The 72,089-nt window shown below is 34.3% G+C and overlaps 2 protein-coding genes and 2 long non-coding RNA genes across 4 annotated transcripts; 2 read left to right on the forward strand and 2 right to left on the reverse strand.

Annotated features, from left to right (window-relative positions):
- Window positions 1-11,587: 11,587 nt before the first annotated feature.
- On the forward strand, window positions 11,588-14,052 carry EXO70F1 (exocyst subunit exo70 family protein F1). Its single transcript, XM_028221822.2, has one exon. The coding sequence runs from the start codon at window positions 11,855-11,857 to the stop codon at window positions 13,835-13,837; it is 1,983 nt and encodes a 660-aa protein (XP_028077623.2). The 5' UTR covers window positions 11,588-11,854; the 3' UTR covers window positions 13,838-14,052.
- A 16,390-nt stretch (window positions 14,053-30,442) lies between these two features.
- On the reverse strand, window positions 30,443-32,561 carry LOC145823439 (uncharacterized). The gene is made up of 3 exons (XR_014365731.1): window positions 31,258-32,561; window positions 30,777-31,112; window positions 30,443-30,689 (listed from the first exon to the last, which is right to left on the reverse strand). It is a non-coding gene; the product is annotated as an uncharacterized LOC145823439 (long non-coding RNA).
- A 10,731-nt stretch (window positions 32,562-43,292) lies between these two features.
- On the forward strand, window positions 43,293-45,267 carry LOC145823174 (uncharacterized). Its single transcript, XR_014365410.1, has 2 exons — window positions 43,293-44,146; window positions 44,361-45,267. It is a non-coding gene; the product is annotated as an uncharacterized LOC145823174 (long non-coding RNA).
- On the reverse strand, window positions 43,394-50,065 carry KING1 (SNF1-related protein kinase regulatory subunit gamma 1). Its single transcript, XM_028221821.2, has 6 exons — window positions 49,574-50,065; window positions 47,847-48,019; window positions 46,854-47,060; window positions 46,464-46,739; window positions 45,136-45,299; window positions 43,394-44,120 (listed from the first exon to the last, which is right to left on the reverse strand). Exons 1-6 carry the CDS (start codon window positions 49,743-49,745, stop codon window positions 43,823-43,825), a joined length of 1,290 nt encoding a protein of 429 aa, XP_028077622.1. The 5' UTR covers window positions 49,746-50,065; the 3' UTR covers window positions 43,394-43,822.
- Between the last annotated feature and the right edge of the window lie 22,024 nt (window positions 50,066-72,089).

Consider the following 72,089-nt stretch of genomic DNA (forward strand, 5'->3'; position numbering starts at 1 on the left):
TGATGAATATATGGTCACACTTTTGGGGGCTTATCAGATGAATTATGCTGGTATGATTCAGATTCTCCAGTCAACTGATAGCTCAAAGAAAATAGGTGGTTCTGTTGTAGGTCATAAGTACATACGTTGCAATAGAAGGCAGGGTGATGAGAGATTGTTTGCAGATTATTTTGCGGCAAATCTAGTGTAGTTACCTATAATGTTTCGGAGACGTTTTCGAATGCATCGTCCTTTGTATCTACGAATTTTGAATGTAATCCAAGCACACAATTCATATTTTGTTAAAAAACAAGATGCAGCTCATATTGTTGGATTATCTCCCCTACAAAAAATGACTTCAGCTATGAGAATATTGTCATATGGAATGGCAGCAGATGCAGTTGATGATTATATACGTATCGAGGAAATAACTGCAATTCAAAATTTGCAACAATTTTGTAATTCAGTGATTGAAATCTTCAGACCAGAATATCTGAGATCTCCAACACCAACTGATATTGCTAGATTACTTGCTATTGGGGAGGTTCGGGGGTTTCCGGGTATGTTGGGAAGTTTAGATTGCAAGCATTGGGAGTGAAAAAATTGTCCAAAGGCATGGCAAGGTCAATAAGTAGGCCATCAAAAAAAACCAACAATTATTCTTGAAGTAGTAGCATCTTATGACTTATGGATTTGGCATGCATTTTTTAGAATGCCTGGCTCACACAATGACTTGAATGTGTTGGACCGATCGCCTTTGTTTTTTGATCTTGCTCAAGGTAAAACTCCCCCTGTCCATTACACTATTAATGGACATAGCTATAATATGGGTTATTACCTTGCTGATGGTATATACCCTCAATGGGCAACACTGGTTCAAACAATTTCTTCTCCCTAAGGAGCAAAGAAACAACATTTTGCAATGATGCAAGAGTCTGCAAGGAAAGATGTAGAGTGGGCATTCAGAGTGCTTCAATCTCGATTTGCAATTATAGGTGGTGCTGTATGTTTTTGGGATCCGAAAATGCTTGGGAACATAATGAAGAGTTGCATTATATTTCATAATATGATTGTCGAATATGAGAGGGAGGAACACCTTGATTTCGATTATGAACTTTCATCAACCAACACACCAGTACAACTTTCCTCTACTCCTACCAATGACTTCCAATCATTTTTGTCTCGTTATTTAGGTATTAGAGATAAAGATGCATATCATGCCCTCTGTAATGATTTAATATAACATATGTGGCATCTTCATGGTGAAAACTAAATTCACCACATCGACGCGAACATGCGATTTTGTTTATAGTTTTGGAATAGGAGTTTGTCTTGTTTGTACTCTTCATAATTTTATCAATATTAACCAAGTAGTTGAGAAGTTCTGTGATGATGTTTTGTTATGATGATCCAATCTATAATATTGAGAGTTATTTAGTGTTCAATTAATAATTTATAAATGTTGTCTGCTTAGATATATCTACATAAATTTAATTACCAAAGAATTACAATTTATAATAACCATGTCTTAATCAGTTACAAAATAATGAGAAAATGCTCACTGATGTTATTGGAAGTCTTATATTTAAATATTGAAAGATTCATGAATTTTGGAAATTCATTTATTCACAATTCATATTTATTGATGTGGCATATGAATTTATTCAGTATACGAATTTATTGATGTGGCATGCAAATTTATTCAGTACATATATGTATTGATGTGGAATTCATTTATCCATATATTTATTGATGTTGGTTGGCTTATTACTGATGATGTTGCCATTCATTTATTGATGTTGCTTGGCTTATTAGTGATGATGTTGCCATTCATTTATTTACAAAATAAATTCATTCAAACTATAGATGTGGCATACGAATTCAATGGCTTATCAAATAAGTCAATGCTTCATTTTACACACACCATCATCCATTCAATTCATTCAACCAATTTACCAACCACATTAATTCCCTCCACCACCTACCTCAATAATTCACCCTCTATATCAGCTCAAGCTTGTAGATGAAACAGATTCACTCTATACAAACTCGGCATCACCAAATTCACTCTATTCACAGATTCACTCTATCCACAGATTCCCTCTATACAAACACATTCACTCTATTCCCTCCACCACCACCTTCAAATTCGGCATCACCAAATTCTGTTCCCAAACACAACATATTCACTCTATAGAAACAGTATATTGGAAGTGTGAATCCAGAGAATCAGCAAGGCAAAGCATCTGAACCAACAAGGCCAACATCAGCAGGAACCACAAGCCAACAGCAAAGCAGAGTGAGTGTTGAACACATGGGTCAACTAGTGGGTCAACCGGTTGGTCAACCGGCCCTACATCATTTTTTTTTCCATTTCAGTGTGCACTTCCTTGCACTTCTGCACACCACATTTCAGTGAGCACAACATGTTTTATTTGTTCAAGTTTAACCTTCTGAAGAGCATAACACCATGTTTTAATCAAACTACATTAATGTTTAACCTTGGAAATTCACTTCTCTCATACGAAACTGACAACTGAACCTTTTTTTTTTTTTTTTCCATTTCAGTGTGCACTTCCTTGCACTTGTGCACACCACATTTCAGTGAGCATAACAACATGTTTTATTTGTTGAAGTTTAACCTTCTGAAGAGCATAACACCATGTTTTAATCAAACTACATTAATGTTTATCCTTGGAAGTTCACTTCTCTCATATGAAACAGACAATTGAATTGCATTAACAAACAAGTGAATATAAGATCAAAAATGAAAATTTTCAAGTAATTTTTAAACTCCTGGTTTGCTATTCTCGTTGATGTAAGATCATAATTATTTGGTAAAAGCTTATGGTGAAAGTTAATTTTTCATGGTGAAAGCTCATTTCTAGTTTATAGTAAAGTTTTACAGCTCTAATTCACCTTTCATATGTAACACATTTCCATTAAAATTCAATAGATATTGACATCAAGCCTAGAACTAAAAGAGCCTGACCAGAACTTGGTGAAAGCTCCAACCCTCCACAACGCCAATAGTAGCCTCAAAATCAGTCTTATCCTACTGCTGATTTTCTCAGTAAAGCACATGAACAAGCCTTTCAAAGCTTCTCCAGCTGGCCTATTGTAATAGAGAGGAGGGTAAATCTGCCACCTCAATATGATGCACTATTAGTTAGTAAATTTGAAGCAATGAGATGGCTAAATTTAATTAATTTACCCCAAAAGGTATATCCACGGTTGATGTCTCTATTTTATGTTCACCTAAGAGGTACTAACAAAGAAGATGGAAATTTTACTCTTTTGTCTTTTGTGAAAAAAAAGGGGATTCAGTTTGATATTCCTACTTTGGAAAGAATTATTGGAGTTGAGGTAGGTGATATGCAAATCCATTTTCAGAGTGAGGCTGAGTTAGTTAATATTGTTGGTAATAGCAGTGACGTATATACTACTATTTGTGAGAACAGATTTAGCGGGACTAATCTACAAGCAAAACATTTGAAACCCTATCTTCGGATTCTCCACCGGTGGATTGTAGAAAATGTCACTCCGAAAAGAGGACATTTTGATGTTGTCCCATATTTTAATGCCTATTTGTTATACTATTTTGAAGTTGGCCATAAAATAGATTTGTGTTACATAATAATGAAAGAAATAATGTATGCAAATCTTGCTCAATTCATGGGCCAGTCATTACTTTTTGGGGCACTCATGACAAAATTTTTTAAACATTTTAGGGTTTACTTTATAGATAAAATGGAGACCAAAATTTGTTCACCCATTAATCAGTACACACTGACCCGCGCTGATGGAGCCGACAATTTAATGGGAAGTCTTAATGCATATGACCCAGAAGATGAAGTCCCACCAAATGATGCTCCAGAAGATTCTCATGCCAATGTGATGCCATCAACTAAACACTCTCAATATTGGACTGAGTTTTTGGCCCTGAAAGAATAACGTTATAATCAGCACGTTCAATGGAAACATCAAATGGCTAATCAGATCAATTCGTTGGGTATTCAGTTTGATGCATTTGCCACTGCGCAGAACTCATTAATTCAACAATTTGGTGAGTTCCGTTTAGACATTGAAGGACTATGCGATTGTTTGCCACTTCATTACGTCTTTCAATGTCTAAACGGAACTCACCAAATTGTTGAATTAATGGGTTCTGCGCAGTGGCAAATGTATCAAACTGAGTACCCAATGAATTGACGTGATGAGTCATTTGATGTTCCCATTGAACACTCTGATTATAACGTTGTTCTTCTATAGCCCAAAACTCAGTCCAATATTGAGGTTGTTCAGTTGATGGTATCACATTGGCATGAAGACCTTCTGGAGCATCATCTGGTGGGACTTCATCTTCTGGGTCATATGCATTAAGACTTCCCATTAAATTGTTGGCTCCACCAGCACGGGTCAGTATGTACTGATTAATGGGTGAACAGATTTTGGTCTCCATTTCATCTACAAGGTGAACCCTAAAATGTTTGAAAATTTTTGTTAGGAGTGCCCCAAAAAGTAATGACCGGCCCATGAATTGAGCAAGATTTGCGTACATTATTTCTTTCATTATTATGTAACACAAATCTATTTTATGGCCAACTTCAAAACAGTATAACAAATAGGCATTAAAATATGAGACAACATCAAAATGTCCCATTTTCGGAGTGACATTTTCTACAATCCATCGGTGGAGAATCCGAAGATAGGGTTTCAAATGTCTTGCTTGTAGATTAGTCCCGCTAAATCTGTTCTCACAAATAGTAGTATATACGTCACTGCTATTACAAACAATATTAACTAACTCAGCCTCACTCTGAAAATGGATATACATATCACCTACCTCAACTCCAATAATTCTTGCCAAAGTAGGAATATCAAATTGAATCCCCTTTTCTTTCACATAAGACAAAAGAGTAAAATTTTCATCTTTTTCGTTAGTACCTCTTAGGTGAACATAAAATAGAGACATCAGCTTTGGATATACCTTTTGGGGTAAATTAATTAAATTTAGCCATCCCATTGCTTTAAGTTTACTAACTAATAGTGCATCATATTGAGGTGGCAGATTTACCCTCCTCCCTATTACAATAGGTCGGCTGGAGAAGCTTTGAAAGACTTGTTCATGTGCTTCACTGAGAAAATCAGTAGTAGGATAAGACTGATTTTGAGGCTGCTGTTGGCGTCGTGGAGGGTTGGAGCTTTCACCAAGTTCTGGTCTGGCTCTTTTAGTTCTAGGCATGATGTCAATATCTATTGAATTTTAATGGAAATGTGTTACATATAAAACGTGAATTAGAGCTGTAAAACTTTACTGTAAAATGGAAATAATCTTTCACCATGAAAAATTAGCTTTCACCCTGAGCTTTTACCAAATAATGATGATCTTACATCAACGAGAATAGCAAACTAGGAGTTTAAAAATTACTTGAAAATTTCCATTTTTGATCTTATATTCACTTGTCTGTTAATGCAATTCAATTGTCTGTTTCATATGAGAGAAGTAAACTTCCAAGGATAAACATTAATGTAGTTTGATTAAAACATGGTGTTATGCTCTTCAGAAGGTTAAACTTCAACAAATAAAACATGGTGTTATGCTCACTGAAATGTGGTGTGCACAAGTGCAAGGAAGTGCACACTGAAATGGAGGGGGGAAAAAAAAAATTCAGTTGTCTGTTTCGTATGAGAGAAGTGAATTTCCAAGGTTAAACATTAATGTAGTTTGATTAAAACATGGTGTTATGCTCTTCAGAAGGTTAAACTTGAACAAATAAAACATGCTGTTGTGCTCATTGAAATGTGGTGTGCAGAAGTGCAAGGAAGTGCACACTAAAATGGAAAAAAAAAAAAAAAAAAAATTGTACAGGGCCGGTTGACCAATCGGTTGACCCACCAGTTGACCCATGTGTTCAACACTCACTCTACTTTGCTGCCGGCTTGTTGTTCCTGCTAATGTTGGCCTTGTTGGTTCAGATGCTTTACCTTGCTGATTCTCTAGATTCACATTTCCAATAGAGTGAATATGTTGTGTTTGGGAACAGAATTTAGTGATGCCGAATTTGAAGGTGGTGGTGGAGGGAATAGAGTGAATGTGTTTGTATAGAGGGAATCTCTGGATAGAATGAATCTGTGAATATAGTGAATTTGGTGATGCGAGTTTGTATAGAGTGAATCTATTTCATCTACAAGCTTGAGCTGATATAGAGGGTGAATTATTGAGGTAGGTGGTGGAGGGAATTAATGTGGTTGGTAAATTGGTTGAATAAATTGAATGGATGGTGGTGTGTGTAAAATGAGGCATTGACTCATTTAATGAGCCATTGAATTCGTATGCCATATCTGTAATTTGAATGAATTTATTTTGTAAATAAATGAATGGCAACATCATCACTAATAAGCCAAGCAACATCAATAAATGACTAGCAACATCATCAATAATAAGCCAACCAACATCAATAAATATATGGATAAATGAATTCCACATCAATACATAAATGTACTGAATAAATATATGTACGGAATAAATTTGTATGCCACATCAATAAATTCGTATACTGAATAAATTCATATGCCACATCAATAAATATGAATTGTGAATAAATGAATTTCCAAAATTCATGAATCTTTCAATATTTAAATATAAGACTTCCAATAACATCAGTGAGCATTTTCTCATTATTTTGTAACTGATTAAGACATGGTTATTATAAATTGTAATTCTTTGGTAATTAAATTTATGTAGATATATCTAAGCAGACAACATTTATAAATTATTAATTGAACACTGAACAACTCTCAATATTATAGATTGGATCATCGCAACAGAACATCATAACAGAACTTCTCAACTACTTGGTTAATATTGATAAAACTATGAAGAGTACAAACAAGACAACCTCCCATTCCAAAACTATAAACAAAATTAAATGTTTGCGTCAATGTAGTGAATTTAGTTTTCACCATGAAGATGCCACATATGTTCTATTAAATCATTACGGAGGGCATGATATGCATTTTTATCTCTAATACCTAAATGACGAGACAAAAATGATTGGGAGTCATTGGTAGAAGTAGAGGAAAGTTGCACTGGTGCGTTGGTTGATGAAAGTTCATAATCGAAATCAAGGTACTCCTCCCTCTCATCTTCGACAATCATATTATATAATATAATGCAACTCTTCATTATGTTCCCAAGCATTTTCGGATCCCAAAAATGTACAACACCACCTATAATTGCAAATCAAGATTGAAGCACTCCGAATGCCTGCTCTACATCTTTCCTTGCAGACTCTTGCATCATTACAAAATGTTGTTTCTTTGCTCCTTGGGGAGAATAAATTGTTTGAATCAGTGTTATCCATTGAGGGTATATACCATAAGCAAAGTAATAACCTATATTATAACTATGTCCATTAATAGTGTAATGGACAGGGAGAGCTTTACCTTAAGCAAGATCAGAAAACATAGGCAATCGGTCCAACACAATCAAGTCATTATGTGAGCCACACATTCCAAAAAATGCATGCCAAATCCATAAGTCATAAGCTGCTATTGCTTCCAGAATAATGGTTGGCTTTTTTTGATAGCCTACGTATTGACCTTGGGCCTTTGGACAATTTTTCCACTCCCAATGCATCCAATCTAAACTTTCCAATATACCTAGAAACCCCCAAACCTCCCTAATAGCAAGTAATCTAGCAATATCAGTTGGTGTTGAAAATCTCAGATATTCTGGTCTGAAGATTTCAATCACTGAATTACAAAATTGTTGCAAACTTTGAATTGCAGTGCTTTCCTTGATACGTATATAATCATCAACTGCATCTGCTGCCACTCCATATGACAATATTCTCATAGCTGAAGTCATTTTTTTGTAGGGGAGATAAGCCCCGTTTGGTAGAGCTATGGGAAAGTGATTATAGCTTATAGTTTAACAGCTTATAACTTATAACTGTGAACATAAGCTGATTTTTTACTTATAAATTAAGCTTCTCCTCCCTCACTCAAAGAATAAGTTGATTTTTGACTTACAAAAAGCTATAAACGGTATTGTTAAGCTGAACCAAACACATCAAAATAGCTTAAATTAAGCTAAAAACTGAAATAAGCCCTACCAAACAGGGCCATAATCCAACAATATGAGCTACATCTTGTTTTTTGAACAAAATATGAATTGTGTGCTTAGATTGCATTTAAAATTCGCAAATACAAAGGACGACGCATTCGAAAATGTCTCCGAAATATTGTATGTGAATACATTGGATTTGCCGCAAAATAATTTGCAAACAATTTCTCATGACCCTGTCTTCTATCGCAACGTATGTACTTATGACCTACAACAGAACCACCTATTTTCTTTGAGCTATCAGTTGATTGGAGAATCTGAATCATACCAGCATTATTCATCTCATAAGCCCCAAAAAGTGTGACCATATATTCATCATCAGACTCATCATCAGAGGAGGAGGAAGAAGAAGAAGATGATGAAAATGAAGTGAACATCATGGATTTTAAGGTAGTCATTATGCTATGCTTTCTTTCAGTTATGATCGTATCACTTGTCTGGCATATGGATAATGTGTTTATATCAGATTTTAGAAGGAAATCATTGTTGAAGGCAACAAAAAAGGAAAAATATGTAATGGAGAGAAAAAGAAATAGTAAATAAATTAGGAACAGAAAGGGAGGAAAACAAAAAAAAAAAATCATAAACCCTACCGGTCGACCCACCGGACGACCCATTCCCTTTTGATGCACACCGTTGGAGCTAACAATATTAGATTGAGAAAATCAGTTATTTTTTACTCAGATTTGGTGAAAAAAGAAATGAACCGTTGGAGATACTCTTAGGGAGTTCAAATATTTTATTAAATGTTTATATGGGTATGAGATCTATATTATTTGAGTTTTATGTAGGTCTCATATCATGTGAGATATTTGGTAGAATATTTGGTAAAACATTTAGGGTTCCTAGCACTACTCTAATGGATTATTGATAGAAGCCAAACTAATGTTGTATTTGGTTAGGGGATTTGAGAAGGGATTTGGAAAAAGAAATAGAAAATGTAAATAAAATATGAATAAAATATACTTATATTTCACTTAATTTTATATATTTTTTCTTTTATTTTTTTTTAAATTCCTTTTCAAAATTTTCGACCAAACACAACATAAGAGAAAAGGTAATTAGTCACTGTACATTATTTTCCGTAGTTGAGATATATTCGAGTAATAAATGTAAAGTTTACTTTTTCATAGCACGGATTCAAAAAATAAAATAAAAGAGCTCGTCAATCTAGCCAATCTAAGGATAAACTATAGGATTTAATTGGAAAAATATGGGCAAGAAAGTCATAGGGGCATATATGTATATATATCTTCTAGAGGGGGCTTATTAAAATAAATTTTGAAATGATAATATAAATGATGTTTTTTGAGAAGTCGAGGAGTTGGGGCACATTCTAAATTTAACACCTCAATCTGTTCATAATGAATCAACAATCAATAATCCAATAAATTCAAATAATTTCACAAAGGGTTTCAATTTGGAGTGTATAAAAAAATTCATTTATGTCTTTAATCCATTCGAATCACACTAATCCACCATCCACAATTGATAATGGTCGTTTGGGAGGTGGGTTAGTTTTTTGACTTTTTAGTTTTTTTGAATATTTTAATCTGGGCTAAAAAGTTTGATTTGGAAAAGGTTTTTTGACTTTTTAACTTTTTTGACTTTCTTGTGAGAGCAGAGTGTAATGATTATGAGTTGGATGTGATATTTTGTTTGTTATGACTAAAATAGCCTATTTTATTTTTTGTGACTAAAATAACCAAAAAAATCTGAAAACTTTCTTTCCAAACTGTGCCTGTTGACAAATTACCTACTAAATTGATTCAAGTTAAGTTATATGTAATTTAAAATCAACTTCGTTAATTTTTATATATAAACCAAACATTTCAATCAGGAGCAAATCTTCTTATTTTCTTGACTTTCACCACATGTTTAGATGCTAGACCATTATCACTTCACAGTTTTCTAAACACATACATATCATCAAACAAATTTATATTTTATTTTTTGTAGCCTCAAAATTATATTGTAAGGCTTATGATTTTTAAAATTTATTTATGCAATGGGTTAGAATTTACAATCTATCAACCTGCTCAACTTGTTACTTCAAAATCGCCAAAATACTCAAACCAATCCATCGGTTTTGATATTGTACATATTTTAGTGGTGGGTTAACAAATTATCAACTTACTGAGAACAATTAGATTGAGTTATTTTTCTCAAACCGTGTACACACCCTTAGCTCCAACCAAGTCGAGTAATGCAGTGGTTGAGCCTGCATTCAGGTTTGATTTTGGCTCTAAAGAGTGTTTGGGAGCTTAGTTTTTGGGTTTTTTTTTTTTTTTTTCACTACAAGATAAATATTTTATAAAATTAAAAAAAACTAAATTCAAATAAAATATCACATCAAATTCCATAATCATTTCACTTTTTCTCTCACAAATATCACATCCAACCACAAAAAAATCCAACTATCTTTCTAAACACAAAATTTTTTTTTCTCTAATAATATCCTATAACTAAAAAAACCTACAAAAAAAACTCACTTCCCCAACATCCACATTGAATGAGCTTGAGATCCACTCATTAATACATTTCGGTTAAATTAAAAGAAGAGTTAATTATTTAAAAGTCTTATTTATAAATGTTATGATTGCTCATGTTTTATTTAAAATTTTTTGAATCAATAAGTTTTATTTAGTAAAAATGAGAATATTATCAATTTTTAAACTAAAAATATTATCAATTTTGCATAATAATATTCTAGATAATTGTTTCACTGATTGAGAAAAAAAAAACAGAGCATGAAATTAAATGTTTTTGCTTTTCTATTTATTGGTTTGATTCAACTATCTAATAAAACCAAGAAGATTATCACTTTTTTTTCCAGTTTTAAAACTGAGAACATTATTAATTTTTTTGTTTTTTTTTTTTTTCCAGTTTTGCACATTAATGTTCTACCATCATGCTTCTTTTATATACTCAAACTTTTTAGTTTTACACAAAAAAAAAAATTCAGTTTTTTCAATTTATTTATTTATTAATTTATTTTTTGTACATAATTTTTTTTAAAAAATATTTAATTTGAAAGTTGATATTTTAAAGTTTTAAAAATTAAAATAAATGTCAAATTATCATATTCCTTTATAGATAATTATAAATGATGAACAATCATTGTTTGAAAGGCGATTCCAATATTAAAACTTAATGAGATTTGAAGGTCAAAAAGATCTTTGTTAGGATTTAATAAAATATAAGTCCATAAATTAGAATTTGTGTGTAAATACCCTTTAAACAATAGTTCAAATATAAATTTAAGAGAATTTAAAAGACCATAAGGTCCTTCGACTCGTACAATTCATTTTGTAGGGGTCATTTAAAAAAAATTAAACCAATTTAATAATTATAACTTTTTTATTTCATCATATTTAATTTTAAAAAATTAAACAACAAATATATTTTTTTAAAATAAACCATCCACATTCCGACCCGACCCAAACCCAACACTACCCGTTACGTATTACCAAGCACAAGCAAGACAACCTTACGTTACTCTCTCTCCTCTTTCTCTCTCATGAGCTTAGGTAAACGCATTTAAAAGCTGGCCAAAACACACAAACACAGACCCACAGTGTTAGAAAATGGATTCATCAACAAGCCTTTAAACTTCCAACCACAAACCCTAGAAATCCACCGATCATCTTCATCTTCCCCCCAAAAAGGTTAGTCCTTTCCTCTCCCTTTCTTCAATCCTTTCCATATCTGTGTATTTCTATATCTATATCTGTATATACTCTCATGGCGGCGACGATCGAAGGCCAAGAGAGGGTTATGGCGGCAGCTAAGCAAATCGTGAAGAGTCTCAACACATCCAAAGATGCTACTGAGGACATGCTCTTGATCTTATCGAGCTTCGACAATCGCCTCTCCAATATCACTAGTTTGATGTCGAATGGAACCGAGAGCGGCGGCGGAGGTGATTGTGCTGGTGGAGATGGAGATTGCAAGATCGATCCTCGATTCGAAGCTGCTGAAGAGGTGATTCTTCGCTGGGATTCGAATTCCGATGCCTCGCGACACTCGCTGCGGTGGGAGGACTCGCCCGACGAGGCGGCGGAGTATTTGGCCGCCGTGGATGAGATTCTCCAACTGACTGAAGATCTCACGATCAGGTCCGGGATCGAGATCGTGGATCGGGCGGAGAGTGCGCTTCAATTGGCGATGTCGAGGCTGGAGGATGAGTTTCGTCATATTCTGATTCAAAACACTGTTCCGCTCGATACCGAGCGGCTTTACGGCTCGATCCGTAGGGGTTCGCTTTCGTTCGCTTCGAACGATGGCGAAATCGAGGATTTCGGGAGTTTTGGGGGGGATGAGCAGGTGAGTTACTGTCGCGTGAGAGGCGCGAGCTTGGGGGATGATGTGCGTGTGGACTTGATTCATCCTGATGCTGTGGTTGAACTCAAGGAGATCGCTGATCGGATGATTAGGTCTGGTTATGAGAAAGAGTGTTGTCAAGTGTACAGCAATGTTCGTCGCGATGTTCTCGATGAGTGTTTGTCTATTCTAGGCGTTGAGAAACTGAGTATTGAGGATGTTCAGAAGATTGAGTGGACTTCTTTGGATGAGAAGATGAGGAAATGGATTCAAGCTGTTAAGATTGTGGTTAGGGCTCTTTTGAATGGTGAGAAACAGCTTTGTGAACAAATATTTGAGGGCTCTGAACTGATTAAAGAGGTTTGCTTTGTTGAGACCGCAAAGGGTTGCGTGATGCAGTTCTTGAATTTTGGTGAGGCGGTTGCAATTGGGAGGAGATCGTCAGAGAAGCTGTTTCGTATACTCGATATGTATGATGTGCTGATGGTTGTTTTTTCAGATTTGCAAATGTTGTTTAGTGATGAATCGGGGGAACTAGTGTGCAGTGAGGCCCGGGGAGTACTTGCTGGATTGGGGGAGGCAGCTATTGGCACATTTGTGGAGTTTGAAAATGCCGTTCAGGGTGAGGCATCTAGGAAACCGACTCTGGGTGGTGAGATTCACCCACTGACCCGATATGTGTTGAATTATGTGAAATTGCTTGTGGATTACAGTGAGACCCTGAATACTCTACTAGAAAACATTGGGGATGAATATGATCGTTTGGAAGGGGATGATGGCAATAATACGTCTTTGGAAGGCACATCTCCAATTGCACGCCGATTGCTTTTATTGTTAAAATCACTGGAATCGAACCTTGAGGAGAAATCAAGAATGTATGAGGATGGTGCAATGCAATATATATTCTTGATGAATAACATACTTTATGTGGTTCAGAAGGTGAAAGATTCTGAGCTTGGAAAGCTTTTGGGAGATCAATGGGTTCGCAAGCGCCGTGGTCAGATTCGCCAATATGCCACAGCCTACCTCAGAAGTTCATGGACCAAAGTCCTGTCTTTTTTGAAGGATGAAGGGATTGGTGGGAGTTCAGGTAATGCCTCTAAGTTGGCTTTGAAGGAAAGGTTTAAGAATTTCAATGCCGCTTTTGAAGAAATTTATAGGACCCAGACAGCTTGGAAGGTCCCAGATGCTCAACTTCGTGAAGAGCTCCGAATATCTATTTCAGAGAAAGTACTTCCAGCCTATCGCTCATTTTTGGGAAGGTTTGGGAGTCAGCTAGAGAGTGGCAGGAATGCTGGGAAATACATAAAATACACACCAGATGACTTGGAGAACTATTTATTGGATCTATTTGAAGGAACGCCTGTAGTTCTGAACCACTTGAGAAGGAAAAGTAGTTCATAGAATGCAGGATTCATGCAGGAGGTAAGCTTTTTTTCAAGGACTAATTGGAATCAGCTCACCTCGTAAATCTAGCTGGATAATGTGCTGTTTATTTTGTTGTTGTTGATGTTTTAATCCAGGTTTTTGTGAAGGATAGCCATACCCTCTATATACTGTAATAATTTTGTACATGTGTCATAGATCCTTTGTGTGTGAAATTTATCATGTTTCATGTATCTACTGTCGCAAATCACATTTAGAGTTTAACTTAGATCGTGGCCATGATTTTATCACATTTAAGGGGCTATTTTACAACAATTGTTGTTTTGGCATGTTGTTATGCTTGCAGCTTTCTATATGTTTGTTGCATACTCTATTCTTGCGTGGTTGGGGGAAAAACCACCCGTGAAAGATACTACAGTAGCAAAGTTGGTACTAGGTAGGCTTGTTTGTCTAGAGATTGAGTCTCTTTTCATCATTTTCATTTGCTGATAAAAATAAAAATAAAAAAACCCATGGAAGAAGAAAACGAAGAACTAACCAAAAACCACAAAAAGAAAAAAGAGAAGCGAAATTCTGTTGTTAAATGTCTTTTGTTTGTCATGGTATGCATGTATGAGAAAGATGAGCAAAGTCCATTACTGTGTTTAAGACTACCCAAGTTTTATTCACTTCTTTAATATTTTGATATTTGGGCTAATTACACAGATCTCCCCTCATGTTTTTGAAATTATACTGACCTGACTATAAACACAAACCTCCCCTTCGTTAACTAACTGTCAATAAGCTTGACGGATAAATCTGACATTGGCAATTTTACTAATCAGAATACCAACTTTGCCCTCCTATACAATAATTTATTATTATTATCACTTAATAAGATTATGTATGAAAAATTTAGCCCTGACTACCCAATTAACACTTCATTCTATCCTCCTTACGAATCTGTTATCCATTTAACCAAACACCCACTTCTCTTTATCTTCAAAAGCAGTGAAGTAACAGAAGCAACAAAGCCAACAACTAATGGAGAGAATGCACTGCCACCGCCACTCATGGGGAGAAGCACTGCCACCGCCTACCAGTGTTGTAAAAAGCGCGCCTAGGAGCAAGGCGCAGTGAGGCGCACCCATTGCGCCTGAAGGGGACCCAGGCGAGGTGCGTTTGAAGAGTCGCGCGCCTTGAACGCGCCTTGGACTAGGCATAGCAAGGCACAAGCCTAAGGGGCTTTTTTTTTTTTTTCCCCCTTCTTGAATCTGATCTAATGGCTGTGATCTGTGTATGAGAGGCTCCAACTAGGATTGTAACTCATGTAATACAACACGGCAGCGAGAAGAGTACACGAAAGAGAAGAAGAGTAAAGAAGAACAAAGGAAAGAGAAGAGTAAAGGAGAACAAACCTGGTCAGCAACAACTTCGACGACCTCCCTTTGACTTCGCCGACTTCTTCTTCTCGATTTCGACGACCTCCCGTCGACATTGGCTTCTCAACTTCGACGACTCGACCTCCCTTCGACTTCGATCGCTCTCTCTATCTCTCTCGCCTTCACCTCTCGCGAGCTCGCGATCTCTCTCTCGACTTCTCTCTATCTTATCTAGTCTCTGTTTTACCTATATCTTATATTTAAGTATATATTATCTTATGTCTTATATAATATATATTTATACATATTAATAAAAAAATGCAAATATATGTATGTAAAATAAAAATAAATTATATTATACTGAAATTATAAATTATTTTATACTGTTGGTAAAATATAAATTATTTGTAATTATTTTACACTGAAATTACAAATTATATTAGATTGAAATTACAAATTATATTACACTGGTGGTCAGTTTTTTTTTTTTCTTTTCTCTAGTAGGAAAAAAAATTACAAATAATTAATTAATCACACATTACATTACACTGAATTGCAAATTATTTTCAATTTATTTTCTACACCCTGTGTCTTGATTACTTTTATTTTAAAAAAATTTGTCTTAGTAATGTGAATGATTAGTTTATGTTAATTTATCTATTTTTTACTAAGATTGTGCGCCTTGTTTCAATAAAGTCCGCGCCTAGGCCCCGAGAGACCTTCAGCGCCTTAGTGCGCCTTGAGCCTTTAAAAACATTGCCGCCTACCCTCATCACTACGACCGTCATTACCTTATTCTTCCTCCTCTTATTCTTTTTCTCTCTCTTCCACAGACACAACTGCCCCTCTTCTACCATGGCCCCTCCCTTTTTCTCTCCCCTCATTGCAAATCACCACACATTCTTTCCCTCACTGCAAGTTCTCCCAAATCCCAACTTTATGTCTAGCTTTAAATGGTTCTTTCTAATTATTGGCTTAGAGAGAGATTTTGTTGTTTGTGGTTTTGTAACGGGTTGTAATGGTAGGTTGATTGACAGAATTGGTGGTGACAAGGTTTATCAGGGATGGACAGCCAGTTCAGTAATGGGTTTGTAATGGTAGGTTGATTGGTGAACCTACCATTAATTGGTGGGTTTATTTTTTGGAAGTGGAATGAGTTTATTTGTATATATATATATATATGTTTTTGGGTTTTAGTTGGCTTTTATTTATTTTGGAATTAATTATTTTGTGAAGTGCTTCTTGAAGGGGGGAAGGGAGAGAGAAACTGGTGGTGGTTTGAAGAGGGAAAAGAGAAAAAGAAAGGAAAGGAGGGAAGAAGGAGATGTTTGGATATTTGGATAAATGATGTTTGGATGTTTGAGTTAGGGTTGTTTGGTTATAAGGATAAAAAAGTGGTTAACTAGGAATGGTGAATGTGTAAAATCAGTCACCGTCAATGACCTTTTCCTGGCAACTCTTACAGTGGAGGGCAGTGTAATTTTAAAAAGCACAGGGGAGGCCCCTGTGATTGTCTTAAACCTCAAGGGAGGTCTGTGTAAGATTTTATTGTTCTTGTGATTTTGCGTGCACACACAGATATTCGATGGATTTGTATCTTATATTTTTGTGTGCTACCACTAATTTTTAAGGGCCTTAGGGAAACTGATTCCTTTAGAATCAGGGTTTATTTCCTAAAAGGAGCATCTCTCTTGTTGGGATTTTTCTTTCATTTTTTCGAGCAATGTCCTCTTTCTTGTGAAATAAAGATAGCTTTACAGTGCAACGATAACCAAACCAAACCAAGTCTTAAATCTCATCAAGTGGGATTGGCTAACATAAATTTTTTTTTCCCACTCGACTCTATCAACGGTCTTTTAGTTAGTCAAATTCAGGAGATTCATATCCCTATTTATTACACTAGCCCCGTCAATCTAGGTCTATCCCTTCCTCTAACACTTCCATCTACTATCATTGTCTGTATCTGTTGGTCTCCGTTGTATATAACCAAACACCATCTCTTTATTATCTTTACGGTGCAAAGATAATGTCAATAATTTTCAAGCTTTTATCTGATGTTGATCTTCTTATTGTTGTGGTATGAGTGTAGGTAGCAGAAAGAGGGGTTTCACATTGGTAAATGATTGGCAAGTATGAGTGTTGGGAGAACTGTAAAGGGAATGAATGGGCAGCAATAGAGGTTCAATTTATGAAAGCATGTTTGGAAAAAGTTCTAGAAGACAGATAAAAGAAGTGAATACAAAAAATGTGTATAGTGTTTGGGATGTAGGAAGCATAGTAATTTCTTGAAAAGAATGCTTTTAATAATTACGTATCCAAAAATAAATAAATTACGCTTTTAGTACCACTTTAATGTGCTAATTGTTGCCTGATGAAGCAAATGTGGAGCTTCATGATATCTCAAGAGTTGAGAGACAACTTGAATACATACGATGTATGTTGAGCAAAGGAATTCAAATGCTCTACAACTCAACTCAACAATCCTTGGTCTTAATAACTTGGGTTCACATGGACCAATTTTCTCCAAGACTCTATTAAAATCCTTTCTTCTTCTGCTTTTTTTTTTTTTTTTTTTTTGTTAAATGTAGGACATTTATATCCTTTCTCGCTTCTTCAACCCTTGTCTTTTTGCACCCTCAAGCTGGATGGAATCACTCCTTATAGGTGCATAGTTCGGATTTTTGTACTTGGCCATACCAAATCAAATGGCTCTCCCTTATTTAGTATTCAGTTGGTGCTAAGAGAAATAACATGAAGCATGGGTAGTCCAAAAATGTTGCTATACGAGTACCGGGTACTTACCGGGTGTGGGTACACGTACGGCTGCACTCGTACTTGGTACGCCATATATATACCGAGTACGCCGTATAAGGTTGGGTACGCCATGGGTATGCAGTGGGTACGCCGTATAAGGTTGGGTACGCCATGGGTATGCAGTGGGTACACGCCGTACACGGTTGGGTACGTCATGGGTACGCGATGGGTGCTCAATGGGTGTCGGGTGGGTTCTCCTTGGATACTCCGCAACAGTTTTTTTTTTTTCCCCCTTCCAGATGTTAGAATTTGATGCAAGTTTATGGCGTTATTTTTCCTTAATCATCTTCAGAAAATTGATATAATTTGGAACCACCAACTCTTTACATTGTTATTGAGTAACTTTGCCCTCTTCCACTTATTGTTGTATAGTACTGTATTTGTATTGTTGAATATTGATATATTTTGGGTTTTATAATGTCTCTTTATAGCTATTGTTTTGAACTTTGATTTGTAGGTGGGATGTTTAGCTATAAATTTAAAAAATAAATAAATATTTGACGTATGCTAGCCGTACCCGTATTTTTATTTTTATTTGTTATTTTATTTTAGCGTATTGGCGTACCCGTATAGTACCTGTACTCGTATCCGTACCAGTACCCGTGCTTCATAGTATAACTTCTAAGAAAGACAATTCTAAAACACTAACGTTATATTTTAGGTTTAGAGTCTGCATGCTCAAATGGATGGCTCTTTGAAATTTGTTTATACTGATTATGTGATTTAAAAGCATATGTCATGTCCCGTGTTTCATGATCCTGCAAATGTATTGCAAATATTTTTAAGAGAACTATGTGTCTGAAAATAGATTTTAGTATTGAGAGGGAACTTAAATGATTTAAACCCTTCTAAGGTCTAAATCCCATGATTCTATTATTTGTATATCGGAAGCAACCCGCCTGCTGTGGCGGGGCGCCTTTTTTTTTTCACAATAAGACCTAGAGGATTATCCCTACCCTCGGTAGCTTACGCTCAAAGCCCACGAACTGAACTCCTCTGACAAGCAATCCCAGAAAAAGAGAGTTGGATGGCTCCTTTGAGTGAGTCTCCCGATCTGCCTGCCTAATTTATGTAGTCTTCAACACTAGGATTGACTCTTTGTCACAGGTGGTGCTAGGGATTGACTTTCCTTCTTTCTGGAATTATGCCATAAAAGAAGCAAAAAACCGTTGACTATCTCGAATTGATGCGATAGGAATTGAAGTCCCAACTCTACATACATGTTGTACAACCTTTACCTTTCTTGAGCCCACTTCTTTGTCATCAGCCAAGATAGTGACTAGCTAGTCGTCAATAACGAATTTTACCCTTTGTTGCAGCGGAGATGGGCCTTATCGGGAAGGACCCCGCTGAATGGAGCCAAAGTATTCCCAATATGAACGTGCATGATGCCTCAATATCTACCACATTCAAACTAATCTTGAATTGGTATGGCCCGATCACAACGTCAAGAAAAATTACTCCAAAAGTTTGGTGGACGGAATTTTCGAATGCTCAGTGACGAGGCTTTTGAACAGAACTTCGATAGGTGAGAGGTGTAATCACCGCGAGGTGTGAAGCGATCTCGTACTAAACGAAACTACTTTCAATTTCCATAATTGTTCGGGCACCATACCTATGGCTCCCTTCTCAAGGTCGGTTAACAAAAAGAGAAGTTCAACTCAAGGGAGAAGACGGGAAGAGGTATTCTCTCTCTCCCTAGGGTTTGTATATATATGGGCTGGGATCAACCTACACCTAATATAATTTTTGTTAGATACGGATTTAGTAAAGGCAACTGTTGGATTTCATATTCCTCCTATATCAACCGTGCATACCAAATTTTCCATGGGAGATCAAGGATTATCAAGTTTGATCCATTTATGTCCTACTATGTGCATTCTTCTTGGTCACTGGAATGTGTTATAAGCATACCTATTATTTTTTACAAGTGAGTTGGCACATCTTATTGTTTTTTAAGTGAAGAGCTTCTTGATAGTAATTGTAACTGTTTCTATTTCATATTCTGTCATTGATGTTGGGAATTAATTTTGAAGTTCATGTCAATTTAGGTCTCAAGTAAGGATTGTTCGAAAGAATAAATATTATTGTTACCTTTTTTTATGGAATCTCTAGTTGTACATTGACTGGGTGTATAGGTGTCAGATGTGGAGTGTTGGATTTGTCTAATTCTCATGTCTAAGGACACCAGGCCACGACTAGATTCATAGTTATTTATTACTTGATTTGATTTTTAGGGTAATTGGTGTTTACAAAACAGCATAGAGAGTATTTTATGCAGAAAGTGGAGTTTTGTGCATAGTTATAAACTTTACCACTTGGCCATACTTTAATGGGTACATGTCTAATTAGACATAACAGACATATCCCATATCTCTACTTGAGGGTTGTGAGCTCAACACGGATACTTTAAGAAACTTAGAAGAGTCCATTTAACATAGCTTGAGATATGTTAATGTGGCTTAGGGCAGGGTGCCTTTTGAAGCAATCAAATTGTAAGAGGAAGATACAACTCATTGAGCGGGATAGAATTTATGTGAATTTGAAGATTTGGATACCGGTACAAAGATTGAATCTTATAAATTTATAATTCGATTCGTACATAAATTTAGGTACGTTTGGACGGCTCATGGGGAACAAAGTCGCTTGAAGACTTTCAATCTAGGAGGGTGATTTTATCAAAGCTGCTAGAGAGAGTCATGTACAATTGTCAGTCTACCTATGCCTGTGTTTGGATTTGTTGAAACCTCGCGAGTAAAAGGAAAAAGAAGGGAAAGATAACAGAACTTAAGCCTCTTTTTCTCGTTCTGTCTGTAAATGTATTAACGTAAAAAAACTGGCACTAGACCCTCTTTACATTCAGCATGTTCCTCTTTCCCATCTTTTGAGGTCTTTCTTTCTCAACTCTGTGGAAATTGTGAAGTCTATATAAGCATTCCTCGTGTAATCGGACCCTTCATTCTTTTGCACTGGATTATATATATGTATATATATATTTTGTTTCTGGATCAAAAAAGGTGTAAATGAAATGGAGATGAACTTTATGAACTACCAAAGTTGAAATGTTGTGGAACAGCAGTGTTCTTCCTGAGATCCAAATTAGCTGCTCGAAAACGGGTTGTTAGTTTTGGTTTTCGTTTCTATTTTTTTATCTATTTCTGTTTTTAGGTTCATTTTTGTTTATTTATTGACGTACAGCTTATGGAATGCAATTCTTGTTCTTCATCATTCTGTTTCCCATCGATCATCAAACGAGTTATGGGAAGATTGGGAACATCTAAATAAGCTGTACTTTTTATTTTATTTTTTTCCAAAACTATGTTAAATTTTTTTTAAATTTTTTTGATCCGTCTTATGTAGACGAAGTTAAAAAAAATGAAAAAATTCAAAAAAAAACTGCTTTTGGCTCCTTTTTTTTTTGTTGTCTTTTTTGGATTTTTTTTTTCAGTTTTTTATCTTTTATTTTTTACTTTTGTTGGTGCATCTCGTCAACTAGAACTCAAAAGTTTAAAGTTGTCTTTGGATATGGAATTAGGTAGAGATTATTTGGAAAGAGAAAAGATAAAATGTTGATGAAATGTAGTTATATTTTTTTAAATTTAACCACATTTTTTTTTCTTTTCAAATTCTTATTTTAAATTCATAATTCAAACACAATCCAAAACTTTTTGAAATTTTTTTAAAATGTTCACGGTAGATGAAAAACAGTGGTCAAAAAAGTAAATCCCAAACACCCAAACTTTGAGATATCATATGCCTAGAAACATATGAAAAGTTGGATTAGGCAAACATTCAGCCGACCTGTCCAACCCGACTTCAAATGGATAGTTCTGATGCAACGGTTGGACGGATGCAAGGCTAACAATTTCAAAAAAGTAAAAGTTTTAGTTGGGTGACGGACAGACCCGACCGCACCACATAAAATTAGGAATTCTTTATAAATATTGATATATATACATATCATTTACATATTGTGTTATTTATTTGTTCAATACATAAAATATTGAAACTTGAAAATGACGTTTTCACTTTTGAAAGGCAAAACCCTCACTTCTCATTGTTTATTTAAAAAAAATTAAATATTTTTTGTAAAATATGTTTCTTTTTTTAATTTTATTTTATTGTGTGTGAAATTAAGATTTTTAGAGAAAAATTATTATGTAGTTGACTCCATTTGATGTGATTTAAGGCTTAACTTTGTTTGATTTGATTTGGTTCGCGCAAAATTAAGATTTGTTCAATTGCTAACTCAATTCACATTCGTTGTCAATCTGTTCAACCTGCTCAATCAATTTTGAAATCATGGGTGGTTAGATGTGAATAAAATTTTCTCTAGCTCAGACCTCATTCGATTAGGTGGTGAATGATATTTAACCATTCCAAATCCAACCCATGAACACCCTAATGAAAAGCTGTAGGAAAAACAATTTTAAAGAATGGTAACTGTGGTTTTGTATTTTCTGTTGATGCATGGCCACATTTTGTGTCTTGGGGTTTGACCCTCAACAAAGTCTAAAAAATACAAGAGATACTTTTGTCTTCAAAATCGCTTTTTATGTTCTCAATACATTTCTAATCGCATAATCATATCTTTAAGTAGTCGTATTCTAAAATTCTCATCACATCGCAAGACTATGAGTACATAAATATAGAGAGATTTGGGGGACCATGAATCACTGGCCTCAGTTAGGGATATTACATCTTTCCCATCTCCAGTAGAACAACAATTTTGAATGAAAACTTGTACACTTTCATATAGTAGTTAGCCTTTTAGCAATCACAATCCAATCCCACCCTTTTTTTATCGATTGGGTCAACAAATTGGAATGTCCGATGGCACGTAATATTATTATTGAACTTTCTTTGATCTTTAAATTTTTTATTGGCCGAAGGGCATAGCACTTCTGAGTACTTTCTATTATATTAGATAAGATGGTGGCTTTGATGCTCATCCAAATATGATTTGATTTGGTGGTATGATTTTCTCTTTAACCTATTCAACATTTTCCATTCATTTATATGGTTTTAATGTTAAATTTCTTTAATTTTAACTTGAACGATTGATGTATGTGTTAGGGAAAATATATGATTCCCCACAAGTAAATCAATCAATGGGAATAAAAACTAATCGGAAAAATTAAATCAAAGGCAACACAAGAATTTTTACGTGGTTCCCTCAATGTGAGGTACGTCCACGGGATCGAAATCCGATTCCACTATCAACCAAATAAGTTCCAAACGATTACAAACGAGACACTAATGCTATGTTTGGTTGGAGGATTTGGGGAGGGATTTGGAAAAGGAAATGGAAAAAGCAGGTGAAAGGTGAATATATCATGTCTATATTTCACATAGTTTCACACACCTTTTCCCTTTCCCTTTCCAAATCCCTCCCCAAATCCCCCACCCAAACACAACATAATGGTCTCACAAAACCACCCTTAGGTGAATTCCAAATAATCACAAATAAACAAAGAGGAAAGACCTCACCAAATAGATGAACCAAAATCTTCAGAACCAAAGTTGAAGAAGACCCAAAATAATTAACCCAAATCAACTTCACCAAAGCTGCCGAAACCACGCCACCACCGAATCAAAACCGCAGCTTCTCACCATGATCATCATGCTGGGTGCTCACCTTTTGAAACAAAAACCAAGAATGGCAGCCATACAACACCTTTTGGTGAAAATCAATATATCTATCTCAAATATTGAACAATATATATATATATAATTGGGTATTGGGTTTTGTAATCAAACCCTAATTATATTCAAATTGAATTGGGTTTCCACAAATATAATATATAATAATATATTATACCTAAACCAAGTCAAATTAAAATTCTTTAACAAACCAATTGGGTCCCACACTCTAATAAGGAGGGATACCCAACAATTCTCCGCCTACCGACTTAGGTGGAGATATCAACCATACCCGCCAAAGTTCGACACTTCAAATGTTTGTCCCTCGACAAAGTCTTAGTTAACATATCCGAAATATTATCATCCGTGTGAACCTTTTCGAGTTGCAACAATTTCGAATCTAACATATCACGAATCCAATGGTATCTCACATCAATGTGTTTCGATCTCGAATGAAAAGTAGAATTTTTGCTCAAGTGAATAGCACTTTGACTATCACAATAAAGCACATACCTTTCTTGTTTTAAACCTAACTCTTGCAAAAATTTCTTCAACCATAACTCTTCTTTGCAAGCTTCCGTAATGGCAATAAATTCAACTTCGGTAGTTGAGAGAGCAACACATTTTTGTAATTTAGATTGCCATGCCACAGCTCCCCCTGCAAAAGTCATCAAATACCCCGAAGTAGATTTCCTAGAATTAACATCGCCGGCCATGTCAGAATCCGTGAACCCATCAAGCATCGGCTTACCATCCCCAAAACACAAACACACCTTCGAAGTCCCTCGAAGATATCTTAGAATCCATTTTACCGCTGCCCAATGTTCTTTACCCGGATTAGAGAGAAACCGACTCACCACACCAACGGCGTGAGCAATATCCGGCCTTGTACAAACCATGGCGTACATCAAAGAACCAACTGCTGAAGCATAAGGAACTTTCAACATCTCTTCTTTGTCTTTCTCACTTGTAGGACATTGATTCGAACTAAGTTTGAAGTGACCCGCAAGTGGACAACCAATCGGCTTTGCTTTATTCATGTTGAACCTCTCAAAAACTTTCTCAATGTAGCTTTCTTGAGATAACCAAATCAGCCCCTTTTTGCGATCACAAACAATTTTCATACCAAGTATTTGCTTTGCCGGTCCCAAATCTTTCATAGCAAAAGACTTGCTCAACTCCAATTTCAACTTGTTTATCATGATAGAATCTTGACAAAAAATTAACATGTCATCAACATAAAGCAAAAGAATAATAAATTTGCCATCCGGGAAATTTTTCACAAACACACAATGGTCCGAAGTGGTTTTAGAAAAACCATTATTCATCATGAAAGAGTCAAATTTTTTGTACTATTGCCGCGGGGCTTGCTTGAGGCCATACAAACTTTTCTTCAATTTGCAAACAAATTTCTCTTTCCCTTTCTCCATAAAACCTTCTGGTTGCTCCATATAAATTTCTTCTTCAAGACCACCATGAAGAAATGCAGTCTTCACATCAAGTTGCTCAACTTCAAGGTTCATACTTGCAGCCATGCCAAGTACAACCTGAATAGAAGACATTTTCACAACCGGCGAGAAAATCTCATCAAAGTCAATACCTTTCTTTTGCCTAAAGCCTTTCACAACAAGACGTGACTTGTACCTCAGATTCTTGCCATCATTCTTCAATTTGAAAACCCACTTATTTTTCAGAATTTTCCTCCCTTTAGGCAACTTCACTAAATCATAAGTCTGGTTTTCAAGCAAGGAATTCATCTCCTCTTCCATGGCCTTCTTCCAATCACCTTTCTTTGCATGCTCAATTGCTTCTTGGTAGCTCTCAGGCTCCCCTTGATCGGAAATCAACACAAATTCATTGGGAGGATACTTTCTTGAAGGTTGTCGGTCCCTTGTAGATTTCCTCAACTCAAGTTGTGGTGGCAATTCTTGAGTTGGATGCTCTTCCTCAATTTCTGACTCAACTTCATTAAGATTAGCATCATCCTCTACATCTTCAATAGGTGGCTGCACATCTCCCCCATTTTCATCATCCACCGAAGATGAAGGAGATGGATCCATGTCGATGAGATCACTAGTTTTTGGCTCCGGTTGATCACCTTTGCCAAAGTCTTCAATTGTTTAGGCCTTGTTTGGTTTGTATCTCAGAAACAAATTTCTGAAATCTTCTCTGAAAACACATTTCTGGGAGTAATCAAACCAAACAGATTTTCTCAAAAAAATTCTCAGAAATGTGTTTGGTAGTCTTTTTCCAGGATCACTTTTCAAAACAAATTCTCAGAAATCCGTTTGGTTAGTTTTTTCAGAAACAAAAAATACAAACACCCCCAATTATGTAAACATGTTTTTTTTTTTTTTTTTTTTTGAGAATGAAGCAAAACAGCACAGCATATTGTATTCATCATGAAGTTTTACAGATCACGCAAGACAACACAGTTGGTCTTCATGTTGCAGTTGGTGTTCATCATGTTGCTGATCAAGCAAGACAGCACATATAATACATGAGTAGAATTTTCACAAAGAGCAGAATGAAAGAGTTAGTGATATTTTTGACTTGTGCAGTGCAGTCTAGTTATCAACTTTCAACTTATCACCAAATAAGCCCTATATATAGGTTGTGAGATTTTACTCTACATTACACGTGTATTAAAAATTATGCCCATCAGGTTTAGTAACAGGTTATTGCCTTGCATAGATTCATAAATTTCATTGCTTTTGTGCACAAAATTCATGTACTTTATACATTAAAACATTTGTTGCCTCTGATAATCTCTACTCAGATAAGTTCTCAAATTCAAAAGCTAAATTGGGCTAATAATACTAATTCTAAATGGTTTTTTCTCATGGAATTGGATATATAACCACCTTCCCAGTAGCTCGGTTTGTTTCAATGTCAGAGAAAGCTTCAACAACCTTGGTGAATGGGAACGGTCCCTTGGAATCAACCACCGGCTTCACCTTCCCGCTTTCAAGAGCCGGATTTAGTTTTTCCAAGACAGCTCCGCTGGCAGTGACTACAAATCTAAAACCGGGTGGCGTGACAGCACCAATTAGGACCACTACGTTGCCCCCTTCCTTCACCACCTTCACTGCCTTATCGCCCTGCCCTGTTATTACAGAAACAGAGAAAGTGCTTTGTTTTGTTATCAACTCTGTTTCAAAAATTAGATTGCGGAAAATTTTGTTTGACAACAGTAGCGTTACTTTTAGATATTACAAATGCAAACTAGTGTGCAAACATTATTGAGTACTGAATTTTCAGAATGTGCATGTACAACCATTATATAGTGCTGAATTTGAGTGCAAAAATCAGGTGTAAGAAAGAATTTGCATGTACAACCATTATAGAGTTAGTGAAAAATCAGGATGGGGATACTAACAGAAATCTTCCACTATTTATATGGATTAGAACATGCAGAATGATATCAAATTAGTAATATTAGAGCTCCAAGAGCTCCTTGAAACCTGGGAGTTTAAAACTGAACCACCTGGAAGAATAAAGATGTGGTTCATAATGAAACTGTAGAACCCATGTCGAATTCTTATTCGTTCTACTACTCCTATCAAATGCTCCTTTCAAATAAACCACCAAACTCTATAATGTGACGAAGGATAACCCAGTTACCAGACTAGAATGAACACAGTACCTATTACCACACTGACAACATACAAATATCTGAAACAGAAACATGTCATGACAGAATCTAACAGATTAACAAAATCTATTAAAGCACTCATTATTTGTCTCAAGGGATGAAGAGTAATAGAATTTATTAAAACATGTAAAAAAACATGTAAAATTGGATCTACTACTACTAATACTACTACTACTACAACAAACTAAAGAACTCCTGCTTTAACATGTTTCATCAAAAAAATTATACACTAAAACCAAGCGATCCACGATCAACACGCCAATCCAATCAGCAGCATAGTGATGCAAAATTCTTCTCAGAACAGATTCTTGCAGATTATGAACAGCAGAAAAGCATCTGTTTCATGACCAGCAATAGCATACTGATGCAGATTCTTGATGCAGATTATGAACAGCAGCAGCATAGTGATGCAGATTCTTGCATATTCAGAACACAGAGCAGCATCTGTTCCATGACCAGAAAAAAGAAAGCAGCATAATGCAAATTTAACATACACAGAGAAGCATCTGTTCCAGTTACAGATTCAGAACACACAGAGATGGGATTGTTCCAGTTACAGCATCTAAATATAAAATACAGATTCACCATCGCATCTAAATTTAAAATACAGATTCACCAGTTACAGCATCTAAATTTAAAATACAGATTTAGAACACACAGATTCAACATCTAAATTTCATCTAATCAACTATCCACTGTTTCTAAAAATTAATCTAATCACAACTATCCACTGTTTCATTAATTTGCCAACAACACAGCAACACAGACTTCAACACATGGATACAGAATATCACCCAGATAAAGAAGACACAGATTCAGAACAACACCACAGTGAATTTGATTGTAGCAACCGCACCACGCGTCCTTAGATAATACATCCCTGTCTTCAAACCCTTGCATGTCCAAAAATTGAATAATAAGTATTTAAGTAAGTACATAATGCAAATAAATATGTATGCATACACTACTCTTAAGTATTTAAGTAAGTACATAATACACTACTCATAATGCAAATAAATATTTAAGTAAGTACATAATACTACTTGTTATCATATACCTATTGTTGTATGCCTCCCACATAGATGCTGCAACCTCATCTCGCCATTGTCCCATCTGCACTAGTTGTTCACGTGACATGTTCACGTGGTTATGTTGTTGCATAGCTGGTACTCCATCCTGATTTCCGTGGACATTTTGAACTCCAACTTCACCCTGAACTTGACTTGCACCTTCACCTCCACCTTCACCTTCACCTTCATCTTCATCTTCATCTTCGTCTTCAACGTCATCTTCATCTTCATCACTTGATTCTTCCACATCGAAAAATTCATCATGCTCTTGCACCGTCCGGATCCAATTGTGGAGAACACAACATGCCATAACGATTGGCCCTTGTCGTACCATATCATACCGTGGCATGTGTCTCAATAATGGAAACCGTTGCTTTAACACTCCAAAGGTTCTTTCTATGACATTCCTTAAAGAAGAATGTCTATGGTTGAACAACTCCTGTGGACCATGGTAGCGACGCCGCCTATTGAACTCTTGCAAATGGTATTTTTGGCCACGATATGGGGCTACGTACTCGGGCATGTGTGTATACCCGGCGTCAACGAGATAATACTTGTTTATAGTAAAAATCTTTCAGTGAGAACATGTCATGGCATATTTGGGTGTGAAAAAAAGGAAAACTCTAAATTAAAAACAAATACACTTACTAGGTGGTGGGTGTGGAAAGTCAGCAGAATTTGTGGTAAGTGCTTCAAGGAAAATTCTCGAATCGTGTGCACTACCTTCCCAACTAGTGTACACAAACGTAAACTTCATGTCAAATGAACATGCAGCCATGACATTTTGAGTTGTATGCACTTTTCTACCTCGATATGGCATTTGGTCACCTTCTGGTGCCACAACAACAACATGTGTGCCATCTATGGCCCCTACACAGTCCTAGTTGACATAACTTTGAATTAATTTATCAAATTTTCAGTCTCAATAAGCCATATAAAATAATGCAAATGAACTGCCATTTTTGTTACCTTAAACCATGGCCAGTATCGTCTGTCATTCCGAATTTTATGATGGGTAACATCCATGTTCGGTGGTTGGATTACAAATGGCGCAAGATTTCCTAACGCCCGCATCATAAGTACGAAATGACGATGAATTGTCTCATTTGAGTGCTGAAATCGATCTCCAGCATTTCTTGTTCCTGAACTTTGACCACAGATAAATAAAAACATAGCCAACGACTCTTCAAGTGACAATCGCATGTTTGACCAGTCTACAACATTTCTACGAACAATCTGTTTAACTAATTCCACAAATGTCGGAACTTCCATTCGCAATTGTTCACGGATTGATTTAGGATTTCCATTTAGTAAGAATTTAATGTACTGCTCACCGGTGTATGGACAATTACGTTGCGGTTGTCTCGTAGGAATGTCACGTGCTAGTTGACAAACCATGTGTAAGTCCATCACATCATCGTCATCGTCACTGTACGGGTCGTACATATTGTTCGATTGCCTTCCATTGGGTCGTGACGACGACATCTAAAGCGGAAAGTGTAAAACAGTCAAGGTATTATGAGTAATGACATGAGTATAGCACTAAAAATTTAATGACGACATTGCAACGAAGGAAGCATGGCGAAAATATATTACGACAACATAGTGGTAAGTCTAAAGCAAATGAACGTAGACCACATACTATAGATAGTTAGGTCAACACCCAACATAGTCCAAACCGAAAAGGAAAAACAAACAAATTAAAACAAATATAATTTAGGTTTAACAAATGCGAAAAACAAAGAAAAATACACCCAAACAATTCTGCAAGCATCTTCATTTCCTTCACCTCAAACCGAACAGTGGGATGACCAAGCTTCTCACAAACTGAGGATCCAAAGGTACCTCATTTCCGGTTCCATGGTCATAAACATGGTTCGCCATTCTAGTGATGTGAACATGTTCATGGCCTTCAAAAACAAGCTCGGATCCAGGGCCATTGATTTTAGGATGGTCATACATGCTGCAACGGAGTACGTATCAGCTGCCCTAGCGTTGGCCTCTACTTGAAGGTAAAACCGTTCATGTGCTTCACATGAACGTTGCCATGATTGCAGTGCATCGTCCATTTTTTGGTTCTTGCTGGACTGACCCTGGCCACTAGACTTACGCTTACTTCCGGAAGTGCAAGATTCATCTCCTACGCCTTTTCCTGACGTATATGCATGAAAGCGTTCATCCATTTCTCGCTCATCATCAGATGTGGGTGCACCCTGACGAGAAGAACGCGCAAAAGCGCCAGTGGCAAATGACTTGGCAAATATTTCTGACATGAGCTCATAATGTTCAAGGCCTTTGGTTTGGAATTGTTTTGCATTTGGGTGTGCCTACAAGTTGTAAACATTAATTAATCATTTCGAAAATTATTTCTCTATGCACATGGTTCTGCTAAATGTATGCGCCAAAATGATTACCTGAACATAATTTTCCCAAACATCGTCTGGGGCTGTCACTGTTTGAGTGATTAGATCCTAGCCCAAACCCGTGTGGTTTTTCAGAGCAACAAACTCTTTGTAGTTCGCCTTCAAACGCGCGAGCTTACCCTTCAATTTTTTTTGCCCATAATTTTTTCCAACCTTTTTAGTCATCTCATCATCAATTGTTTGCCACTGCCTTGGGTAAAAACTCCTATCTTTCTTTGACATGGCAAGACCCTCTTTCTTAATTTCCTCTACCAATATTTCTAAAAATATCTTGACAATTTCGGTCCCCCACATCTTAAAGTCGTCATTGTCGTTAGCCATTCTACCCTAATAGAAGTGAAACAAATTACACTTTATAGTTATGTGAACAACTTAAGTTCCAGAAAAAGTTTGGTAGTACGTGATATGAAGCATATGCATAATAATAGCCATTACGAATATATAATATGAGATTCCGCGTGCAAAAGTTTACCGGATACAGACAATCGTTTTCAGCAGTGGAGGAATTGACTGATGGTTGAGGTGATCTCTTCCTCTTGGCCCTTGGTGTATTGAACAATGACCGAGGAGTACAAAGTTGGCCTGGTTTTCAAAATGAGCAGAATTTATATTGCAAGAATGAGCAGAATTATGAACAGCAAAATTTTCAGAATGAGCAGAATTTATGTACGCATACATGAGCAGAATTATCAAAGCACAATTTTCAGAATGAGCAGAATTTATGTATGCATACATGAGCAGAATTACGAAAGCAGAATTTTCAGAATGAGCAGAATTTATATGGCATACATGAGCAGAATTATCAAATGGGAATTTTCAATCTGTGTTGCCAATCTGTGTTGATCCTAATTAAGATGGCTTTTCTACCTGCCTGATGATAATCTGTGTTGATCCTAATTAAGATGGCTTTTCTACCTGCCTGTTGATAATCAGTTAGTAAAGTGACCACTTTGATAAGAAGAGTAGGAAAGGAAAGATAGGCAATGCCTCAATTCTTCCATTCCCAAGTTAGCTAATGAATGTTAGATCGGCTGCTTTTAAAATGGTTCCTTAAACACTTTATATAATTCATTAATGTCAAACATTAACAGGTAGTGAGTAATTCTCGTATTTTGTGGCCACATTGGACACATTTATATCTAATGACTAATCAATGGAGAGAGAAAACTAAAAAGGAGGAGAGCACTGTTGTACTTTTTAACATATCTAATTAACTGTTTTACTTCGGGCACCACAGTTTATGTGAATAAAACATTATTCTCTAATTAATTTATATACTTTATTCTTTACAATTTATACACTTTGGTGGGTATTACTCCAATTTAGCCTTGTCATTCTAGTACCCAGATATTCACTAAATTAACAAATGTTAACACACAGGAAAAAAAAAAAATCTCATTTTATCATATCTTATCAGTGTTCTGTCTTTTGCTAGTATTGTTTTTGTTTCTTTGTTTTTCTGTTGTACTTTGCCTTCATTAAAAAATAAAATACACAAAAAAACAAAACATATAGGAGAGATCAGACACCCAACTCCTTCAAGAAAATAAATTAGGAAGCTTTGATTCATAACTGCTCTCAGTTAATGGCATTCAACCCATCACCCACCTGTTTCACAACACTAGTCACTCTGAAAATTCTGATAGTATGAGAAATTAATCAATATAGTAATGACAAGCACCTAGACATGGAGAGATCACTGGTTTATTACTTTGTCACTTTGAATTTAGTAATGACATTCTTCTAAGATTTTGAAACCACTAATTGTTGTGTTTTCTCGTCTATGTTATCCATTAATGTTGTTTTCGATATCTCTTCACTATATCTCTTTGAACTTTAGAGGTTATCAAATGCATCACTCTAGCAAGCTGAGACATCAAGTAAATGAATATTTTGAAAAGTCATTTTGCTTCTCTTTTTCTTCTTCTTCTTCTATTAGATTTTCCAAAAACAAACAAAGAAACAACTAACCTTTTAATCTTTATAAACCATAACCTAAACCCAGAAAATGTCTGCATTGTGAAACAGATGCCTTCTTGGAACATCATCCCCGTTAAAAAACATCTATCTAGATAGACAGAATGATAATATTCTAATTTCTAATAAATATAACACATAATAAGGGAGCAAAAAACAAAGCTGTCGTCAACATGAACTCCATGAATAATACAAACATCAAGAAGGGAATCTCATAAATTCGTATATCCATATATATATCTCAACCTATTAACAATTGGTGCGTTTATCCTTAGAGATAAAATATGAAGAAATGTTGAGCTAAATAACTAAACAGGCATTTGACCTAGGGAATTATCAATGTGCCACCTCCTATTAAAGATCATTTATTCGACAAAAGGACTTAATTCAACTTAATCTCATGTTCTCTTCTCTTTTCTTTTCTTCTTTTTTTTTTTTTTTGACCTTTTCTAGATTAGTGTAACAAATTGCATCAAGCTTTTGCATGATATGCAAGGATATATTACAGTATATGACCACAGAATCCATGCATTTTCGGGTAAAAATTATATCCTTCTTATTTGAGAGCTTGAAAATGATATCAGCAGAATTGAGGGACCTTTAAATTATTCTTTCACCTTCATTGTTTACTGTTGTGGAACGAAATTCGTGGCTCAAATCAGTGTAAATTCATCTTTTCACAAAAAATGGGGAGAAACAACCATTTTCTTATCAGAATTGCTAATCCTAACAAGAGAACTATCTGTAATCTGCATATGTTCTATGAGACACCAAATACATTAGGCTAAGGTTATTGTGTGATATTATAGAACATTACAATTAAGGCACAACATTAAGAATGTGTTATCTATCAAAATCAGTAGTGACTCTGGTGTGTGACTGTATGGACTACGATTTCGAAAATTTACCGATTGCGAAGTTCACCAGAAATTGACAACCCAAAGGCAAAAGCCATGCGAACTTTGTAAACCAAAATCAGTCAATACATTGTTCAGAATTGACAAACCCAAATGAAATTTAAAAAAAAAAAAAGAAAAAAAGTAGTCATGCATTAGAAATACCTCTTGCTTGCCTGCTTATGGTGGCCCTCAAATCCCACCGTCCACAACGAAGTTTTGAGCACGGCCTCTCCATTTTTGCAGCCAAGGATGAAGTTATGCTTCGTCTTCGTGGGGTTCGAAGGTGGTTGGTTTGCATTTTATAGACCCTAGAAGAAAAAAACAAAGGACTTTGATGTTACAAGTCCCGATTGTGAGAAGATTTCATTCAGTTTGACTAAGACCAAAGCCAGGGCACGATTTGGGGAAATCTGTGAGACAGAGAAGTTGTGGCTGTTCAAAGAGGACCCGTACGAGCAGATGCCCCCTATTGCCTCAAGCCTGTGCGACACAGAGATGAAGGAGGTGATAGACAGTGTCGGTGCATCTAATGCGGAAGATTTCTCAAATCTTGAACAGCTTATTGATGGAGAGAAGGCAAGTGGGTCTTTGAAGGCACTTGGGCGAGTGCAGATCTTGGCGTACAGGTGCGGATCGTCTTCCTTGACACAGCCGATAGAGAGCCGTTGAACTGCCTTTAATGATTTTCTTTGTATCACAGAGATAGGTTAGAAAGGTTCTTTTGAGAGAGAGAAGACCGTTTTCAGAGAAGTTTTGAGAGAGAGAGTTCCAAAACGTGTTTTGAGATAGTCTTCAGAGAATATTTCAGAAACAGGTTTGCCAAACGTGTTTTGGTACTTTTTTCTCTCAAAAATTGTTTCTGAAATACAAACCAAACAAGCCCTTAGTCTTCAAGAAACACAACAACACGGCTTCGAATGACTTTCTTGTCAACCGGATCCCACAATCTATACCCAAATTCATCACGCCCATAGCCAAGAAAAATACATTGCCTTGACTTACTATCAAGCTTGGACCTCTCATCCTTTGGAATGTGAACAAAAGTTCGGTAACCAAACACTTTCAGGTGCTCATAAGACACATCTTTACCGGTCCAAACTCTTTCTGGAACATCACCATTCAATGGATAGGAATGAGACAAATTGATCACGTCAACCGCTGTCTTCAAAGCCTCACCCCAAAAGGATATTGGCAATTTAGCTTGTGAAAGCAAACACCTTGTTCTTTCCACAATGGTGCGGTTCATCCTCTCGGCAACTCCATTTTGTTGAGGAGTCTTCTTAACTGTCTTTTGATGCCGAATACCTTGGCTACGACAATACTCATCAAATGGCCCAATGTATTCACCACCATTGTCTGATCAGATGCACTTCAATTTCTGCCCTGTTTCTCTTTTAACCATGGCCTGAAAATGCTTAAATACTTCTAGAACTTGATCTTTAGTTTTTAGTAGAAAAGCCCAAACTTTCCTTGAATAATCATCAATGAAAGTAACAAAATAAAGTGCACCACCATGTGTTCTAACTTTTAAAGGACCACAAACATCTGAATGAATCAACTCCAAAACATTTTCTTTTCTAAAAGCAACATTTTTATGAAAAGAAACTTTATGTTGTTTACCCGCCAAACAATGAACACAAGTTTTGAGATGTGTACCTTTCAAACCGGGTAGAAACTCTTTCTTGAACAATACTTGCAGCCCCTTTTCACTCATGTGGCCAAGCCGCTCGTGCCACAATTCGGTAGAAGTATCATCTTGAAGTGCATTGACAACACCTTTACAAATTTTTCCTTGCATCGAATAAAGTGTATGAGTCTTCTTACACTTAGCCACCACCAAGGAACCCTTTGTGAGCTTCCATATTCGATCACCAAATTTGTTGTTGTAGCCTTCATCATCTAGTTTCCCGGTAGAGATCAAATTGAGGCGAATGTCGGGAACATGCCTCACATCTTTAAGCAACAACTTGCAGCCCAAATTTGTTTCCAAGCAAACATCACCCATGCCAATAATCTTGGACAAACCTTCATTACCCATTCGAACAAAACCATAATCTCCTTCGGTGTAGGTAGTGAAGAAATCAACTCGAGAAGTCACATGAAAAGAAGCACCGGAATCAATCACCCAATTGCTCTCTTGGCCCACAAAATTGATACAATCATCTTCACAAACGACCATGAGATCACCATTGGTAGTAACTGCCGTTGTGTCTTCTTGGTTCTTGTCTACACTTTTGTCACGCCTTTTCTCCTTATTCTTGAGCTTTCGGCATTCCCGCTTCATGTGCCCTTTCTCATGACAATAATGGCACTCAATGTTTTTCTTTGAAAAAGAACCATCTTTTGATTTTTCACGGCTTTGATCACGACCATGAGGAGTTTTACTCCTCCCTCTTGTTTTGCTTCGGCCTCTTACAACGAATGCTTCCGAATGAGAGGAGCCTGCTGATTTTCTTCTAGTTTCTTCATTCAACAGGCTACTAGTGACTTGGCCCATTGTGACAACTCCATCGGGCGCCGAATTACTAACGGTCACAACCGAAGTCTCCCAACTTTCGGGCAAAGAACTAAGTAGCATTAAAGCCTGCAACTCATCATCAAAAACAATTTTCATAGAAGCAAGTTGGTTAACAATACTCTTTATTTCATTCAGATGTTCCAGAATAGAGCTGCCCTCTTTATATTTTAAATTAACCAACTTACGAAACAAAAAGGCTTTATTTGTGACTGATTTTCTATCATAAAGGCTCTCTAATTTTTTCCATAAATCATGTGCTGAAGTTTCAGTAGCAACATGATGAAACACATTGTCATCAATCCATTGACGGATAACACCAACGGCTTTTCGATTAAGCCTATTCCATTCATCATCTTTCATACTCTCGGGTTTGCCACTATCACCCTCAATGGGTCCATACAAATCTTTACAAAATAATAAGTCCTCCATTTTAGTTTTCCAAGTTACCCAATTACTTTCATTGAAGCTAGACATACAACCCACATTCCCCTCCATTGATTTACACAAATAAATAAACTCAAATAGACCGTAAGCTCTGATACCAGTTGTTAGGGAAAATATGTGATTCCCCACAAGTAAATCAATCAATGAGAATAAAAACTAATGCGGAAAAATTAAATCAAAGGCAACACAAGAATTTTTACGTGGTTCCCTCAATGTGAGGTACGTCCACGGGATCGAAATCCGATTCCACTATCAACCAAATAAGTTCCAAACGATTACAAACGAGACACTAATGGTCTTACAAAACCACCCTTAGGTGAATTCCAAATAATCACAAATAAACAAAGAGGAAAGACCTCACCAAATAGATGAACCAAAATCTTCAGAACCAAAGTTGAAGAAGACCCAAAATAATTAACCCAAATCAACTTCATCAAAGCTGCCGAAACCATGCCACCACCGAATCAAAACCGCAGCTTCTCACCATGATCATCATGCTGGGTGCTCACTTTTTGAAACAAAAACCAAGAATGGCAGCCGTACAACACCTTTTGGTGAAAATCAATATATCTATCTCAAATATTGAACAATATATATATATATATATATAATTGGGTATTGGGTTTTGTAATCAAACTCTAATTATATTCAAATTGAATTGGATTTCCACAAATATAATATATAATAGTATATTATACCTAAACCAAGTCAAATTAAAATTCTTTAACAAATCAATTGGGTCCCACACTCCAATAAGGAGGTATACCCAGTATGTTGTTATGATAAGAAGTAAAATAAAATAAATCAAACTCTAGTTATTCACCATGGAGCTTGATTGTGCTTCAAAAAAGGGAACTTTTTTGATAAATCCATTTTCTAGGAGTTTTATTCCATCCAACCCATATTCTTTTTGACTATTCCATTAGGTCCAATTTGAGATAAGAAGACCAAAATACCCTTTTCATCTACTTATGTTCCATTTAGTTCACATTATTTTCTTATGTTTCAATAAGTCCTATGGGTGACATAATTACCAAAATACCCTTAATGTGAATGTTCACACCGTCAATATAAATATTTATATCGTCAATGTGTAGGGGCCCGGCTCATGTCGATCCTCGTGGGTGCCGGGAAAAATTCGAGTCGGGCCGGGCCGACCCACAAGCCAAAAAAAATAGGCCCGACCCGGCCCGTTGATAATATAAATATTCACATTGACAAGTTAACATTCACATTGATAGGAGTGTAAAATTGGCCTACGGCCCGTAGGCGGCCCGAAACCAGTCCGTCGCCCGGGGCGGGCCCGGGCCGGCCCGTTCACAATATGAATATTCACATTGACATATTAACGTTAACATTAACATTGACAAAAGTGTAAAATTGGCCCATGACCCGTGGGCAGCCCGAAGCCCGGGCCTGGGTCGGGGTGGACCCGGCCCGGCCCGGCCCGTTGACAATGTGAATATTCACATTGACATGTTAACATTCACATTGATAGGAGTGTAAAATTAGCCCGCGGCCTGCGGCCGGCCCGAAACCCGCCTGCGGCTCGTGGGCTGCCCTGGGCGGGCCCGGCCCGACCTGTTGATAATGTAAATATTCACATTGACATGTTAATATTCACATTGATAAGAGTATAAAATTAGCCCGCGCCCCATGGCTGCCCGAAACTAGCCCACGGCCCGTGGGCGGCTCGGGGCGGGCCCGACCCGGCCTGTTGACAATGTGAATATTCACATTGACATATTAACATTCACATTGATAAGAGTGTAAAATTGACTCGCGTCCCATGGGCGGCCTGGGACGAGCCCGGTCCGGCCCGTTGACAATGTGAATATTCACATTGACATATTAACATTCACATTGATAGGAGTATAAAATTGGCCCGTGGCCCGTGGGCGGCCCGAAACCCGCCCGCTGACCAGGGCGGGCCCGGCCCGACTCGTTGACAATGTGAATATTCACATTGACATATTAACATTAACATTGATAGGAGTGTAAAATTAGCCCGTGACTCGTGGGCAGCCCGAAGCCCGGCCCCGAGCCGACGCGGGCCCGACCCGTTGACAACGTGAATATTCACATTGACATGTTAACATTCACATTGATAAGAGTGTAACATTAGCCCGTGCCCCGTGGCTGCCAAAACACGCCCACGGCCCGTGGGCAGCCCGAGGCGGGCCCGGCCCGGCCTGTTGACAATGTGAATATTCACATTGACATGTTAATATTCACATTGATAAGAGTGTAAAATTGACTCGCGTCCCATGGGCGGCCCGAAGCCCGTGGGCGGCCTGGGCTGGCCCGGGTTTGGGTCCGGGCCTACCCCGGGCCGCGGGCAAGTTTCGGGCAACGGACAAGTTTTACACTCCTATCAATGTTAATGTTAACATGTCAATGTGAATATTCACATTGTCACGGGTCGGGCCAAGCCCGCCTCGGGCTGCGATCGGGTTTCGGGCCGCCCACGAGCTGCGGGCCAATTTTACACTCCTATCAATGTGAATGTTAATATGTCAATGTAAATATTCACATTACCAACGGGCCGGGTCCGCCCTAGCCCGAGGTCGGGCTACGGGCTACCTACGGGTCACGGGCCAATTGTACACTCTTATCAATGTGAATGCTAACATGTCAATGTGAATATTCACATTGTCAACAGGCCGGGCCGGGCTAGTCCCGGGCCACCCACGGGCCGTGGACGGGTTTCGGACAGCCACAAGGCGCGGGCTAATTTTACACTCCTATCAATGTGCATGTTAACATGTCAATGTGAATATTCACATTGTCACGGGTCGGGCCAAGCCCGCCTCGGGCTGCGGTCGGGTTTCGGGCCGCCCACAGGCTGCGGGCCAATTTTACACTCTTATCAATGTGAATATTAACATGTCAATGCGAATATTCACATTGTCAACAGGCCGGGCCGGGCCCGCCCCGAGCAACGGGCGGTCTTTTGGCCGTCCATGGGCCGCGGGCCAATTTTATACTCTTATCAATGTGAATGTTAACATGTCAATGTGAATATTCACATTATCAACGGGCCGGACCGGGCCCGCCCCGGGCCGCCCATGGGCAGCGGGCGGGTTTCGCGCCGCCACGGGACGGGGGCCAATTTTACACTCCTATTAATGTGAATGTTAACATGTCAATGTGAATATTCACATTGTCAACGGGCCGGGCTGGGCCGAGTCGGGCCCGCCCTGGGCTGCTGTCTAGTTTTATACTTTTATCAATGTGAATGTTAACATGTCAATGTGAACATTCACATTGTCAACAAGCCGGGCCGGGCCCGCCCACGGGCCGTGGACGGGTTTCGGGCAGTTACGAGGCACGGGCTAATTTTATACTCCTATCAATGTGAATGTTAACATGTCAATGTGAATATTCACATTGTCAACGGGCCGGGCCGGGCCTGCCCCGGGCTGCGGGCGAGCTTTTGGCCGCCCATGGGCCGCGGCCCAATTTTATACTCTTATCAATTTGAATGTTAACATGTCAATGTGAATATTCACATTGTTAACGGGCCGAACCGGGCCCGTCCCGGGCCGCCCATGGGCCGCGGGCGGGTTTCGCGTCGCCACGGGACGGGGGCCAATTTTACACTCCTATTAATGTGAATTTTAACATGTCAATGTGAATATTCACATTGTCAACGGGCCAGGCCCGCCTTGGCTCGCGGGCGGGTTTCGAGCCGCCCACGGGCCAATTTACATTCCTATAAATGTGAATTTTAAAATATAAATGTTCACATCATTAAATTGCTAATCGTTGAAAAAATATTTATAAGGGTATCAAAATTAAATATAAGGGCATAAGTGTCCAAGAAAATAGTGTAAATCAAGAAAATGGACTTTATGGAATAAAACTATACATACATGGGACTAAATGGGTTAAAAAATTCCTTCATGGACTTCTTAGGTTAAAACACTTCTAAATTAGACTTATCAATAAAAACCCCTTCAAAAAATTATATATCATTTATAAACAAAGGTTTTTTTAAGTTGGGTTCCATAATGTGAGACTTTTTTTATGGCAATGGTTCTATGCTGAATGTAGGTTGCAAAATGAATTAACCTAATCCAACTCAACACGTGTTTAACTGATTAAAGAATTATTTATTTGAGATTGACTTCTTGTGTATATAAATAAAATTTAAAAACATTTCAAAATTAATTTATTTTTTATTTTTTTAAATTCGACTCGATAAATGAATAATTAGTCTGGTGATTAAGAGTCTCTTACTAAAACGTGATGCCTAGATTCAAGTTTTATTGCCTCCAATATAACTTTTCTTCCCCTATTTCCCTTCCTCTCTCTTGGCAAAAAAAATATAAACACACTTCAAAATTGGATAATAAGCAATCAAGTTAATCATAATAAGTATAATAATTGAATCAGTTCAAAAATAAACAAATCAAATTGGAGTTCGTTAAATTTGAAGTGATAGATAATGCATTTGAAATATATAATAAGAGAATATTGAGATATTGTCATGCTTTGTTTGTTTGAGTAAAAAATAATTTTCATATTTTCTAACATTTGGTATAAGGGGAAATTTTTTTAAGATTCTTGATATTAAAATTTTATAAGATAAAAGATATACAATATTTTTATAGTAGTTTGGGTTTTTCAACATTTTCACAAAGAAAATTTGATACATAGAAATTTTGGCCCGACACAGAAATTTCAATTTTCACAGAAAAATTTCATTGAGAGACCTTAACTAATAATAATAAAAAAACATATTGGACTTCTCTTACTACTCATAGTTAAAGAGGAATGTTTCACTAATTTTATCTTGGTATAATGGAAAACACAAGTCAATGGAAATATTTTTCATTGTCAATCGAAAGTAAGTCTATTTGAGCCAAAAAAATACAATAATGCTTGGGACCCCCTTTTGGGGGTCACCCCCTCACCCCCCTTTGCCACGTGGCAGGGGGTGATTGGTGGAGCAGGAAAAAAAAGAAAAAGAAAAAGAAAAGGTGACCAATGAGAGAGAGAGGGGGTCAAAGGGGGTGGGGAAAAAAAGGGGGATGGATCATTACTCAAAAAAATATTACACTTTTGAAATGTAAAAAAACAATTTTCAAATTAACTATCATCGCCACCATTACCTCCACCATTGCCGCGTCTACCACCACCACCGCCATCCAAAGGTGGAACCTGAAAGTTGACTCAAGAGGAGCCAAATTACAAATCTTATATATTTTTCACAGATTTTCGATATATATTATTTTCCTATGGAACAATTTCAAAAATTTAGTTGACGTATATAATTTTTATAATTTACTTGTTACTATTTGATATCTTTTGTTTTGGTATTTTTTTTTTAGTCTAAAACATAGTATTCATGTGTAGTTAAGAAATAGCAAAATTTTATTATTTTCTTATTATAAAAAAGTCCTAATTAAATTTAGAAAAATTTATCTATAAATCTCATATTGATGAATGGCGATCTGTTTAATCCCGAGAATTTTCTTATAGACAAATTAGTCTTGTTGATTTTGGAAAGGTAGATTTAATATATTATTTAGAAATTAAATTTATGATTATACATTTATTTCTATTATGTTTCTTTTTTCTTTTTTTCTTTTGTGCTAAAAATATAAGATATATAATTTATGATAATTAAATTTGGGATGAATTTTTATATGAGAATCTTTTTTATTTGGAAAACATTCCAATGTATGAGAATCAAAAGAAGTACAAAAATGACTTGAAATATGAGATTCTCCAAGCATTTTCAAAGGATGTGAAAATCTTCAAACATTTCAAAAGGAGTACAAAAACTCTTTAGTAAATTTTGGACAAATGTATAATTTCAAACGGTAACATTCCAATGTAACACTCAAATGTAACACTTCAAAAAAACTCCTTAGTGCAATTTTCCTAAACGAAACAGTCCAATATAGTACTCCAAAAAATATATGTGGGATTCTTCAAACTATTTCAAAAGAATACAAAAATTCCTTAGTAAACTTTAAACAAATATATAATTTCAAACTGTGAGTGTTACGTTTGAGAAAAGTATACTAACAAGTTTTTTAATATTTTTATGTGTTACATTGGAGTGTTAAGTTTAAGATTACATTGAATGGAGTATTACGTTTGATAAAAGTACACTAAGAATTTTTGTTATGTATTACATTAGAGTGTTACATTTGAAAAAAGTACATTAAAGAATTTTTTAGTGCGTTATATTAGAGTACTACGTTATTAGAGTGTTACATTTTTGTTCATAATGTGAGATTTGTTCTAGAAAAAAAGAAAATTTAAAACCTCTATAGTGCAAATTGCCCAAATGTGTAATTTCACATTTAAAAAAATCTATTTTTGTCCTTAAAAAATTAAATCTAAATGTGTAAGTGATTATACTTTTTGTATAATTTCAACCTCTGGATTCATTTTTTTAAAAAAAACCTAAACTAAACAATTCACAAAATCATATTTTGAGATTTATTAATACTTCACTCTTAAATTAGCCCATTTCTTTATACTAAATATATTAGAGATACTAAATTTTTTGTAAAAGTCGCCAGTCCTTTGGTAGGTCCGTCCCTACCTCCACCCCACAGCCACCACCACAAGTAATACATCAATTTCAAAACCCAACAAAAAAAAAATATATATATATTCTCTAACAAATATTTGCCAGGAAAAAAAATTCAAATAAAATATTTTCCTCTAAAACAAACGCACCAACAAGAAAAGATATCAATGTTCAGATCTCTAGCTCTTCCACTGGAAACTAAAAATTGAGAACCACAGGCACAAAAACAACATAAACTTCCATTATTTTAGCTACAAAAGGGGCACACCGGTGGAGTTTGTGGGTACAACATAACGCAAAAGAAAAACAAACTCTATCAATAACTACAAAAAAGCTTTGCCTATGTTACACGCCATGATTTTAAATAACAGTATCAGGATATGTATCGGTATCAACGATGTAGTTATATTGGCCAATATTGGATAGTATTGGCCAATATATCAATGAATAACGAGAAATCTAAAATTTTGATATGTTACGGGTGATATACGATACATCATGGCTGATATTTAAAACCCTGTCACACACACACCACCTCCTACCAGTCTCCAGTTGATAGAGTCACAGACATCACACACAAATACAGGTCAATGACTAAGAATCCATCAGCAGCATATGAACTGCAAAACCAACAGTTTGATGCTTTTTAGACCCTGCAATTCTCTGGCAATGGCAAAACACCGTCGAAGAAATCCCCAAAGTAACCACGTGGCTCGTGTACAAGCTTTGAGATGATGTCTCTGAGAGTGACTACCCCCTCTAGATTCCCTTCATCGTCCACAACATAAATCCGATGAATCTTCTGGGCGTTGAGCATCATGATTACTTCTTTTATTGTGTTGTTTCTTTGACATGTAACCGTGCCGTTCAACAATGGTGAGGCCTCTTTGTGTTCACCAAGGTAGTTTCTAACTGCTGTCAGGAAAGTCTTGGCCGTGATGGATCTGTAAAAACGTCATATAACTATAAGGTCATGTTTGTTTGGATGGACATGAGCTTGGGATTGGACTAATAGTCCAATAAAATTATTAATCCGATGTTTGGTTAAACAATTGAAGTAGAGACTAATTATTTTAAACTTGACTATTAGTTAAGATAGGATACATAATCCAACGGATTCGTAGTCCTAGGACTATTAGTCACGGAAATGCTAATCCAGTCCGCCCAAACAAACATAGCCTAAGTGCCTACAAATGGGACCTTAGAATGGTAATCTATCTGACAGGGAAAGCAAACTGCTACAATCTGTTCTGACGCTCTACACCATTTGGTAGCACTTAAAAAAAATTATTTTAGCTTTAAGAGACATAAAAATGCACTTGAAAAAAGTTAGTTTTTTTAGTTTATTTGAGCTTTAAAAAGTGAAACCAAACATTCACATTTTTAAGTACAACTACTTAAGCATTCAATTTCAAATTTTAAGCTAAAGAAGCTACAAATAAGTAGAACTAAACAAGCCATACAGTTAACTTCAGTAGTTGAAATAATCATGTAGTTGGCCTACTTACACAATTAACCACTATTTCTTTCCCCACTATTGAGTATTTATCGTTTTTATGAACAACTTATGTGAAGTTGCTTCAATTATCAGCTTTGAGGTTTTGTTTTGAATTGTGGGAAGTCAGACATATGACCCTATGAAGATCTTTCTAGATCAATTGATGTTTTGTTTATGTAGGAAGTATTATATACTATGCATGTAGCCTGGAAAGAAGCCACTCATTTTTGAAAAACCAAGCCACTCAATTCTCACACATCTCAAAAGTTAACAAGTGACTCATCCACTTAACAATGTTGCATAATGTATCTAATTTGTGCACAAGTCTAGTCGCATCCACACTATATATCAACTCAAGCTAATCTTATTGGGCATCAACATCTTACATACAATCTCAATAATCAAGCAGATCAATTACAGGAATTAACGGTAGTAGATGGAAAAGAAGTTCATCAGCTAACCTGTAGTTTTTGTATATCTCGGGTGCAATTAAAAGAAACTGAACATCTCTAATACTTATATTACCGATTGCCTTTCTTCCACCACTTTCAACCACTGGTACCCCACCAACTCCCTTTTGTCTCATCAGTTTAAATGCCTGCAAAACTGTTTCGTCCTCGTAGACCTGCAAAACAAGATGAAACCATTGAAGGAAATTGCTAAATCACAAAACATAGTGCCAAAACTGTATTAAAAGAAAATATTAATTATGTTGCCCCGAAAAGAAGGGTTCTTGTATACCCGTGTTGAACCATTAGTTCTTTCTTTACTTTACAGAACCAGTATTAAAGATTTGGATTTCCATAACATAGCTGGCATGTGCAAGTAAGAAGTTTTATCTATCTCATCCCAGCGGAGAACATTAATAGACCTTATAGAAGGAGATGTGAGAAACATTCGGAAAAATGAGGGCATTATGTCAATGGCTAAATGAAGCTGGAAATTCTCGTGGACCATGATAACTTATTCACAGTAGTTACAAGGCAAGTGAACGATTCGACTCAACAACAAGATCCAAGTATTTGTGTCAGCTACACAAATCTTTTCTAACCATCTAGCATATGCAAACATGTCTTCTCATTGCCTTAAGCAATGTTCTTTTTGCCCTCCCCTTATCTTTCTGACACCTTCAGCCTAAATTGAGCCCATCCTCGGTGGTGCAGGAATTGCCCTTCATTGCAGCTTCAACTTAAAACAAATGGAGTTTAACAAGGCAAGTGAGGAGAAATCACCAACTTGTTCACCAGATGGCAATCACTAAAATAATTTTAATGAGGGAACCAAAATTCAATTCAACTCGGTGAAAACAAATGGAGAAAGCTTCAGAAGAAGTTTGCATATGGAAGTAAAAAGCAAATTCAATGGGCTGAAACAAATCATCCAGCCAAAAAGCAACTACAGGTTCGGTCAGATATGCAAGCTGAGAGGAGAATCTCAACAGAAATCATCCATAAATTTTCCAAAGAAAACCTCAAACTCTTGTACATGAAGCCTTTTATGATTTTTTTTTAAAAAAATTTCCAGAGTTTTTATCAAATTTAGTCAGTCAGTCAACCCAACCCCTCCTCCCCACGGCCCTCTTTCAGAGGCCAGAAGACCAAAGAGATGGAAAAAGAAAGAAAAGGAAAATAGCAATAGAAAGCATTTTGTTTCTTCACCTTAAAATTATTTTACCGTTCAATCGTCATAGGACAATTTGTAAGACAATGAAGAATGACCAATGGTGGGTACGAGCATTTGAAATCTTGCATCCATATAAAGATAATATTAACTGAAAAATATCACATACCTTAATAATGCGACTGGTCTTTACCAAAGGAAGACCAAGTTCAGATAGTGTCTTGGTGCCCCAACTTTCAAACCAATGAAGACCGGCGCATTCCTCCAACATATGAATAACAGCAGACTGCGTGATGATGTTATCAATCTTCCTTTCTCCTGGATCGACCACAGGAACACTCTTCATTCTGTACTTTGATAGTAGCAAAAGCATGGTCAAAAAGGAATTAGATTTCTGCAAAGCGAGAAATGGAGCCCATCGAAATGACCCTGAGATGTCCCGAACCTGTATATTTGAAAGTTATGAGAGATTGGAGAAGCATACGTGGAATGGAAACTGAGGTTGCTATAAAAGCAAAAGCTTTATAAGAATTAAGAGTATAGAAGTTGAAAGTACAACCTTTGTGTTCTTATAAAAGTCGGATGAAGTTAGGGTCTCAAAAAACTTTCCAGATATAATTGCAGCAGATCTAGGACTTAAATTTCCAAATTTTCTAGGAGAAGACATTCCATTAGCTGCAGCTGCAGCTGCAACAGCAGGTCCAGTGATTGAGTCAGGTTCAGCTTCGAATAACTCTGATCCATCAGATCCATCTAGCTTTTCTGACTGCAAAATATATAAACCCGTCTTGCTTTCAGAATCCCCTGGAAAGAAAAGATAACAGAATACTACATGTCTACACTGGTAATCAATCCTGATTGCATTGACGGAGTGATTAAGAATTTTTTTTTCTAATTTTTTTTATTTATTTTAGATCTCAATATTATCCTTTGCAGAAGACCTGATGTAGCCACTCACCGAGAAATCAATCAAGAAAAAACATACACTTCCTCCAGGCATTTCCTAACATTTCCCTTTCTTAACCACTCACTGATTAACATTGTCTTATTAAACAAAAGGAATACATTACCAGAAATTAGAGTTGGGTATTCAGGACTCAACTGTTTTATGGTGAACACATAGGGAAGATAATTTCTAAATTTGTTGACAAAGTACATAAATTATTATAAATATTGTAACAACGAAAGAAAAATATTTCTCGTCCCCTGCAGCACTACCTTCACTTGGTTATTATAGGAGTTTTGCTTGTCCTATGTACTCAATCAGAAAAATGAATAAATAACCTTACCAATAATTTTATAATAAAAATGTACTTAAACTTTAGCCACAGGAATTATTTAAAAAAATGTTGTACAACCAAAAATGTATCAGAAATCCATACAAAATAAATGGTTAAAATTTTCCATTCAATTTCAAACAATATGACCACAGTTAGATCATTGATTTCAAGTTGGCCTTTGGACGTGACCTGTGAATTAGAAAAGCATCTTCGCATTTTTAACAAAAGAAATTATATATTCTGTTTCCAACAGTAGATAATGGCATGCTAACCTGATGCAGTATCCATACAACAATACCCGCAAACTCAACAATGCCCATGTATCTATCAATCCAACTAGCATCCTCAGGTGCGTCAACATCCACAACAGGTGCACTAAGAACTTTGTGTTGGGACATCAACAAGACTGCTTCAGCCAGACTAGCATCCGAGTTTATCTCAATATCTGGATAAAAGGTTTGCAAAGGCTTAGGGCAGGCAAGAAATCACCTAATTAGTGTTGATAAAAATAGGAGAAACTGTAGCCACTAAGCTCATATATAAAGGCAATCACCCAAATATGTTGATAATAATAGGAGAAACTATAGTTCCTACTCTCTTCTGCCTCATATATAATGGTAGGGTCATGCTTGGAGAAAATATCAAAATAATTACAATCTCAATTCACATATTCTCAGACACTTGATTCATTTTTTACACAATTTTTAAAACTTCTTACACATTAAGTACTCATTAGCATTTTCCATAAAGGTAATCCACGCCCTAACATGTTTTAGACATACAAATCCAGATACAAACACAATCCAGCCAAGGGAAAAGCACCCTAGATAATTATACAAAAAAATTTTCCACTCATTCGAAATAGTGGTGTCTACTTAAATCCCATTTAGATATAAAACTTTCTGTTTGGTTGTCAGGAAAAAGTAGGAAATGCAAATTTATTTGATCATTTAGCTCGAAGATTTTTTTTTTTCAATCAACAAGGACCAGCCCTTTATAACTATTTGGTTCGGTTGTATTCCATTCTGTATAAGCTAAGAGCATATTGTTTGGGCAAACATGGCCTTGGGTAGGACTAATAATCTGACAAAATGCATAATCCAGTGTTTGGCTAAGAAAATTGGAGTCTAGACTAATAGTATATCATAGTATCCCTCATATAGAGGACTACTGAATCCCATGGGGGGTGTGAGATATAAAATGGAGGACTAAATACAGGTTCAGACTAACTAGTTAAATTGCAAAATTCATAGGATGTTGTCAATCCTTTCTCATAATCCAAAAGTCAATCCAAAGGAATTGATAATCCTAAGCCTGTTAGTCCAAGTAATGCTAATCCAATATAATCTAATCCGTCTAAACAAACATAGAATAAGACTCAAACGATGTGACAAGTAAGGTCCAAATTTTATTTTCTTCAAAATTTTCATCAATCAAACGAAGTGACTATCAGCGAAATTACATTCAATGGTGCTCAATTATGAGGTCCCTCCATCCTCTCTTCCCTTCTCTGGAGATCTCAAGCTATATCCGCAACACATTCAATCACAAATCTTTATAATTCCTAAAAAATTGCTAGCGATCTTCATCTTATACGGCACAATTTCCCCTTATCTCTGTTTCCTTTAGAGCATCCCTAATTCTCTCTCTTTTTTCATGAAATCATTGTGAAAAATTCTACACTAATCCTAAAAACCTGTTTATCCTTTTTTACGAATGAAAATCATCTCCAATTCCTAATTTTTAAATTTTCATCAAATTTGATTAAAAATATAAAACTGCAAAAATTTGGTGAATGATCTGGATCATTAATTAGGTAAAAATTTTCCTATTTGATAGAAACTTAATGAAATAATTAGAGCTCAATTTGAATTTGACCACAAAATTGGCGTAAATTTGAAGATACTCTTAGATCAAAATCAACATCAAAAAAATCTACATACATATGCATATAAATATATATATATATATATATATAAAAGGTAATTAGATTGATTACCTTTAGAAGAAGGAGCGGAAGGGAAAGAAGAGACAGGAATGCTCTCGAAGCAAGCGTTGAGCTTCTCAGTAGGACTGAGCTGCGGCTCTTGTACGTCCCACAGGTCCTCCACTTGCATCCCTACCTTCGCCTCCGGACTCGACATTCCACTCCTCGGACTCTCATACTCCATCTCTCTCTCTCTCTCTCTCTCTCCACACTTTCTCTCTCTAAAACTCTCTCTCTTTCTCTTTCTCTCTCTTTCTCTCTTCTGTAAACTAGCGTATGTGTGTGTGAAAAATGACAAGAATCTTATACGTAACAGATCAAAGCTGAGCAATGTAATAGTGACGAAAGGGAAATATTGGACGTGACGCCCTTAAAGATGTGTTTGACACGTGGGATATTGTGGGCCGCATGATTGAGAATGATTTGGGTTGGACGGTTGTGATGGAGTGGAGTGGTCGGGTCAAAAGGAGGGGACTGCTTAGATGTTTATCCACTTGTTTCTCTAGTTTTCAGCGAAAGCGTAATTACTAATAGCATGCTTATCCGGATTCAAATGATGGCCATAGCTCTAACGTACGCCGGACCGTGGTTTGCGCATCGTCTGACATGCTGTTCCGACACGTGGCAGTTTGTAACTTGAAAGCCGGTGGCTAAAGGACCCTGTCAGACGAAACCGACCCGTTTTTCATTAAAATCTTAATGGTAAATTACATTTCCGCTTTTTTTTTTTTTTTTTTTTTTTTTTTTTTTTTTTTTTTTTAATGTTGAATAATGTTAAATGAGCTAATTAGTATACATATTAGTTTATCAACAAATGATATGGTATAATCTTATTAGTGTGTACACTAATTGGTGTATGTAACACCATCGTTTTATGTTAGGTAGTTTCTTCCCTTTAACCTTTTAATTTTTAAATAACTAGTATATCACTCGTGCTGTGTACGGGATTGAAGCCTTGTTTTTCATTTCTTAAAAAAGTTAAAAAGTCAAAAAATCACATCATCTTATTTAAGTCACATTACCTCTCTATCACATTACTTCAACTTAACTCATACCCAACCCATATTTTATAAAAATCAAAATGTACACTTATTTAGAATATCCTAAACAATCCCTGAATTTAAAAAATTATTTATAATTATGTCAAACATATTTTTAAATTACTAGCATAAAACATACGTAATTTTTTAATAAAAGATTGACATTGCATAATTAAAGTAATAAAAACAAGAATTTATTACTTTGGTTGAAATTCACTAAATAAATAAAATAACGTTTAACTAAAATCTAAATTGTTGTAGGTCTTTCATTAACATTCTTGCATTGCCAACATGATAGTTAGTATTATAATTAATTAACAATACATATATTATGTATAAAATGTTATACTTACATTTTTTTTTACCTTCTAAAAGGTATAGACATTTTTCAAACTAATTTATATTTAAAACAAAGGTTATGCACAATGAATAATCTAATTGAGTTTGCATTGTTAGTAGATGTATGATAAATGCATAGATACGATCTTAACATGTCGCAATAGAATTTTTAATCATTCTAATTTCATTATCCTGTAAAATTTTGGAATTATAACATTGTATTGAAAATGTAGGAATAACTACTTATAATAAATTATATAGTTTCGCACCTTTGATCTTATATTTTTTAAATATGATGGTTGATATCGTAAGATAAACTCTATCCATTTATCTTAAATAATGAGATTTATTGAACCAGTATTACCTTTTATCACAATGTTAACATTGTATCTTATAAATAAAATAAAAAATAAAAAACTTGTTTAAAAAAATATTCTATTTAATAAAAAAGTTATTTGTAAAGTGTAAAATTATTTTTAGGTAGAAAGACACAATCATTTAAAAAAAAAAATACAATCAGTTCAAAAAAAACACAAGTACAAATTTTTTTAAGTGATTATTATATAGGTAATAAGACAATGTATATTTAAATGGTAGAAGTTTGCATTATTTTTTTAAGTTAAATTAGTACAAAATAATTCTTACCTTGTTATAGAACAATGTTATTATTTGTCGTCATTGCAATTTGTGACACATTTTTATGCAATTGAACGCCCTTGGATATGAGATTAATTTTATTTCATCATTAAAAAATAAATAATTAAATATAAAAAATCACGATTTCAAAATTAAACTTATGTGAAATAATACAATGAAAATATAATGAGATAATAATAAAATTGTGAATAATGTACAAATAATACGTAAACATAAATAACATAATAGTTTATTCATACCTTGTGGTGGATGAATATTAATATTTATTGTTATTGTGATTTTTGAAACATCTTCATACAGCTGAATGTCCTCAGATATAGAGGGCATGACTATTTCATCATCTAAAATTTAATTGATAAATAATTAATTTATAAATTAATATTTAATTTAAATTAATTACATTGGTAATGAGACCGTGTATATTTAAATTGCAGAAGTTGGCATTATTTTTTAAGCTATATTATTATAAAATAATTCTTACTTTATTGTGAAACAATGTTATTATTTGTCGTCATGGCAACTTGTGGCACATTTCTATGCAATTGAACGCCCTCGAATATGGGATTTATGACTATTTCATCATTAAAAAATCATAATAAAATAATTAAATATAAAAAATTACAATTCCAAAATAAACTCATGTGAAATAATACAATGAAAAGATAATGAGATAATCATAAAATTGTAATATTTGTTGTCATTGTGATTTCTGAAACATCTCCATGTAACTGAATGTCCTCGGATATGGGGGGCATGACTATTCCATCATCTAAAATTTAATTAAGAAATAATTAATTTATAAATTAATATTTAATTTAAATTAATTACATAGGTAATGAGACAATGTATATTTAAATTGCAAAAGTTAACATTGTTTTTTTAAGCTAAATTATTACAAAATAAGTCTTACCTTATTTTGGAACAATGTTATTATGCGTCGTCATCGCAGCTTGTGGCACATTTCTATGTAATTGAACGCCCCCAGATATGGGATTTATGACTATTGCAGCATTAAAAAATAATAATTAATTAATTAAATATAAAAAATTACGATTCTAAAATAAACTTATGTGAAATAATACAATGAAAAAATAATGAAATAATAATAAAATTGTGAATCGTATACAAATAATACGTAAAAATAAATAGCATAGTAGTTTATTCATACCTTGCGGTAGATGAATATTAATATTTGTTGTCATTGTGATTTTTGAAACATCTCCATGTAACTGAATGTCCTCGGATATGGGGGGATGACTATTCCATCATCTAAAATTTAATAAAGGAATAATTAATTTATAAATTAATATTTAATTTAAATTAATTACATAGGTAATGAGACAATGTATATTTAAATTGCAGAAGTTGACATTGTTTTTTAAGCTAAATTATTACAAAATAAGTCTTACCTTGTTTTGGAACAATGTTATTATTTGTGGTCATTGCGGCTTGTAGCACATCTTCATGCAATTGAACGCCCTCAGATATGGGATTAATGACTATTGCAACATTAAAAAATAATAATTAATTAATTAAATATAAAAAATTATGATTCCAAAATAAACTTATGTGAAATAATACAATGAAAATATAATGAGATAATTATAAAATTGTGAATCATATACAAATAAGACAAAAAAATAAATAACATAATAGTTTATTCATACCTTGTGGTGGATGAATATTAACATTTGTTGTCATTGTGATTTCTGAAACATCTCTATGCAACTAAATGTCCTCAGATATAGGGGGCATGACTATTCCATCATCTAAAATTTAATCGAGAAATAATTAATTTATAAATTAATATTTAATTTAAAGGTTTATGAATATCAATTATTGACAAGTATTATTATTCACCACCCTTGTAACTTCCGAAACATCTTCATGTATGTGAACACCCTTAGATGTCGGAAACATAACAATTCCTTTATTTGAATTTGCATGAATAAAATATGTAATGTCAAATCATTTATTATTTGAAATTATGATAATATTATCAAATAAATTATAATTATAAAATTAATATAAATAATAATTTTTACCTTTTTATTCTGTGACAATATTGTTATTCGCGTCATCTAATTACATGAAAAAATAAACAATATAAGTATTTGGAATTATAATTTTAAAAATCATAATTACAAAATCTATATATGTTGGTGTTTACCTTCTTGTAGGACAATATTGTTATTCACTACCCTTGTGACTTCTGAAACATCCTCATGTATCTGAACACCCAACATAACAATTCCTTTATTTGGATTTACATGATTACAATAATTAGTACAAAATCATTACTTTTTTGAAGTTATAAGAATATTGTCAAATAAACCATAATTGTAAAATTAACATAACTAAAATTTCTTACCTTCTTCCTCAGATATGGGAGGCGTGACTATTTCATCATATAATTTTCATGAAAAATTTAAACAATATAATTATTAGCATTTATTATGAAAGTAGTAGATATAAAATAACTCAAATTAAAAAATATTATTACTTGAAATTCTTACCATTTAGAACATTAGTATTATTTGTCAATGTAATGACTCTTGAAACATGTTGTTGGAAGTGAATACCTTCTGATGTGGAAGGCATAACAACTCCTATATTTGTAAATTGCTTCAAAAAAATATATTTAGTATAAAACATAATAAGAAAAGTATGTATATGAAACTAATAATACTTCAACACTTACTTGTGACGTTTCGAATGTTGGTTCTATAACGCAATTGTTCATCAAGTAGAACACATGCTCTTAACCGACATGCTTCTTTTTGAAGTTGTTTCAATTTATCCTTAAATGTGGGATCATCATGATCAATCTGGCATAAAATGAGTAAGTTTCTTTTTTGAGATAGTTGATTGATTTTAACGGTAATTATATCACGTTCCATCCTGTAAAAAAAGTTTTTGTAACAAATTTAGAATGAATATTTAATAAATTATAAAGTAGAAAATAGAAACAGAAAAATAAAAAGACACAAATATCTTTATTGGTACTCATCTATTACTTGACTAAATAAGGTTTTAAAAAACATAGAGATTGTCACAATCATTAAAAAAAAAAAAAATTCACCGTGTGATCAAAATGGAGTGTAAAAATGTACAATCACAAATTAAGCTAATTAAAAAAAATAATGAAGTCAATTGATAATTAAAAAATACAATTATTATTTAAAAAAAAAAAAGCATTGTGAGTTAAAAACACAATAAAAATTTAAGCTAATTAATAGTTAAAAAGCACAACCATTTTTTTTATTATTTAAATACAGTGAGTTAAAAAATCTAATTACAAAATATAATGTAATCATCATCATCAATAGTGCGTAATTTATGTGAGTCTACTGAATACAATCTAATTTTTTTTCCTTCAAAAAACATAGATTAAAAATAAAATCACCGTATTGAAAAATAAATTAAGTCCAATCACAATTACAAAATATAATCTAATCATCATCAATCAAATAGAATGTAAAAATACAATCACCGTATTTAAAAACAATGAAGTCAATTGGTAATTTAAAAATAAAATTATTTTTAAAAAATACAAATTAAGTTAATTGATAGTGTTGGAACAATCTTCTGTGTAAATAAAATTTTACGAAATTAAATCAAACAAAATAAAATAAATCTTACAGAATTTATTTCGTTAAACCGAATAAATAATTCAAGACCAAGTCGAGTGTGTGACACTCTGTCCTTAAGACAAATTCGCCCCGCTACGGTGCTTACAGTTGAGTGGCGTCTATCTCCCAGGATACAATGATCTTCACAAAATTGTTGTAGCACACCAAACAAATTTGTACGGCGAACCAAACCTGTGTTCTAATACTCTCTGAAATTTATACTAAAACTAGAATGAATAATAATGCACCAAAAATCAAAGTTTGGACAGTAAAAGAAATTTTCTTAGACTGATTTTCCCATTCTAAACCACTGCTGGAAAGTTGGTATATATAGGCACAAGGATCTGACCCGAACAAGTTTATTTCCAAAGTAAACAGGTGCAAAACTTGGACAACCTCAGAATTTGAATTCAAAAAGCCGTAGAGACCGTTGAACACACTTTCAAACAATTTGAATAGTGATCCGTAGGTGTAACAGTTAATCAAACTGCTTGAAACTATTATAATTAAACTATTAGAATAGTTAATACAATAAAACCTTTCACTGAATGGAATAACTTTATTAAACTATTTAAATAGTTTAATCAATTTTTTAGGAAACCACTTAGGAACTAAAAATTTGAATTTAGAATTAAATTAAATTCCCACAATTACAAACTTTAAAAAATCACTTAGGAACTCAAAATTTAAATTTAGAATTAAATTAAATTCCCACAATAATTTTTTATTGAAAAAATTCAAATGAATTTTATTAAATAAAAATTAATGTTAGACTCGAAAATGATGTCAACTTTCCATTCACTCATAAATGGTTTTGACGTTCCATCTTCACCGTGTGACTTGCCACGCGACAAGGAACACTTCACCTTTTCGGACCTACCCTAAGAGACGTTTGGGGCCCACTCAAATTTGGGCTAAAAAATATACCTATATTAAACCATTTTTCCAACAATCCCCCACATGAATGGAATTTGACAGAGAGAAAATGCAACAACATGATCTAAATACAGAGAGTACAGAAATTGGAAATATTCTGCAAAGGATAGGTAGCTTTTGGCTTTGAACCTTCCCTTGTGAGACACTATCGGATTTACTAGCTAACCAGTGAACATGATGTCTTGAACTGTTCAGCCGTTTATGTAAACCAAGACAATAGAACCCACACAGTATATCTCCAGACACAGTTTAGTTCTCACTATTGTGTTCATTTTGGCCCTGAACAACCTGGTCTTTCATGAGTGCTCTAGAGAATTGTAGCCCTTCACAAATCTTATAGAACCGGCCCAGTTCACACTCACATAGGTGATTCTTATGAAAAGTATCCTGCCATACTCCACTAGGTTTACCTAGATATAAGAATCATTAAAAGTATTACTTAACCTAAATCGCTGCAGACATCACTTATTTCATCATAGAAATGGGTAGGAGTTGGACTCCCCAGTGATCCTTTTGAGTCATTCACAACTCGGTTGTCCCTTTGAACCTAGATCTTAGGATCTCCAGTCAACTAGGTTGGGTTGCCATTGTGGTAACTCTTATTTAATAGGCTTAAGTCTCGTTCCCCTCGATGAATTCTCAACTAACTCTCTTGCTAACCCTTTGGTTAGTGGATCCGCTATGTTGTCTTTAGACTTAACATATTCTATGGAAATAATTCTATTAAAGAGTAGTTGTCTTACGGTGTTATGTCGACGATGAATGTGTCGTGACTTACCGTTATACATATGACTCTGTGCTCTACCAATTGCTGATTGACTATCACAATGTATGCATATAACAGGCACCGGTTTTGGCCAAATTAGAATATCTTCAAGGAAGTGGCGAAGCTATTCTGCCTCTTTCCTTACTTTGTCTAAAGCTATGAATTCAGATTCCATAGTAGACCTAGCAATACAAGTCTGTTTGGAAGATTTCCAAGATACAACCGCCCCACCAAAAGTAAAGACATACCCACTGGTGGACTTCGAGTCTCTAGTATCCGATATCCTATTTGCATCACAGTATCCTTCAAGTACTGCTGGATATCTAGTATAATTCAGCCCAATATTACGAGTAAATCGGAGATACCTTAGAACCCTTATAATTGTTTTCCAGTGTTCTACTCCCGGATTACTCGTATATCTACTTAATTTACTTACTGCATAAGCTATATCTGGGCGAGTGCAGTTCATCAAGTACATTAAGCTTCCAATAATTTGGGCATATTCTAATTGAGAAATACTTTCCTGTACATTCTTAGAAAGATACAAATTAACATCTACAGGTGTTCTAGCAAGATGATCATTATCTTTGCTGAATTTGTCAAGTATTTTCTCAATGTAATAAGATTATGACAAAGCATATCCTTTTGATGTTTTGGTAATTTTTATACCAAGAATTACATCAGTAATGCCCATGTCCTTCATGTCAAAATGTTTATTCAACATTTTCTTAGTAGTTTTAATCATATCATTATTACTACCTATGATGAGCATATCATCTACATAAAGACATACAATGACATAACCTTTGTATGTGTTTTTAATATAAATACATTTGTCACACTCATTAATTTTAAATCCATTTGACATCATTGCCTTGTCAAATTTCTCATGCCATTACTTTGGCGCTTGTTTTAAACCATATAATGATTTAACCAATTTACACACTTTCTTTTCTTTCCCTGGAACAGAAAACCCTTCTGGTTGTTCCATGTAAGTTTCTTCATTTAACTCACCATTTAAGAAAGCGGTTTTAACATCCATTTGATGAATTTATGGATTGTATAGAGATGCAATGACAATTAGCATTCTAATGGATGTTATTCTAGTAACCGGTGAGTATGTGTCAAAGTAATCTAGACCTTCTTTTTGTCTAAAACCTTTGACTACAAGTCTTGCCTTGTATTTGTCTATTGATCCATTCGCTTTCAATTTTCTTTTAAAAATCCACTTGTACCCAAGAGGTTTACAATCTGGTGGCAAATCCACCAATTCCCAAGTGTGATTTTGCAAGATGGATTCAACTTCACTGTTGACAGCTTCTTTCCATAAAGGAGCTTCAGGACTAGACATAGCATCTTTAAAAGTTAAAGGCTCATTTTCTAACAAAAATGTTAGAAAATCTGGACCAAAAGATTTTGAGGTTCTAACACGTTTACTACGCCTAGGTTCTTCTTCCTCATTTTGGTCTAACTCTTGTTCTTGATCATGTTCTTGATCCTGACTAGTAATGGCATCGTGAGATCTTTTCTTATTACTAGTCTTTTGTCTAGTCTTATTTGGAAATACATGTTCAAAGAATGATGCATTCCGAGACTCAATAATAGTATTTACATCCATTTCGGAATGTTCTGATTTATGAATCAAAGACCGATATACACTACTATTCTTGGCATAACCAATGAAAATGCAATCAATGGTCTTAGGACTTATCTTAGTCTTTTTAGGACTAGGAATAGCCACTTTGGCCAAACACCCCCACACTTTTAAGTATTTGTAGAATGGTACTCTTTCATGCCACAATTCATAAGGTGTTTGATTTACTTTCTTTCGGGGTACTTTATTTAAAATATAATTAGCAGAAAGTATTGCTTCCCTCCACAAGTTCTGAGGTAATCAAGAACTGATTAACATGGCATTCATCATTTCTTTTAAAGTCCTATTTTTCCTCTCAGCAATTCCATTTTGCTGTGGTGAGTAAGGAGCGGTGGTTTGATGAATTATTCCATGTTCTTTACAAAACTCACCAAAAGGTGATTCACCACCTCTATCACTTCTAAGTTTCTTGATTTTCTTACCAAGTTGATTTTCAACTTCATTCTTATATTGAATGAAAGTTTCCAAAGTTTCATCCTTGGTTCGAATTAAATAAACATAACTATATTTAGTATAGTCATCTATAAAAGTGATAAAATACTTTTTCCCACCTCTAGTTTGAATTGATTTAAAATCACAAATGTCACTATGAATTAATTCAAGTGGTTCCGTACTTCTTTCAATTGAATGAAAAGGAGTTTTAGATAATTTTGCCTCAACGCAAATTTCACATTTATGATTTGAATCAATGTTAAATTTAGGTAAACATTCTATATTAATTAATCTACGCAAAGATCCATAATTAACATGTCCTAATCTACCATGCCATAAATTTGAAGACTCAAGCAAGTAAGAAGAAGATGCAGTATTATTAATAACTGAGGGTACAACGGTCATTACATTTAACTTGAAAAGGCCATCAGACATGTAACCTTTTCCTACATACATCCCATTCTTAGTAAGTATAAATTTATCACTCTCAAATACTAGCCTAAACTCATTCTTACTCAACAAAGATCCGGAAACAAGATTCTTGCGAATGTCCGGTACATGCAGCACATTGTTGAGAATGAGTTTCTTTCCAGATGTCATCTTGAGTACAATCTTTCCTTGTCCTTCAACTTTGGAAGTTGAGGAGTTGCCCATAAAAAGTTGTTCACCATTGTCCATTGAAGAATAGGTTGTGAACATCTTTTTGTCGGCACAAATATGACGAGTAGCACCAGTGTCCACCCACCATTCTTTAGGATTTCCGACGAGATTTGCCTCGGAAACAACTGCAGAAAGATTGATATCATCTACAGCATTGGAAATATTATCCACTTCGGTCATATGGGCTTGAGCAAGCTTCTTGCTTGTTCTTCTTTTGCTTTTGCCTTTGCTACGACAATCTTTGGCCCGATGTCCCTCTTTGTCACAGATGTAGCATTTTCCATTAAACTTGTACTTTTTATTATCCCCCCCTCCCTTTAGAGCCTTGTGATGAACTTTCTCCAGAAGACTTTTGTTTCTTGGTTTTTGAAGCATGTTCCACCACATTTGCCTTAGACTCCATAAGATGCTTACCAGCCCTCTTTTCAGAATTGCGGTTGTCCTCCTCAATTCTTAAACGCACAATTAACTCGTCTATAGAAATTTCTTTGCCCTTGTGTTTGAGGTAGTTCTTGAACTCTTTCCAGCCTTTTGGTAATTTTTCAATTAAGGCTGCAACTTGGAAGGATTCACTGAGAGACATGTCTTCTGCGTGAATGTCATGCAGAATAAGTTGGAAATCTTGAGCTTGGCTGATCACAGTTTTTGAATCAACCATTACAAATCCAAGAATTTGCCAACCACAAATTTCTTTGAGCCTGCATCTTCCGTTTTGTACTTTTTCTCCAACGATTCCCAAAGTTCCTTTGCTGTCTTGATTGGACTATAGACGTTGTATAATGTGTTGTCAAGTCCGCTCAAGACGTAATTCCGGCAAAGGAAATCGGCATGTTTCCAAGCATCAACCGCAGCAACCACTTGCCAGTCGGTTTCATCCTCTTTCAGGATAGGAGCATCTTCACGGAGGAAACGAGGCAGGTTCAGAGTTGTAAGATAGAACAACATTTTCTGTTGCCATCTTTTAAAGTCAGTTCCAGAGAACTTTTCTGGCTTCTCTCCATGATTTATTGGTACTGTCATCACAGGAGAGGGGGTTGGTGCAATTGCCGCCACCACAGTAGTACTTGTTTGGGCATTAGTTTCAGTAGCCATCAATTCTAATATATAAAACAAAATTATAATTAGAATTTACACTACACAGAAAATTAAACCAAATTCACAGAATTAAATTCTGTAAAAATAAAAGAAACAAGAATGTAACTTTTATTTTCCAATTAATTTGAAAATAAAATAAAATTTTATTTAAACAAATTAATTCCACACAGAAAATTAAATTCTGTAAAATAAAAGAAATAAAAACTATAACTTTTATTTTTCAATTAATTTGGAAATAAAATAAAATTTTATTTAACCAAATTAATTCCACACACAAAATTAAATTTTGTAAAATAAAAGAAATAAGAATATAACTTTTATTTTTTCAATAAATTTGGAAATAAAATAAAATTTTATTTAACTAAATTAATTCCACACAGAAAATTAATTTCTGTAGCACTTCAATAATTAAAATACGAAAACAGAATTTTAAGTAATGAAAACTTAGAAAATAATTTCTAAAATCCAAGATTAATTTCTGAAAAAATTCTACAAAAATATATTATGAATTGTTAATGACACTAGTATCGTACTACTAGTTGTTGTCAAAGAAAAGAGACAGTATATTACTACTATCTGTCAAATAACATATAATCGTTATTTGTTTTTCCAACCAGAATATTATTTTGTAAATCCACAGAAAATAATTTTCTTCCGAAATTATTTACGAAGAATGAAAAAGGGAAACAAACGAAAAATTCTGTAAACAGAATAATTCGAATTTGTCTTAAGATTGTTAGAACAATCTTCTGTGTAAATAAAATTTTACGAAATTAAATCAAACAAAATAAAATAAATCTTACAGAATTTATTTCGTTGAACCGAATAAATAATTCAAGACCAAGTCGAGTGTGTGACACTCTGTCCTTAAGACATATTCGCCCCGCTACGGTGCTTACGGTTGAGTGGCGTCTATCTCTCAAGATACAATGATCTTCACAAAATTGTTGTAGCACACCAAACAAATTTGTACGGCGAACTAAACCTGTGTTCTAATACTTTCTGAAATTTATACTAAAACTAAAATGAAGAATAATGCACCAAAAAATTAAAGTTTGGACAGCAAAAGGAATTTTCTTAGACTGATTTTCCCATTCTAAACCACTGCTGGAAAGTTGGTATATATAGGCACAAGGATCTGACCCGAAACAGGTTTTATTTCCAAAGTGAACAGGTGCAAAACTTGGACAACCTCAGAATTTGAATTCAAAAAGCCGTAGAGACCGTTGAACACACTTTCAAACAATTTGAATAGTGATCCGTAGGTGTAACAGTTAATCAAACTATTTGAAACTATTATAATTAAACTATTAGAATAGTTATTACAATAAAACCTTTCACTGAATGAAATAACTTTATTAAACTATTTAAATAGTTTAATCAATTTTTTAGGAAACCACTTAGGAACTAAAAATTTGAATTTAGAATTAAATTAAATTCCCACAATTACAAACTTCAGAAAATCACTTAGGAACCAAAAATTTGAATTTAGAATTAAATTAAATTCCCACAATAATTTTTATTGAAAAAATTCAAATGAATTTTATCAAATAAAAATTAATGTTAGACTCGAAAACGATGTCAACTTTCCATTCACTCATAAATGGTTTTGACGTTCCGTCTTCACCGTGTGACTTGTCACGCGGCAAGGAACACTTCACCTTTTCGGACCCACCCTAAAAGACGTTTGGAGCCCACTCAAATTTGGGCTAAAAAATATGCCTATATTAAACCATTTTTCCAACAGATAGTTAAAAAGCACAACCTTTAAAAAAATAAATAAAATAATACAGTAACTACTTTATGTGAATCTAATAAATACAATCTAATTTTTTGTTTCAAAAAAACAGAGACTACAAATACAATCATTGTGTGATTATATTCAAAAAAAACATGAATACAATCTTCTTCTTTTTTCTTCAAAAAAAATATTAAAAGGAGTGTACAAAAACATAATCATTTAAAAAAATAAAATCATCGTGTGATCAAACTGGAGTATAAAAAACAAAATCACATTTTTCCACATTAAAAAAAGCAATGAAGTCACTTGATAATTAAAAAATACAATTAATTTTTTTTTTATCAAAAAGCGTAGTGAGTTAAAAACTCAATCACAAATTAAGCACAAATATATATATATATATATAAATTTTTTTTTTAAAAATACAATGAGTTAAAAACCCCAATTACAAAAAATAATCTAGTCATTATCATTGATAGTACATACTTTATGTGAATCTAATGAATACAATCTATTTTTTTTTTTTCAAAAAACATAGATTAAAAATAAAATATTGAAAAATAAATAAAGTTTTAATCACACAATCACAAAATACAATCCAATCATCATTAATATTTTATGTGAATCTAATGAATACAATCATTATTAATCAATTTAAAGATATAACCACTATATTAAAAAATAAATGATTTATTCACTGGCTTTAAAATGTTTTTCTTTCAAAATTTTGTCCCAAAGTTGCTGCCACTGTATAGACTTTGAAATGTTTGCTGCCGTTGAACTCTCTCTCTCTCTCCCAACTATTTTCTAGGTTGCTGTGATAGTAATGGGTAATAATGGGTAATAGGGTTTAGGGTAATATGGAAAGGTCTCTCTCTTGCCCAATTTTTTTTACAGAAAGGGTTTAGGGTACGGGAAATTTTTTTTTTAATTAGAAAATTAAGAAATTAGGATTAGAATAATGGAGCTCCCACAAAATTTGTGGGTTAAAAAGTCCATTTTCCTTATATAATAGATGTTATAGAGTCATACTTTTATCTATAATAATGTCATAAGGACGTTGGGTTTCAAATTAAAATCGACACATATGTACCACATTATTGTAGATTTTTTTTTGTGAGTCTCAAATATTTATTTTATTTTTATTTTTTTCACTTTGATTCTTGATATTTCAAATTTTTCTCAATTTATTCATAAAATTAACTTTTATTTAAAATTAAATAAAAAATATTATATTAACTATCATATGATATAAAAAAATATATTAATATATTGATGTTTGACTTTGTGTTAAAAGTGTGAGTTATATAATAAAATATTTTTATATTACGTGAATGTCAATTTGTTATTTCTGTTTAATTTTAAATATAAATTAGTTTTTAGAGTAAATTTAAAATATAAAGAGTCAAAGTAAAAAATAAAATAAAATAAAAAATAAAAAAAGAGCTTTGAAGGCTAAATGAAAAAATGGCTAAATGAGGCAAAGTGTAATTTTTCTAAATTTTAAAATATTTTAAGTAAATTGTACTCACCTCCATTGAAATTTGAAAAAATATAATTAATCTCATACTTTTGACATAATGATACCAAACTCTCTTGAGATTTTAATTCACGTAACAATTAGGTCATTTGTCATTTATAATTCGTTAGTATGAAAAAAATGATATATCTTTTCAATTAAAATGTATATTTATTTTTATTTATTTCAATGTCTGTAAATCATCTGCATTACTTTCAATCATTTTAGCCTTACTAAAAAGAAACTCATTATAATTATGTCAAAATTATAAAACTAATTGTATTTTTTCAAATTTCAAGGATAATAGATACAATTTACCCAAATATTTTAAACCGAACAATTGAAATATTATAGTTTAATAATATTTATATATTTTTTTAGTATTGAAAGATAAATTACTAATGCTACATATTTTATAATAAAAATTAATAAGAGAGATATTTATGGAGTATCCCATCAATTTTTCTTCATTTATATTTTTTATAACTTTTTATAAAAATTTTAAAGTCCTTTCAAAATCTATCATATATATATATATATAGTGTTTTTCTCTTTTTTATATGACACATTGTAAAAACTTATTTTTTTCTCTAAAAAATCACATTTAAAAAGTACGATTTTAGTAAATCAAACCTATTTTCAGTCAAAGCACATCAAAAAAACAAAAAACCCAGAATAAACATTAAGAATAGGTATGGAAGATATTTTACCACTGGACATTAAGAATAGGTATGGAAGACATTAAGAATAGCCATTAAGGACATAACAATAAATTTAATTTTTAAATAATATATTAAATCTATCTTTCTAAAATTAATGGGACTAATTGGTCTACAAGAAATTTTTTAGCATTAAACGGATCATCATTCTTCAAGATGGGATTTATAGGTAATGTATGAATAATTCAAAAAAAATATTAAAGAAAAAAAATCAATACTCTACATAATTAATTTATGTATTTTCTTCTTAATCCAATCGCAATATATTTATATTTAATCTTCTAAATAAATTTTGTGTAATTCTATTTCTACATATTTTTATTTTCCAAATAAATATAAAAATAAAAATTATATTAAATAATTAGAATCACTTTTAGTTTTATATTACTAGGTCTCTTTCTAATTTAACTATTATTTTACTATCTTATAATTTAATATATATACACATATATATCATATAAATCGTTATATAATAATTACATTTTTATAGCACAATAAAACTAAAACTATCAAAATAAACAAATAATTTAACTAAATTTATTATAAATAAGTATTCAAGTAACACTTTAATAGAACGATAAAGTTAAGATTATTAAAATAAATAATTTAGATTTAGATTTTATTTTATATAAAAATTAATATTATTCTTTTGTAACCCATATCATAATATAAAATATCATTACATTAATTAAAATTAATTCCATTGTGATTTTATGTTAGACATTATATTTTTAGAAGTGATTTATATACACGTGTAATTTCCAATTTGATATTGATTGATTAAAATAATGAAACTCAATACTTTCTTTGTTAAGTTTCTAGAAGATAAATTGACAAATGTCAAATGATAAATAGTGTGGAGTATTATTTTAGAGTGGTGCTACATTCCCTAATATATCACCCTTATTTTGACCTCTAATGAGGTGGAAGAGAGAGATAATAGAGAGAGATAGAGAAATGAAGGTTGAACAATCAGGAGTGGGATCCATTCCACATCATTAGAGGTGCTCAATTAAAGCTCCCAAGCATTTTTTATTATTATTATTTTAAAGAATAATGATTCATCGAAAATGATTGTGTATATTTAAGGCACCTATTGATGTTTCTTGAATAATTTTTAAATAAAATTTTTGAATTTAATCAGAATAAATTAAAAAAATTGTGGTTATTATGACGTGTCACATAATTAATCAGAATCCCTTTGAAAACTTAAATTATTAAAGTTATAAAGATTTTGTGTCTGATTCCCTTTGAGGACTGTGATGTCGGGGTATATAACCCGCTTTAATTCCCTTTTAATCGCGTTTAATTCCACATTTCCGAGATGTCGAAACCAATTCAAGGCCTCGTCAGCCGTATAAGTACCCCACTCTTGAAATCTTCCTCGGATTTACATCTTCACTTTTGTTTCAGAGTTGAGTTTTTCTTGTTTTGGAAGTGTAGTTGGAGTTAGGGTTGTCGTAGGCTTGTTAAGCTTGCAAATCTGGGGCAGCATCAAAACCACACGTGCAGGGGTTCAAGCTGCAAGTGCGAGAATGGTGTTGCATATGCAAAAATGGAGGTCGCACGTGCGGTGAGGAAGAGTGTTGAAGGTTCGAGGCTAAAATAATTGCATGAGTGGAGGGCACGTGTAGAAAACGTGCTATAAGTACAGCGACGTGAGTTTTTCTGGCTGTTGCAATTTGAAACAACTGCACGTGCGGTGGTAGGCGCTGCATGTGCGAAAAGGGTACGCATCGCACGTGCAAGAAATAGCTAGAGGTCCAAATATTTTTTTTTCCTCTCCCTTGGTTGAACTCTTGTAGACACTCCATTTTGACTGGCCTTAAGACTTGGGCGCTTTTTTCCAAACACCCAATTATGAAAGTTGGAATGTTTTATCTTACGAATTCCTCAACAAAAGAGTCAAGTTCAAGCTTTAATCCCAACCTTACACCCATTTTGGCCAAAATATTTTAGACCTTCTTAAATCCCTTTTCAAACAATTCTACAAAGTTCTGAGGCTTGTATTTTTAAAATTCAAGTGTTATATTTTCTTAGTAAATTGAGCAAGGATAAAGTGGAAATGATTGGAAGGAATGAGAATTTTCTAGAAAAAATTCCTTTTTAAAAAAAATTGTCTGCCAAACAATTTTTTGTCTAACCGGATAATTTGTTTGAGTAACAGAGTAGTTTTAAAAAATTCGTCATTTTCTCCAAATTTTATACAAATATCTTAGATATTTTGCCTTTGGACTTCCTTTACAAGTTTCTCAGATATTTTTTTTGCCTCAAAAGTCTATAGATACACTCATCACACTTCATTTTCACGGGTTACAAAATATTTCTAAAGGCAAAAAGACTTATTTGAAAGCCACCTCCTACACTTCATCTTCGACGTTTATGTTTTATACACCCATCACCTAAACACCATTATACCTTGACTTGGAGCTCCTTGCTAAGGATTCTTGGACTTAATCAAGAACTTTGAGGGTACTAGGAAAGAGTTGTGAACAATAAAGCTTATTCTCTCTTCAAAAGGTCAACTTTTATAATTTTTCTCACTTTTCTTCTCTCTTTCTTAATCTCTAAGCTCTGTATTTCGTTATTATTGTGTTGTAATCATATGATGGAGAGAATTAGGATATAGCCATCCATCCATTGAGTTGATTGTTCTCTTTATTTTTTTGCATTTTTATACACTTTTCTTGCTTTCTAATGCTATAATTCATTGTTAGTGTACACAGATGTGTTAATTGGGTCCTAATGGATGTGGAGGAAACTAGGATGTAGCCACTCATCCATTCAGTTGATTGTTCTCTTCACTTTCCTACACTCTTGTACACTTTTCTTGCTTTATAGTGTTGTAGTTCATTGTTGTCACATATTTTTAAAACCTTGTGGATGTGATTGAAGGTAGAAAATAGCCATCCATTCACAAGTTTAATATGTATAGTAGATTTTTTTCTTGTTACACATCTTCTCCTCACATATCTTATCATCTAAGCATGTTAATCCATGTATTTCAACATATGCTCAATATTAGGGAGTAATAGTGGTTATTTCATAAGATTATTTGGTTGATTCTTAGGATTTGATGCTGAGTGTTGTAGTTTTCCATTGATTGTTTTGGAAGCAAAACAAGAATGTTGAAATCTCTCTATGTCAAGAATATTGAAACCTCTCTTCTCAATCATTCGTGAACATGGATAGGTGTGGAAACATCCTTGTTCCATGAATAGAAGAAAAGTTCTCAATAGTTTTTGACAAATTCCTTGCTTTAAAAGCAAAACTTCTATTGAGAAATTATGTGCATTAATCTATTCTCTCCAAGTAATAGCATAGATTGGGGTATTAACTTGCTCCCACTCACAAAAAAATGATGTAGGTTCCAATTTATTTCTTAGGCTTAAATTTATTCATACTTTAATTTATTTAATTTAATAAATTGTTATAAACCGCATATTGTATATAGTTTCTTGTGTTGTTAAATACGGATTAAGGCCTATCTACCTTTTCCTGGATGTTTTCCGCAAGAGGGAGAGGTAGAAGGGATGAGCACCCCTTAAGAGATGTATTTTGCTTCTGTGCTCGACTTTCTGCATCAAACAGAGTTTTTCTCGAAGGTTATGTTCGGCCGGACATCCTTTCAGTTGGCTGAACAAATTTGTGTATGGCTGGATGAATTTTTCAGAGCAGAACATGACATTTTTTGGGGAGTGCTCTCCTGGGTGTTTCTGGAGCTGCTAATCAAAATTCTTTTGTTCATATAGTATGATTTGTTAGATTCAATAGCAATTTGGCTGAATCTATTCATTATTGTAATAACTCTTCCAACCCCACTTCTTTTCTTTTTTGGTTATTATTCATTCAATTATTGCAATAATTTTTTCATCTCTTTCTTCTTTCTTTTCATGTGAATTGTTATAATAACTTTTAACCCTACGTCTTTCTATCTTTTTTTTTTTATTTTATTTCTATGCTTTCCATATATGTTGATAAGGATCATGTTTTATTTATCATATCCATGCCTTGTATCCATTTTTTATGCATTAGGATTCGGTCAATTTGTAGTTGTGGAATTTATCATTTCTAAACTGATTATGTGCGCTACCCTATTCCTTCAAATGATACACATATCATATATTTAGTAGCCAAATCTATAGTTGCGTTCTTGTGTATGAATTGCATTAGTATTTTGCATATAGGATCATGCATATTTTACTAATTTCTATTTTGTCTTCATAGTCGGATGTGAGTAAATACTAGGTGAGTGTTTATAATTTTAGCATCCTCCCTGTAAATGATTTTTCTTATTATGTCGAAAGCATCTTGCCATGCTGTTATTTGCTTAGTTGATATATCTCTATGGTTGCTAATGGACAGAGGTTGTGTCATTTAATTTGAAATAATGTTGATTCTTATGCCTGTGGGCTCAGTTTCATTTGAGTTGTACATACATCAAAACTCTTTCAAAATACATGAGGTCCAAACATTCCAAAATGAATGACACAGTTTATACTTGATTGCTTTATATAATAATTTTTATCATTATTAAATAACCAGAATGTGAGCATATAATGTTTGTAAAACTCATATAATGGTTTAATAGATGCTGATCTTTTGATTGGGTGAGCGGGGATGCTCAATTCATGACCTTTCTACCTCATACCTAAGGTTTCGAACCGAGGTATTTTTGGTTATGACGAACAGTGGCCTTTGGCACGAGTCACGGTTGTCCTAGTTTTTTCAAAAGATTAGGTGGCGACTCTGAGATATGGTGATGTAGTCAATTTCTGGCATATTTTGCAATAAATGGATTTTCTATAAAAGTTACCGAATTTGGACTCTTATTTTCTGTTTTACATTGCATTAGTGAGACTAAATCAAGAAATCGGGAATCTGAACTATCAAGCGCGCTCGGATACCCCCTGAAAACTTCCTACAACACCCATCTCATTTTCTATCATATTTCTCTCTCTCTCTAAACTGTATTTCCTCTTCTTTCTCTCTATAAACACCCAACTACCACCATAAATCCTTGATTTCTTCAAATCTATTGGGGATTTGATCCAATTTCCTTCATTAATATTGGAAAACTCATAAAGGGTTACATTTTGTGCGGTGGAGATCGGGTTTTGACACCGTTGATTTTGAGACTTTCCTCATCTTTCTTCTCCAAATCTTGAGGTAGGAGTTTCTCTGAGTTATATATGATTTTTGACATGTCGTAGTCTATTCTTGATAAAAATCTTTGAGTTATGAGTTAGGATTTGAGTAGGGTTTTGCATGTGTTTTAAAAATGAGCATTTCTCTTCCTTATCATGAAATTGATCTTATTTATGAAGTGTGTGACTATTGGAAGTCTATTGGCAAGAACACTTCTTAAAATTGAAAGAAATTCATTTTGGGTGGAAACCCCAGATTTTTAAATTTGGGGAAATGTTGGAATTATTGAAAAAAAATTTGTATGTTATTATGTTGTTAAATCATCTATGAAATGGGTGAGTTTTTGTTGAGAAATTGCCACGGTTAGTATAATGAGAATACTTGGATCATGGAAAATTGGAAAATCGAATAGTAATGTGAGTATGGATTGTGTCATATGTCACATGGATATGGTTATTGATTATTAAATTGAGAACATTGAGAGATGTAGATAATTGTATTGTGTTGAGGACATGATGTTGAGGAACATGGGAATTGTATAATTGCATTACATTCATTTGCATAGCTTTGAATATTGATTATTATAGCTATGGTATATGGAAATTTATTTATTCTTTTAAGAAAATAATTGATGATCTAAGAATGTTTTGGGATAAATATGCTGGTAAGTCCAAATAGAAGGTGTAGATTGCTATTGTTTGAGTTGGCTTGAGTGTTCAAGGTGAAAGATCGAAAACACGTGCAAAGTAGGTACCACGTGCCTTTTGGTTAGGAACCGGTAAAGTGGGGATTGGTAGTGTTTGATATTCCTACTTGCAGACATTAGCCTAAGAATTACCTGAGTTATATTTACCACCCCGCTGTGTATTATGAATTTACTGAAATAATATATTTTTTAAAGGAGCATTGCATATGGTTTTCAAAAAGAACAAAGATATGGATTTTGGGGCATGACATTTGTAGACATCCCATTTTTGACCACCCATAAAACTTGGGCGCTTCATTCCAAACACCCGATGATGAAAGTTATACTGTGCAATCTTTTGAATTCTCAGCAAAGAAATTTGGATTCAAGCTCTAATCCCAAACCTTACACCCCATTTTGACCAAAACTATTTTAGACCTTAAAACCCTCTTCTTTAAAATAATTTCCAAATCTTTCTTCGATGTTTCAAGGCTCGCATTTCAATTAAAATATTACAATTTTCGATAAACCAAGTAAGGATAAAGTGGAAATAAATAGAAGGAAGGTGGAATCTTTGAAAAATATTTAAAAACATCTTATTTATAGGTTTGGAGTTGAAGGAAATAGGAGGGGAGGGAAGGAAACTAGTTTAGGAAAAGGTTGAGTATCAAACCGTTAAGAAAGAAATGAATAGCCTTCACTACATTAGGTATATCTCTCTATACACTTAGAATTTAGATGTGAGACAACCACCATTGGAAAGTAGACTTTTGGGGCTTCAATTTAGACTCAAGAATCACCTAAAACCGAGTCCAGATAGAGAGATATGCCCGTTTGAAGTCAGGCCTGAACTGCAGATTTTTGGACCCAGCCAGGTCCATTTAGATACAGCCGTGGCTTGTTTAGACCCAGCTGGGTTTCAATGAAAAATAGTCAATTTGTGCCTTTTAGACCCGACCTTTCTTTTTTGGGCCCGACCGTGTGTTTAGGGGCCTAGCCGGGTCTCATTAGCGCCAAATAAAACAGCTGGCGAGAATTGGACAGCTGGCTTTGTTTGAACATATTTTCAACCAAATTGGCTCAAACTCTATAAATAGGACCTCCCATTTCAGATTTTAAGGATAGAAAAACCTTCTAAGAGACTTAGACATTGATGAGAGCTTTTGAACCTTCAAGCTTCTTTTGTTCTTCAAATCAACTTTCACCCTCCATACACCATTAAAGCTTGGATTTGAAGCTTTCTTGTAGAGATTTAAAAACACATTTTCAGAACCTAGAGGATTAGGAAATATTTCCAAAGGCTTTGAAGGTTTTTGAGATCCATCTTCCTTCCAAAAGCTTCATTGACTTCATATCATCTTTTAGCTATACATACGCAATACATACACCATTGGAGCTTGTTCTTGAAGTTTTTTGTTGAACTTTCAAAGCTAATTTCAGAAACTTGAGGGTATTGGAATCAAGTTTGTTAACTAAGAGCTTACCTCTTTTTTCAAAAGGTATAA

This window comes from Camellia sinensis, chromosome 4 (genome assembly GCF_055761805.1).
Source record: "Camellia sinensis isolate YWXY chromosome 4, ASM5576180v1, whole genome shotgun sequence".
Classification (NCBI taxonomy): domain Eukaryota; kingdom Viridiplantae; phylum Streptophyta; class Magnoliopsida; order Ericales; family Theaceae; genus Camellia; species Camellia sinensis.

Coding starts and splice junctions, on each gene's coding strand:
- EXO70F1 (XM_028221822.2), top strand. CDS start 11,855: ATGGCGGCGACGATCGAAGGCCAAGAGAGGGTTATGGCGGCAGCTAAG.
- KING1 (XM_028221821.2), bottom strand. CDS start 49,745: ATGGAGTATGAGAGTCCGAGGAGTGGAATGTCGAGTCCGGAGGCGAAG. Junction 46,740..46,853: donor ACTTTTATAAGAACACAAAG/GTTGTACTTTCA, acceptor TCAAATATACAG/GTTCGGGACATCTCAGGGTC. Junction 45,300..46,463: donor AGACCAGTCGCATTATTAAG/GTATGTGATATT, acceptor CTTGTTTTGCAG/GTCTACGAGGACGAAACAGT.